Source organism: Lactuca sativa, chromosome 8, assembly GCF_002870075.4.
Source record: "Lactuca sativa cultivar Salinas chromosome 8, Lsat_Salinas_v11, whole genome shotgun sequence".
Taxonomy (NCBI): domain Eukaryota; kingdom Viridiplantae; phylum Streptophyta; class Magnoliopsida; order Asterales; family Asteraceae; genus Lactuca; species Lactuca sativa.
In genome coordinates, this window is record NC_056630.2 from 255255735 (window position 1) to 255327823 (window position 72089).

At 35.9% G+C, this 72089-nt stretch overlaps 3 protein-coding genes across 4 annotated transcripts; all 3 read right to left on the reverse strand.

Annotated features, from left to right (window-relative positions):
* Positions 1–15203: 15203 nt before the first annotated feature.
* Positions 15204–18364, reverse strand: LOC111890401 (R-linalool synthase QH1, chloroplastic). 2 transcript variants are annotated; one of them, XM_023886519.3, is made up of 7 exons: positions 17580–18364; positions 17221–17491; positions 16681–17056; positions 16336–16554; positions 16093–16231; positions 15738–15986; positions 15204–15600 (listed from the first exon to the last, which is right to left on the reverse strand). In XM_023886519.3, the coding sequence occupies exons 1-7, from the start codon at positions 17790–17792 to the stop codon at positions 15310–15312; spliced, it is 1758 nt and encodes a 585-aa protein (XP_023742287.1). In that variant the 5' UTR covers positions 17793–18364; the 3' UTR covers positions 15204–15309. The 2 variants fall into 2 exon arrangements, with proteins under 2 accessions (XP_023742287.1, XP_023742288.1); XM_023886520.3 differs by having other exon boundaries at positions 17221–17496; positions 17580–17720.
* A 586-nt stretch (positions 18365–18950) lies between these two features.
* On the reverse strand, positions 18951–19277 carry LOC128127964 (glutathione S-transferase T3-like). The gene has a single exon (XM_052766714.1). It carries the CDS (start codon positions 19275–19277, stop codon positions 18951–18953), a length of 327 nt encoding a protein of 108 aa, XP_052622674.1.
* A 4614-nt stretch (positions 19278–23891) lies between these two features.
* On the reverse strand, positions 23892–25350 carry LOC111890411 (R-linalool synthase QH1, chloroplastic-like). Its single transcript, XM_023886531.1, is given in 4 exon segments — positions 23892–24108; positions 24235–24607; positions 24779–25049; positions 25138–25350. Coding segments are annotated over 4 exon segments (1074 nt in total).
* Between the last annotated feature and the right edge of the window lie 46739 nt (positions 25351–72089).

Genomic DNA, 72089 nt, shown 5'->3' on the forward strand with positions numbered 1-72089 from the left:
ACTTTGAATTGTGTTAGTTTGTTAGTTGCTATGATGAGCAGCTGAATCTAGCTACTCTTGTTTAGCTAGATGAAGCTTCCAACTTATAAATAGCTCAATTTTTATGGATTAAGCTTAGTTGGTAAAAATTGTTTGTGTTTGATTGGTATTACCTAGCATGCTTATGTTTGTTTTTCTAATTGCTTGATTGCATGTTCTGTGTAGCTTAGTGACCATTAACTGCATGAACTTGTTTACCTAATGATTTAGTGAACATTGAATTGTTAGAGCTAGGATTTACCAATCTTAGTTAGTAATTAGAGTAAATAAGCTTAGCTGTGCTTGAGAACGTGTATTGTGACCATAATTGCGTTTATATAACAAATCTTACATAGCATACTTACATTCATAATTAGTTCTGTGTTTAATTATGTGTGAACATACATGGTTTGACATGAATTAGTTAATTATTGGTAAAGTTAGAACTAAATTACTAAAACAACTAAAAACCAACTTAATAATCCGTAATCATTAGCTAGCCATAAGGAAGAAGTGGATTCAAACTAAACAAGAGTGTGTTTTTACTTGTTGAATTTGATTTAAGTTCATCTGATCTTGTAAAATCAGATAAAAACCACTTTTAAACTTGTTAATAATTAGGTTAATTTAATAGTAAATAGATTAATTAGTAACACCGTTCTCTGTGATCGACACCCGACTTACCCAAATTATACTGTAATCCGACTAGGTACACTGCCTATAAGTGCATAGTTAGTTTAAGTTACTTAGGTTATAAATATTAAAATTAGTGGGTACTTCTGTTCACATCATTAACTAATAAAGTATTTTGTATAGCATGACTTAAATTGGGTACTTCTGTAACTGCAAAGTATATACTAATTATATATAACTTGGGTAGAATAGACATTCGAATAAATGATTCAGCTCTATATCCACAACCAAACAAGGAACTGGAAATAAAGCTAGATCACATATTCTAAGTCGATAAAACTTTAATTATATACAACTGTAATATATACTTAATATTTATAGCCTAGTATATATTGCCTAAAATACTCTTATAGTATTTTAACTTTATGTTATGTTCTAGAGTTCTTCTGTACATGTATAGTTGGTAAGTTTTTGACTTGTCGCAACATTACCATCACTCCCAAACACATGTTGGTCATATCTCAAACCAATATAGTAGATCAAACTATATTAATCCCATATATGATTACATAGTTGTCCAGGTTTGAGTGTAATGCCAACATCTAAATACTTTTGAGTTGTTATGACTGTGAAACTGTTCTTATATGTATGAGTGTTAGTATACTTCTTTGTAAAAATACTTAAAATTTAAAAAGTATACTTGTAGTCAGAGCTCTCATCCCCAAATGTATTTATAGTTTTATGGATTGATATACTAAGTTCACTATAAACAATCCTTTGATACCAATCTATCACACCCCCAAACCAGACGGCTGAAACGTCTGGGGGTGGAAGACTTCATTTGTAGTATCACAACACATGCATCATAGTAATCAAAGTACAAACAACCATTGTATTTAAAAAATAAAAGTATTTACATGTGTTTCAATCACTGTATATTGATACCAAAACAGTTACAACAAAATACAAAATATATGACTCAAAACGGCTCCATCTTCTCAAAAGCTCGAGGAGTATCTGTTTAGTGTTTCCTTGAGAATACAAGTAATTTGAAAAGAGAGTATCAACATAAAGTTGAGTGATTGCATAAGTATTTATGTTTAAAAGTATGTTTTCTATTCTGAATATGTAAACTGTTCTAGAAAATCCTATATTTTCTACTGTTTATGAAAAGTAGTTTTAATCCCATAAAACCGTTCTATTTGTAAACCATTGTTCTATGTTTGTATCCTTTTTGTAAAACCCGTAAAAGTGAGTGTGCGTGGCTCCAATAGCTGTTATTGTAAACTATATCTCTGTAAACTAGTACTTTGAAAATGTACTTATGTTTAGTTAATTATACACCGACGTATTGTTAATATCTTTTTAATGAGTTATTATAACCATATTATGACTAGATGGCCTAAAACAAACAATTTGAAGGCATTTAAACTGCTGATAACAATTGTCACTCATAGGCGTGTATGCCCAACTGTAGCTAGCAGCCCCAGTGTGGGGTTGTCAATCCCAATATAGATCTATACACACTTGTTTCGATCCCCAGTGGAGATTCTGGTTATAATATCAGGACTTTAACTATGTTTTTTAAATAAATAAACAACCTGAACATATTATCTCATAAAAAGCATATAAACATTACGTGTATAATGCAAACCCAATCATTCTGAAATAAATGATTGATAGTATGTTCCTTGTTTAGTGTACTTGAAATGTAGTAGTAGTAGTGTACCCTTGTTTAGTTTTGAATCAAACTCTTGTTTTTGTATAATAGTGTAAACACATGTTCTCGTAAAATAGTGTACTCCAGTATGCTTAACTCGTGAGTTAGTGTTCTTGAATCATAAATTATACATATCATAATTTATATGTACTTTCTGTATTGATACTAACTGTTCATGAATGCAACCCCTTGCTCTACATGTTACAAAGGGTATTGAAACTGAATGAAATAACCTTTATATTTATATACATACACAAATATATATAACTAAAATTTAAACGTCATTTAGACAAATAGCCGATACCCTAAATCCACATCCAAACAAGGAAAAGGAAATAAAGCGAGTTATCAGTTCTAATCCCTTTAAATCTTATTTATATAAATGTAAATATATAAATATGATTTTTGGGGAAAAATATAAGTTTGTAAAACATTTTGAAAACTTTTGATGACTTGATGTCATTTTAATACAATTTGAAACCATTTGATTTTGAAGATAACTAAAATCCATTTTGTAAGATATTTTGAAATCATTTGTTGATAACACAAGATCCTTGTGTTAGACTTGTATCCCCCCCCCCCTTTAAAACTGTAAAACTATGAAAATACGGGAGTATGAACTCATCTTTCGGAGGGTGATTCAAATGATGATTTGGTATAGGATGTTTAGTCCACAAGTGAAATCCCGTAGCAAACAAGTCCTATATAGCAATTTATATAGCATATATGTATCCAATTAGCTAATATAATCATAGGAGTGATTGGAAACTGAACTTAGTTGTAAGTATAACATACAAATTGGTGTGTTAGACGCTAACATGGAAGCTGAATTGTGTTCAAGGCCCAAGCACATGAAGGATTCACGACCCTGGAGGTGTTCACGGCCCTCAGTTCTTGAAGAAAGATGAACACTTGATGATCCTAAGCACGTTTCTAAGAAGATTCAAAGGTTTTCAGGTTCTTGTTTTTTGTGTTCTCCGCGTGTTCTTTGTGAAGACTAGTGAAATCAAGTGATTTTTAGCCTAGTATAAGAAGATTGAATGATGTTCGTGAAATGATAACAAGGTCAAGAAGTGATACCTGTTAGATCTTTTGAAGAACTAGTGATTTAACACTTGAATAAGATGAGAAGGGATGAATATAGTGTGTTCTTTAGGATAGAGGTTGTTCTTTATGTTCTTGGCTGATGATACTTAAGAGAAAATGACTTGGAATGGTGTTTGAATGTGTAAAAAGTGAAGAAAAATTTGTTGAAAAACTTATATATGCGAGGATTCACGGTTCGAGGGGTCACGGTCGTGTACCTCGTATACGGTCCGAAGTCTGCTGAGCCCGAGAAATGATTACGGCCGAAGGCATTCATGGCTCGCACGTTCGCGGCCCTCGTTTGCGGCCATAGGGTTTGCGGTCCTTAGATGGAACAAACACAGGTTATTATTTTAAGGATTTTTAACAAACACAGTTATTTTAAGGATTTTTAACAAACAAAGGTTATTATTTTAACCTTAATAACAACCCAAAACAATAAAGAAGGCTTTAGTTGACCCAAGTTTGACTTTCGTTGTCTAGGGTTGACTTTACAAGGAGAAAATAACGGAGTGTCACAATTAGTAACAGTAAATCAAGTCACGGAATTTCACTTGAGGGTGGTACCTATTAAAATTTCATAAGTTTATTTTCCATAGACTTTTGTTATGAATTGTTTACAAAACACTTTAAAAGTCGGAACATGATACACACAAAACTAAGATAACCCAGTTCTTATAACATTCGACTTATAACCACTACTGAAGACTTACCACCATTTCATCTTTTAAATCTTAATGCATAAAGATGCCACCACGTAGACCAATCATGTGTGTCAACAACAACACATCAGCAAATCCACCGCCACCACCACCACTGTATGACCCTGCTATTTTTCAGGCTACTGTAATAGCTGCAGTGACAGTTGTTATGACTCAAATCTACACGAGTGATGCTAGTGGGGCGGGTAGTAATGCCAACCATTCTAACCTCGGGGAAATTCATGGAAACCAAGGGGAGTGTTCCTATAAAGACTTCACGAATGCCAAACCCAAATCCTTTGATGGCACAGGAGGTGTCATTGCTCTAACACGCTGGTTCGAGAAGACAAAATCGGTGTTTGAAATCTATGTGTTCCCTGAAACTAGCAAAGTGAAATTTGCTGCATGCACTTTCATGTATAGAGCCCTCTCCTCGTGGAACGACTATCTCAAATCATTGACACTCACAGTAGCCAATGCCATGAGCTGGGAAGACTTAAAAGTTATGTTTCTAGTAGAATACTGCCCAAGGGGTGAAGTAAAAAAGTTAGAGCAAGAACTTTGGAGTCTAATAATGAAGGACTCCGACATTGCAGTTTACACCGCCAAATTTAGTAACCTAGCTATTCTATGCCCCGGGATGGTCACACCGGATAGTAAGAAAGTGGAAAGGTACATATGGGGACTATCATCTCAGATCCAAGGAAACGTGATAGCTGCAAACCCACTTACTTTCGATAGTGCTAAGCGTTTGGCTCAAACACTCGTGGATCATGGAGTTCACCAAGGCTTCATGACTGCCATTCATGAGCAACCCAAAGAAGGTGGTAACAAAAAGAAATTTTGAAGAAAAAGAAAGGGCTAATCATCACAAGAGTCCTCAAAGAAGGAGCAAACTGTGGCAGTCCACGCTGCTACTGTTCCTGCTGTTGTTCCAACCACTCCAATACCTCCCAATCGATATGCTGGAAACCTTCCAAAGTGTAACAAGTGAAACTTCCATCACACAGGAGTTTGTCGAGATTGCAAAATCTGCAACAGGAAGGGACATACCGTCCGTTTCTGTAGGGCACCAACACAACCAATCACCCAAGTTCCTAACATTGGGGTAAGCCTGACTTGTTATGAGTGTGGTAAAACTGGACAATTCAATAGATATTGTCCAAGAGCAAGGAATACTAGTGGTGATGGAAGGATACTTATGATCATTGCATGAAAGACTCTCCGGGAACCACCTGTGAATATCACTACGTTCCCTAACATCAACCATAGATCTCGAAACGCGACAAATCATAGTCATAAATTGCCCCCTTACCCGAATAAATCACATCTTTCATATAAAAACTAAGGATTCTTACAGGTGATCTATGGTGGTTGGTGTAAACATTAGCGTCATATATAATTAAAATTCTACAAACTTAGAATGTGTGATTTCGTCTTATTTCTTGTTCCTTGTTTGGTTGTGGGCTAAGGGCAGAGTCACCCATTCGACTGTCCTTTCAATCTTTATTATATACGAGTAGTTTACACCAAACGATTATAGAGGGACCTAGTAGGGATCATACTATGAAATTACATCACTATTTATTGAAGCAATTGTACTGCTAGTACTCGCTAATTATAGTAAAAAATATTTGTAGTAGTCATCTGATATGGATTGGCTTGGTCCTCACCACCGATTACAATAAGAGTTCCAACGTCGTCATCTTACATGGATTGGCTTGGTTCTCACCATACCAATTTCTTGTGCTATGAAAATACCCTTCGCCTTAGCCGACCGACTAACGAAACCTTTTCAATGTATAACGACAGACCTGTCACAAGCCTCCAAATCACCTCTCGCTTCAAAACCCAGAAGGACCCACACGAGGGGTACCATGCCTTCCTAACCCATCTAGTAGATGAGAAACAAGAAGTGAAAAACATCGAGGATGTTACGGAAGTCCGTAAACTCCTTGAAGTATTCCCAACAGAACTCCCAAGAACACCACTCATATAGCAAGCCAGGTTCAGGAATAAAGACTAAGGACCCATACGGTTCACCTATCACTACTAGGTGTATGCATGAGAATTGTATATAATTAAGATTCTACATACTTAAAATGTAGGATTCCGCCTTACTTCCTATTCCTTGTTTGGTTGTGGGCTTAGGGCAAAATCACCTAGTCAACTGTCTTTTAAATCTTAATTATATACGACTTGTATACATAAAGCGATGATTGATAAACCATGTGTGAGTCCTACCATGAAACTTCAAAACAAAGCTACCCAGGTGTACTAGTATACGTGCTACCATTTGGATGAACGTTGACAAGTAAACCAAACTCACACACTCTGTACCAATCAAAGCAACAGGAGAAATAGAAAAGCTGACAGGAGCATATCACAAAGAGGTGGTGAGACTGCAACGTATAGCGCTATCAATTATCATGGATAAGGGACAATCGTTACAAAATTCTTGTAAAAACCCAACTTCTCTTGAGTATAGCTTGCCATCCCTAAGCAAAAAATAAGAGTAACCAAAACAAATCCGCACACCAAAAGTAAAGGTCCTCTGGAATGCCAAGCAAGGACACAAATTCACTTAGGGAATGAGAAGACCATATGCAACAAAAGTACCCACATCTTTTCCCCGACCCTTGATGTCCCTCTCAAAATGCTAATTTTGGGACGAAATTCCTTCTAACGGGGGATGATGTGGCATCCCTATATGTTGTACGCATGGCTTATGTGATATATGTAGTTTTTATGGCTAATATGATATTTGTTATGTGGATTGTATGTGCGGTATGCTCTGGGGAACTCACTAAGCATCAACTTATAGTTTGTGGATTTGTTTTAGGTACATCTGAGCCTAAGGGCAAGGGCAAGGCTTGATGGCGCTACATGCACTCTCTCAGACATTTTCTTATGGGACACTCAGATGGTTGAAATAAAATTATACTTAATATGAATTTTGAAAAACATTGTATTTGGGATTTCACGTTTTGTGGATAGTATCATGGGTAATCAAAAATGAAAATTTTCTTTCGAAAATTGGGTCGTTACATTCATATAAGATCCTAGTATTTTCAAAACCATCTTATTATTAACACCTTATTTACACATTAATATGCGTTTAAACATTAGGATACGACTATCGTTATGTGTGCTAAAATCGAAGTTCATCATTTCCTATCCCGCTATCAACCCCGTTATTACACTCAAGGTGAGTTCATACCCCTATATTTCATAAAATTTTCTATGTTTTAGGGGGACAATACAAGTAAAACACAAGAAACTTCTGTTAATATACAAATTATTGTTTTATATTTTATTACGTTAAATCATCTTTACGTAGAAATATCAAACATACAGATCAACGTTATTACAAAATTTACATACAGTTACATGCAAAACATGTTAAAACGAAATGGTTATCATTTTCAACAAAATAGTACATTTAAACTATAACAGGTATAGTTTGGGTTACATTCACATTATTTTACCCTTTCAGGGCAAGGAAACGATTATATAAAAATACAATTATTTTTATATTATAAACATAACAAACGGAATAACAATTTCATGCACGAACATTTTCATTACAAAACAGTAACTCGTTGGAAATTTATGAGTCATTCGTTTTCATTGTACCTACCAAAGGTATCGATGGAAGCCCTGTTTTATAACCAGAGTCTCCTCCTGGAAAGCATGATACTTTTGTATAGATCTATACGGACTGATGATCGCATACCTTGACTACTAGTTACATTCAGACTGACTGGTTATGGGTGACAAATTTCATATCATTTCGACGCCTGAAGAACATCGAGGCAGACAATTTGTTAATAGCATGGTTATGAAAACTCTCATGATAAATGACAATACGTTATTTTTATGTGAAATCGATATTATAATTATTTTACGTAATTACACAGCTCTTCAAATGGTTTTATTTTCGAATAAAACTACATGTTACAAAACTAAGTATGGCATATGTACTTGTACTTTTTAGTCTTGGAATATATAAGACCACAGTCCAGTTTTTACTGAAAATATAGGATTTTCCGGGATAGATACGATTACTTTACAAACATACAGTTTACAATTCATTTTATAGAAAATATTGGATTTTCTGGAAGTAAATGTGATTTCAACTCATTGAATGGCATACATTTTCATACAAATGCTTATGAACTCACCAACTTAAATGTTGACACTTTTTCTCAAATAACTTATATTCTTAGGAAATCAATAAGACAGGTTATCAACAATTTTTGAAGATTTGACGCTAGCGCGTTAAACAAAAATTTTGACATCATATTGTAATTGACATTTTGGAAATATGTAACACATACAATGATGTAACTTTTTCAATTACGTATATGATGGTTGTGCTTACTTTCTTTACTATTCAATTGTTATGATACTGCACATGACGTCCTCCACCCCCGAATGTTTCTGCCGTTCAGGTTTGGGGGTGTGATAAATAACTCGTGTGGGAATTTTCAAAATCGGTCTCGTGACAGCAACAACTCCACTCCTTCTAGACAATTCTCTTGGGCCTCTACTCAAAACATGGTTTATGGTTACTGTAACCGCTGTGGCATAGGTCATTTACCTTTACAATGCCCCAATAATCAAGGCTCTAATAACCCTACAATACCACATGCTTGGGCAAACTTTGAAGCCTTTGCTGACAATACTTCTACATTAGGCTCCACTTGGTTTCCCGATACAGGTACCAACACCTATACCACACCCGACTTGTCTAACATTGTCACTTCCGGGTTTTAACGTGGCTCTGTCTCACTTCATGTCCTTGATGGTAATGCTCTTCTTATTCTTCATGTTGTTTCTTCCAAGCTTTATTCAGCACATAAAACCTTCAAACTTTCTAATATTCTTCAGATTCCCGAAGTTAAGAAACATCTTTTATTTTTTCAACATTTTTTTCATGACAACGAGGTTTTCTTTGAATTTCATTCCTTTTTCTTTCTTGTGTAGGACAAACCTACGTGTACCACCCTCCTTATGGGACCAAGTTACAATGGTCTCTACTCGCTGTGGCTTCCCAGTTTCAAGTCCATTCACAAGCTTACCTTCATAGCCACTAAGGCATCTTCAATTGTTTGGCATCACCGCCTTGGTCATCCATATCAACGTGTTCTTAGTTTAATTATATCTAGTTGTTCTTTACCAGTTTCCTAAAAACAATGTTCCAGTTTGTGTTCTTCTTGTCAATTAGGAAAATCTTCTAAACGTTCTTTATCAACTTCATATTTTCGCAGCAATAACATTTTGGATTTGATTTACTATGAGGTTTGGGGTCCTTCCGCGACCTTATCTTTTGATGGTTGTCGCTTTTTTATGCTTCGTGGTTATTATTATTCTTGGTATATGTGGTTTTATTCGTTGACATTAAAATCATATGTATACACCACCTTCACCAATTTTGTGAAAATGGTTGAACAACAATTTAATTCAAAAATCAAAAGTGTCCAAACTGACTGGGGAGAGGAATTTCACAACTTCTCTCGCTTTTTCACAAACCTTGGTATTATTCATCTTCGGTCGTGTCCTTACACTAGCGAAAAAATGATTTTGTTGAGAGACGTCATTGTCACGTTGTTGAAAGTGGTCTTATTCTCCTTGCCCATGCCAATCTTCCTCAATGTTTTTGGCAAATTGCATTAAAATGGATGTATATCTTATAAACTGCCTCCCTTCACGTATTTCATCCAATAAGTCTCCATACCAACATGTCTTCAGTCGGATACCTTATTACTCATTTCTTCAGGTCTTCAGTTATGAATGCTTCCCTCATATTCACCCTTACAATCGCCACAAAATGGATTTTGGGTCTGCACATTGTACCTTCCACGGTTACAATCCATTACATCACAGACACTGTTGTCTTCACACCTCCACTGATCGCATTTACATTGCTTGCAATGTTCGTTTCAGTGAGGATGTTTTTCCTTTTAGATTACCATCACCAACTACATCTACCCCCCACTACTAATACACCGTATGTTGCTTCCTATCCTTCTCCTATACTTGACCTATCTGATACCACCTCTACCCCTATAACCGACACTCCACTGCCATCTACCCCCCTTCAATCTCTAATTGTTACATCCTAAGTACAGTCACAATCCTTACCACCCACCAGCCACTGCAACTACGTCCACCAAGCCCTCTATACGTGGAGCTCCAACTCTACTTGTTGCCCCTCGCACCGATCTCTAAACCAACGTCTCAACCCAAAACACACCACCCCTATAAACCCTCGTCCTACACTGCTACTGTCCTACGTATGGAACCAACTTCATTCTCAATAGCTAACAAAATTCTCATTTGGCGTGCTGCCATGGTCGTAGAGTTTCATGCTCTCACAGAAATGGCACTAGGACTTTAGCGCCACCTCTCGCAAACACCAACTTTAATGAGTGCAAATGGGCTTATAAACTGAAGCAAGATCTACATGGAAACATCTCTCGCTTTAAAGCTCATTTCGTCACTAAAGGTTTCAAACAACAATCTGGTGTCGATTATCACGAGACTTTGGGCCCCGTCATCAAAGCCACCACCATTTGTGTAGTTCTATCTCTTACTGTGACCACCAACTGGTCCCTCTAACAACTTAATATTCAAAACACTTTCTTACATGGTAACTTAAAAGAAACGGTTTACATCCGTTTACGGCCTACAATAAGCCCCGAGGGTCTGTTTTCAACGACTCATCACCGCGCTACATAGTTTCGGTTTCAATGGCTCTTGCACGGGTCCATCATTGTTTATTCTACGATCTAGTCGCACACTGATTTATATCCGTATCTACTGGATTACAGTATTATTATTACTGGTAATGATACATATTATTTAACACTTGGGATCCACTTTCGCTATTAAAGACCTTGGTAAATTGCATTTTTTTCTTAGGTATTAAAGTTGTTTCTCGTGATTCTGATCTTATTTTGTCTCAACAAAAGTACATCATGGATATTCTTCATCGCTCTGGTCTCAAGGATTGCAAACCAGTATCCTCTCCCGTGACCACCACTTAAGTCTTATCTCTTGATGATACTCTTCTCACCGATCTAACTATATAACGACAAATGGTGGGAGCTCTTCAATATGTCACTCTTTCTCGACAAGATATTGCTTTTGTTGTGAATAAAGTATGTTAGTTTATGGATGCTCTTATAGAAAATCAATGGGCTGTCGTTAAACGAATCTTGCATTACTTACAGGGCACAAATGATTATGATCTTCTACTTTATCACAACTCGGGATCTTCTTTACAAGATTTTATAGATGTCGATTGGCAATAGTCTACTTCAGATCCTATTCATGGATTTTCAGATTTAGATTGGGTTGGTTGTCCAAATGATCAACATTCCACGGGAGGATTTTGCTATCTACTTCGGATCAAACTTGATCGCTTGGATTGCTCATAAACAACACAATATTTTAAGATCGCCAACTGAGTCAGAATATGAAGCCCTTGCGGATATTGTTGCTGAATTGATCTGGTTGAAAGCCCTTCTTACTGAACTAAATGTTCCAGTAAAACAATCACCCACACTCTAGTCTGACAATCTATGAGCCACTTATATATCCGTTATTCCAGTCTTTCATGCGTGTTGAGGTGGATTTTCTCTTTGTTCGTGAACGAGTGTCGGCTGGGCAATTTCGTGTTCAGTTCACTTTTATTGCTAATCAAATTCATTGATGTGTTTACAAAACCATTGTCCTCTCAAAGATTTACCTTTTTAAGATCCAAGGTGCAACTCGTTCCCTACCCTCCGCTTGGAGGGGAATGTTAGACAATGTTTAGAACATAATATTATATTGCTTATATTAGATGGTACCTGTTTGTATCTATCTAATACTAAATATTTAGGATCTGATGTAATCTTTGATTATTATTGAAATTCACGGTTTATCTTTACATGTACTTGTTTTAATGGCTAAACCACAACACATAAAGTACCCAAATCAGATTCAATTAAACAATTGATTTCCATTTCAATTTGATTTCTTTAAAAATTATCTTCTCAAGAATGTCACCTAGAAGATCTTAAAATTAGAATAATTTTAGATTTGGATTTTGAGAAAATTAAAAAAAAATGTTATGTTTTGTCTAATATAACCTATGTACTTTTATTTTACTCAAACTGATTGTGTTCTTTAGCCTACTGCAGATTCTCGGCCGAATGAATGGGAAACAATCAGAGGCGGAGACAGTAGGGGGCTATTTGGTGCTTTGCCTAGGGATGAGCATGGGTCGGTTTGGGTCGGTTTTTGGCTAAAACCAAACCAAACCGTAGAAAGTCGGTTTTTCGATTTTTAAACCCATATAGGTTCGGTTTTTGCATGGTTGGGTTTTTCGGTTTTCCGGGTTGGGTTTATGGGTTTTCGGTTTTAAACCGTGGGTTTATAAGCTCCTATTTTTTTTTTCTAGTTTTTGGGTTCAAACCTAGTGAAAATACGTTGCGATAAATAGTATTGTATCTACTTTAAATATACCAAAATAAAGAGTACGAATTCTAGTATTATAAAAACATAAAAATGTTTAAAATATCAAAGTTTAACACCATTAACAGTTTATTGAAAATAAACATAAAGTATTAAAGAGATAAAGTCTAAAGTCTAAAACTAAAAGTTTAAAACATAATAAATAATATATATGTGGGTCGGTTCGGTTTTTATGGGCGGTTTTATACGTCAAAACCGAACCAAACCGTTATTTTTCGGTTTTTGTAAAATTCAAACCTAAACCGTCGGTTATTGTTTTGGTTTTGGTTATATCGATTTTTTTTCGATTTTTCGATTTTCGATTCGGTTTTTGCTCATCCCTAGCTTTGCCCCCCTTATCTCTTTTAGAAGTTCACCTAAAGTATACCTAAAATGAGCCCACAAATAAATTTATAGCCCATTTGGATGAATTACTTATATCGACCCCCTCCCAATCTTTTTGTAAAAGAATTATTATATATTAAAAATGATGACAGGATGACAATTGTAACTAAAATTGAGGCCCACGGTTTGATTTAAATCTCGCTGCTTTCACTCATGCTTCTTTTATTTTAGTTGGCGATTGATTGCACCCCTATTTCTATCAATTATTCACTAGCTATTTTGATTGCATCCTCATTTATTTATAAATAGCTAGAATTAATGATTAACCAATATTGTTGGTAGTTGTTTTATTCCTCTTTTGTTTCAGTTAAGAAATTGTTTTTAGCTATACTACTATATCTACAAGATTTCAATTCTCTAATCCAAAGAAGGCAAACTTTAGTTCTTATTTCATCTTTCATTTTATGTAATTTGTAATTAATAATTTGATATCGTTGATTATTTGGTTTATTATAATCACAAGGTAAATCACGAACATGAAAAGAACAATCGATTCATATTTCAAACGAATAGAATATGTGTGTGATAAGACTAAAGATTGATGTAGTTCCTATATAGAAAATTTTTTTCTTGATGAATTTTTTTAATTTTACAGTCTCTATTATGATATTTTGGATATAACAAAAATATTTCAATATCTTGTTAAGATCTAAGCCCCTTATCTTAAAATTCTGGCTTCGTCTTTGGAAACAATTTGCTAAAGTTGTGAAAACAAGTATAATGTTGGAGCAAACTTGAATAAAGAATAATTGAATTCATGGTTATGACTTTTGAGACACCCCCACCCCCACTCCTCATGAATCAATGAAGTATAATGATTTGCAAAAATAATAATGTACTTCCCTTTTTTGTTTATTATTGGTACCAAAATATTTGATTTCAAGCTCTTAATTTTTAATATATTAGCCTTCTTTGCAAGAAATGACAATTTACTTTTTTTTTTTATTTGGTTAGTATATCATTATATTTTACTTATTTTGTTACATTATTGCATTTTTATTGTTTTTCTATCAAGATATGTTGATATTAAAGATGTTTTCTGTCGAGTTGGCAAAAAACAATTATGCATAGTAGTATCCATATGAAAAATAAAAATAAAAATAATTAGATAGAAAGTACGTAAAACTTTAGATGTTTATTTGAGTAAACACTAAATGAAAATTATTTTATCGGACAACCCGTAGATCTGGTTGGGTATTACACTAGGCTTTTGACCGATTAATCAATAAGATTAATATTTCACTATATTTCAATAACAACTTTTGTGATATTTATTAAAATTTCCAATCGTTGATGAGTTTGGATGTGAGAAGCCACATCGATCAGTAATTTAAACATATAATTTAATGTGGATCTTACTTTTAGTATTTTGTTTCTCAAGCTGCGTTTAACATATTTCTAATGTGTTTTATGACATTCATTTGGACATTGTATTCATTATCTATTTTGTTTATTTATACTAATTCATGTTAAGACTATTTCTCATTTAATATTATCTTAGATTGAAATCGGGTTCCCAATTCCCATGATTATTTTTTTCGTTTTTTTTTTCAATGATAAAATGATTATTATACATCGGTCAACCCGGCCACCGGACATATATAACACTAGTTGTGATTTGTGCTTCACGTCTTGGAATTGATGCCCTACCTTTTCGGCTGGATACATGGACCGGATCATTTTTGTGGATCAAAAGTTTGGCCCAAATGACAATCAATGACAGCTTCCTACAATCTGATGCGGGCAATAGCCCAGCTTGCCTTGGGCGTGGGCAGGCCCTCAACTTATTTGCCACTTTGCCAATGAGCAGGTTAAAAAGTTCTAATGTCATATGAATTTTCCTTCCATACTCCATTTGAATCAACGGACCACCTTCACGTGGGGAATTGAAAAAATTTAGGACTAAGCAACGGGTTCTCCTCCTCTTTTACTTTAAGTTTCCCCCACATGCAGTGAAATACAAGACAACCATTCCACTTCTCCATTACAACAGATTAAGATATGGTTACATATTACCTTGTTTTTTTTAGCGTATATTGTATATAGTTGTAATTGTAATGTATTAATTGTCCGGCTATATGTAGCTTGATCCAGTCACAGCCCCTTGTATTTTGATGGAATTTTAGCTAATCATATGTAAATTTCATTTTTGCATATATACGACGGGGTAACATTTTGATATCTCAATTTATAAATAAAGAATAATTGTATTAAAAGACAATTCGTGGTTCATGCATGGATTCATTGGATTGGATTGAATAATAGGGATACGACATGGGGTCTAGTCAATTCTGGACGACCATGCCGGTCTCCATCACCGTACATGAATTGTGCCATCCTCGCAAGGTTTGTTGCACCATCATTAAACTCCCTTAAAAACTGAGAGTTTGCACCAGTCCGTTCCTTATTAAGTTTCTTCCATGTTTCCATGATTAACTTTTGGATATACTTTCTAGCTTCCGTTTCTGTAGCACCAGTCTCATGCATGTAACATTGGATTGATTTTGGATTATCCCCTCTTGCAATTTCATCCTTAAAGGAATAAGAGAATATATATATTAGAGCATATTTATTTAAAATACCTTTTGATAATGAAAATACTCATTATATTGAGAAATATATTTAACTAAATGTGACTGCATCAGTATATAATATAAAATTATAATTACCGAGGACGTCCCCAAGTCATTAGCAAGTCGGAGGATTAGGGAAGAGTAGCGAACTATGTTTTTAGCTCTTTTTATGCCTTGTAGAATTTCTTCTTTTGAAGCTATTGACGTCAAAAAGTTAAGATGCATAAGTATTACAGGAGCTGCTATCGATACACAAGCATTGTCCAAGTACTCTTCTAGTGTTGGTGTATGTCCATTATGATGCCACCGTGCTTCTACTAAATATGCCTTGCATAAATCTGCCCACTATCATATTATTGTTATTGAATACAAAATTAGATTGGATGGTCAAAATATTATTAATAAAAAAGAAAGCAGGATATGCTATTGTTAAAGAAGATGGAATAACTACTTCTTTCTTTAGGTAAGGAAGGATCATGAATCCGGTTTTTGTTAACATCTTATATGTGATCTCATTTATTGAGTTGTAGAATCCAATGAAGCAGATCTTCATATATTGTGGAAGCTTTCCGACCAAATTGATGTCCCATCTACAAATTACAAACGTGTTTTGAAATAATGTGAAATTTCTTCAATTACTAATTAATCAACTTATACTTCCAAGGGAAGAAACAACATATATATTTACAGCTACCTCTCGACAACATAAGTAAATTGTTCAAGTTCATCCAAACTACCATACACATCATAGATATCGTCAATAGTAGTTATTATGGCATTAACCTTCAACAGTATTTTTCTTTCCGTACTAAAGCGGGGTAGGTAATTGACACCAACCGTCCAAAGGAAATTCTCTACCAATCGATCTCGTGCAAAACTTAAATTCTTATCCCAACTTGTACTTCTCCACCATCTGTTCATATGCGTCATCAACTATCATCATTAGTCTATTGAAGCATACCTCTAACTACTGTTTATTTATAGGATACGTAAAAAGTCAGCAATGAAATAATGCATACATATGGGGAAAACATTTTACCTTGAAGAGTGCTGTAGATCTTCAAGGTGCATACCTTGGACAATATTAAAATCCAATTTTGCAAGCTCCAATAAAAGGGTCGGATTCATGCCACTTTTATTCTCATATTCTAGGATAAACCATTTTGCCTCTACCCTCGGTACTCTCCAGTGCAGTGGAAGCTCCAAAGCGTGAGTTACCAATGATGATAGATTTTCATTAATTTGCTCTATATTTTCTTTGAGATACTTAGCTGTGAAATGTCGTAAATCGTCCAATATGCCTTCATTCTCAAAGGAATGATATGAAGCCTCGTACAAGTTCAACATGGACATCATATCATTGTATAAGTGGGGCTTGAGATTTCGAGTTGTGTCGGTGAAGTTGCGAAATATGTCTAATTATATAAAAAAAAAGAATGATGGAAAATGTAAATTTTTTGACACGTGTTCTATGAAACTTCATACTTTTGGATGCTGGACTAATATATAGTAATCTTTAAATACTCGTAAGAGAAATGAAACGTTGGAGGTTATAAATGATATTTTATTAACATTGTACCTTGAGGAACAAGATAACCATGTTGTCTCATCAATCTAAAACCAAGGGCTTTAAGGTTTAGATCAATTCTATCCCACTTGTCCTGAGTTTCGTAATAATCGTGGTAAATCATCTCCAAGAGATAACTTATGTCATCCACGAAATGATATGCTATTCCAAGTCTCTGCAAATCATCAATGAGTTCAAGGGTACTCAGTGGATGGCCCACTTTGCGTATCATCGACTTCACTGCAGCTATCAAAGTATCTACTCTTGACGTGTAATCATTTCCCTATGCTTGTAGCTTAAATTCGTGAATATACTAGCAAATTAAAAATGACATGAAAAAGGGAAACAGTTATAGAACCTATATTGCGTACTTTATATTTGGTAGAGAGTGACTGAATATGATCAAATGACCATAAAGATACTTTATAGTTTGCTGATCGTCTAACCAGGGATTGAGCGGTTGTTATGGCCGTTGGAGTGGATTCTGACGAATATAATGGCTTGCAGATCTTAAACCCTCCGCTTTTGGCATAAGAATCTTTGTAAAAGAAGCTTGACATGGTAAAGAAGCGCACTAAAGCCATTGAGAAGGAGGTACGAATGATCAAAGCCAAAGCCCACAATTGAGTTGCTGCACAATTTTTAACGTTCGTTATTAGCACATTATTTAATTGCACCCATTTCCTTTTTTTTAAGGTAAACAAATACTCACAATATTATCTTACTTTCATTGTTTGGGTGGACAATATTAATTCTTTGTCATAATCGGTCCTATGATGTTGACCATGCATGTAATGTTTTAGACATGCTTTCAATTAAATATATGACGGGGTAACCACGGCAATGACATGTGGCTGATGTCACAACAAGAAATTTAGTATTAGGCCATCCGTTATACCCACCACATACCACATATGTGGTGGGTGCTACATCAGCACCACATTCCACTACCACATACATGGGGTACTTACCACTAAACACACCACTCCACCTCATTTTTTTATTTAAATTTAATTCAAAAATACATTAAAAACATTTTTTTAATACTATTTTTTCCATTAAATTAAAATATCAAATTACATTAAATAAAAACTAAATTAATTGAAATTAAAAAATAAAATAAAAATAACAATCAAAATAAAAATAACATTAGTTAATTTAAAAAAAATTAAAAAAAAAACATTAAAAAAACTAAAAATTCCAACCATACATAAAATAAACTACCCCCTACGCCTACGTCGGGCTCGAACCGACTCTTTCATTGCTAGAAAAAGTTCCAAGTCTTCGCCCTCAAGGTCGTCCGCTTTCATTTTCAAGATTTCCATATCAGTTTTTGTTTGGAGTGTCTCTTGTGCCTCTTGAAATGATGTTTGTGCTTCGATCATTTTTTGTTCCATCCGAGTCATCACCTCGGCCTTCGTTTCTTGAAGCTGCACATATCGATCAAATTTATCGCTGAACATATCCATAACACTAGAATTCGAAGATGTTGGCGCCGCTTTTTTTGCTTTATTTCTTCCAACGGGCCGAGGAAGAGGTTGGTCGGTTTCAAGATCTATCGGATCGTCATTGATGTCGATGTGTGTTCGGCTGTCCGATTGTTGAGAAGTTCCATCGGGGTTTCTCGAACGCTTTGAACCGGAAGATTGGGAACTTCCTTCCGTTTGCTCTTTCCATTTTGGGGAGTCTTTCAATTTTAGCCACGGCTTCATATACGGAAAAGCTTTGCGTGTAGGCGTTGTTTATTCATATTGGTCCATGGCCGCCTTGAAAACATCAAAATCGTTCGAACCGCTTTTGCGTATGTTTAGGAGATTGTTGTAGATTCCTCCAAAATCGGTGCATTTTAATCGAATATCTCGCCATTTCGACGTAATTTGATCGACATTTCGAGCTTGACTTTCCATTAACTCGTAAAAAATGGCTCGGACTTTTTCCCAAAAACTTCCGTACGTCTGGCTATCTCCTACAATTGGATCTTCGGAAGCCGCCACCCATGCCTCCGCTAACTTTTCTTCTTCTTCTTTTGTCCATGGGACCCTTTCTTGGTTGGTAGTGGGTCGGGCCATTTTTTTTCCTTTTTTCTTTTATGGTTGAGGTGGTGGTGAAGGTTGCGTTTCCGGAACAAAATCCGGCGAAAGTGGTGGTTGTGAGCTTGGTGGTTGTTGTTGTTGTGATGATTGTTGTTGGAGTTGTTGTAGTTGTTGGAATTGTTGAAATTGTTGGTATTGTTGTTGCATTTGTTGTTGTTGGAAAGCCGGAAAAGGTTGATATTATTGTTGGAAAAGTGGTGTTTGTTGGATAGGGGAACCAGTTTGAAGTAGATTGATAAAACCGCCTTGAGGTGACTCCATCGTCGGGAATTGTCGAGGTGTTGTGTCTAACGCAAAAGCGTTATCGGGTTTGCGATTTCGGTAGTTTGGAGGGGTATTTTGGTTGGGATCCATGATTTTTGGTTGTGAAGATGTAGTGTGTAGTTTGTGTATAGAGAAAGAAAAGAATGGTGTAAAAAATAAGGAGTAAAAGTATGGTATTTATAGGTAAATAAATTGTTTATTTTTTTTTTTATATAAATCTAGCCGTTGTTAAACGGCTACACAAAAAAGAGAAACGGTCGAATTCTTTGCACCACGAACCACCGGGGTGGTGTGCACGGCCGTGGTTCGTGGCCAACTAGACCACGGACGGCTTCGTGCTAAGTACACCGGGTGGTCTTAGGGGCAACAAAAGTTTTCGCGAAACTACGCTAATTCTATTTTTCCGTAGCTAATACTAAAAAGGTGTCACTATTGCTGTCGTTTCTAAAGATTGGTGTCGCTAGAAGTCGTTGTTGTCGCAATTGCCGCCAACGCTTTTAATTATTCTGGTACACTGACCGGAGTTATCTGGTGACTGTTGTATAAAATCTCAGATCGTTGCAGTTGACTGTCGCCACTAACGCAATTGCCCTCCATCTTCATTCGATCAGCACTTCTCTCTAGAAATTTATTTACTGGTCTATCTACAATCGGAGGCACTCTCCTGCTAGATGGATCCAAAGCCGGTGACCTTCATAATTCCGCGGGTATAGTAGGATTGATGAACCCTAACTTTGTCGCCTCCTTCGTCTTTTTAGGGTTCGTTTTTTTGTTAAGCTTATGTTTGTGTTTATCTTTTGATTGTTGTATTTCTGTCTTCCTATTTTTTATGGTTTTGTTTGTATGTGTATTTGGATTTGGATTGCAACTACGTACGATTTTGTGACGATTACACGTATTTGTTGTACTGTTCTTGGTGGGATTATTGTTTTCAATAGGTGTTCTTATTCGTACGTTTGTGTCTTCTATTTGGGTTAGAAATGCCTACGACTTTGCTATACCTGCTGGAATCACTATAACATTGACTTCGAATCTGCCCTTTGTTTCTTCCTCTTATGGGATTGCTGTGCGATGTTGATATACATTTCCAGAATTTATTATTAAAATTTGAACTTCAATAATCAGTGTTAGAGTCTTGGAGTCACTGATCATGATTCTGATTGTTGATTACTTAGTGTCAAAATAATCAGATGTTGAGATTACTTTGAAATCACATAGCCACGCATCCTTCTAAGCAACCACTTCGCCTTCAAGTCATGCTTATGTATTAACTTACAGACTTATGGTTGCATCTACCTTGTACAAACGGGTAGTTCACAAAGATGAGGACTATCACTAAGTTGTTCATGTAATTTGTTGCTGAAAGTGCACATTAACTTTTACAACGAAGGGTTGATTGCAAGAATTCATGGCCTGGTAAATTCTTTTATTCTCGTGGAAGCAAAATTTGGATCTAATTATTGATATAACTAATTAATTGTTATATGTCTGCAAGAGAGCTTCAGGAAGATATGATGTTCCCAAATGATGCCTTTGAATTGCTATGTACTTTCTTGTAACAGAGGTATTCTTTCTTATTAACTGAATTTTCATTAAGTTATAGTGATTAAATGTTATGATATTCATTAATAATGACTTGGTACGTATTATTGTAATTTTTAGTTGTAGTGGCACAATCAACTTTCTTATTAACTGAATTTTCATTAAGTTATAGTGATTAAATGTTATGATATTCATTAATAATGACTTGGTACGTATTATTGTAATTTGTAGTTGTAGTGGCACAATCAACAATAATTTCATTAATAATTAGATCAATGATGTTCATCTCTCCCAATTTTGTTGGAGGTTTTTACTTAATGTATAATTCAATTATTGCCGTGATTACCACGTTATATAGTATAGTCTTAACCCCCTGGATTATGAGGCTAACGACTATAGATTTCTTTCTTCAGTTGAAAGCATGTGTAAAACATTACATGCATAGTCAACATCATAGTACCGACTAGTGAAAAAGAATTAATATCGTCCACCCAAAGCAATGAAAGTAAGATAATATTGTGAGTATTTGATTACCATCAAAAAAGGAAATGGGTGGAATTAAATAATATGATAAAAACGAGATCGCAATGACATTAAAAATTGTGCAACAACTCATTTGTGGTGTTTGGCTTTGCCGTACCTCCTTCTCAATGGCTTTAGTGCGCCTCTTTTCCAATTCAAGCTTCTTTTACAAAAATTCTTATGCCAAAAGCAGAGGGTTTAACATCTACAAGCCATTATATTCATCACAATGCACTTCAACAACCATCACAACCGCTCAATCCTTGGTTAGACGATCAGCAAAACTATAAATTATCTTTATGGTCATTTGATCATATTCATTCACTCTCTACCAAATACAAAGTACGGAACATGTCATTTTTTATTTGGTAGTATATTCACGAATTTAAGCTACATGCACAGGGAAATGATTATACGTCAAGCGCATATACTTTGATATTAGCAGTGAAGTCGATGTCGATGATACGCGAAATGGGCCATCCGTTGAGTACCCTTGAACTCATTGACGATTTGCAGAGACTTGGTATAGCATATAATTTTGTGGAAGACATAAGACATCTCTTGGAGATGATTTACCATAATTACTACGAAACTCAAGACAAGTGGGATAGAATAGATCTAAACCTTAAAGCCCTTGGATTTAGATTGATTAAACAATATGGTTATCATGTTCGTCAAAGTACATTGTTAATAAAATATATTTTATAACCTCCAATGCTTCATTTCGCTTAAGAGAATTTAAAGATTACTATATTGGTCCAACATCCAAGAGTATATGAAGTTTCGTAGAACACGTCAAAAAATTAACACTTTCCATCATTCTTTTTTTGGTATATAATTAATAATTAGACATACTATTTCGCAACTTCAAGGACACAACCAAAATCTCAAGCAACACTTATACAATGATATGATGTGCATGCTGAACTTGTATGAGTCTTCCTATCATTCCTTTGAGAATGAAGGCATATTGGACGGTGTTAGAGACTTCACAGCTAAATATCTCAAAGAAAATATAGAGCAAATTAATGAAAATTTATCATCAATGGTAACTCACGCTTTGGAGCTTCCATTGCACTGGAGAGTACTGAGGGTAGAGGCAAAATGATTTATCATAGAATATTAGAATAGAAGTGGCATGAATCCGTCCCTTTTGGAGCTTGCAAAATTGGATTTGAATATTGTCCAAGCTATGCACCTTGAAGATCTAGAGCATTCTTCAAGGTAAAATATCTTCCCACTACAAGAGATAAGAGTATTACTGGCGACAGGCGTTGCCGCTAAAGGTACAACATGTCGCCGCTAAAGGTATTAGGCTTAGCGGCGACATGTCGCCGCTAAAGGGTAGTCATTTTTGGCTCGTCGCTCATGCTCTATTGGTCGCCGCTGATGCTGCATACGTTGCCGCTAAAGTTACGTCGTCGCTAATGCTCTCCGTCGCCACTAAAGGCATTGCTGCTATTAATATGTACTTGTATTCATACAAATACACATATACATACATAATACACATACAAAATTCACATATACATATGAAAATACAGACACATACATAATACACATATACATACGAAAATACATACACATACATAATACACATACATATACATAAAAATACATATATACATAGGATTGTACATACAAAAACACATATACATACATAAAATACATTCGAAATACATACATACAAATACACATCCATATCTACAAACACAAAATACACATCTAAATACACATCAATGCTAGAAATTTAGTAAGGAGAAGTGAAAAGGAAAATGAAAAGGATAAAAATGGAGCAAAGATGGGTGAATTGCAATGTTCTTTGTCAAATTCCGATGAGGTCAACGATAATGGTGAGAAAGAAGGGAGAACACAGAAAAATGGAGTAGAGAGGGTTTTTAATGTCGACAGCCTTTAGCGGCCACGCGTAGCCTTTAGCGGCGACACATCGGAGGGATAACAACGCGGGGTTTTCTACGTCGTTGGATCCTCTCTTAAATCGGCGGATGAGATTGAAATGACAAAGATCACTAAGATAAGCCTTTAGCGGCGACACACTGGAGGGAAAACAACACGGGATTTCTTATGTTATCCTAGTCGTAGGATCATCTTTTAAATCGACGGATGAAATTGAATTGACGCGGATCGCCAAAACAAGCCTTTAGCGGCGACCGGGGATTTTAGAGACGACAAAAAATGCGTTTGATTTTTGTCACCGCTAAAAGTCCCCATCGCCGCTAAAGGCGTCGCTGCTATTGCCGGTTATTCTTGTAGTGTAAACTGTTCAAGTTCATCCAAAGTACCATACACATCATAGATATCGTCAATAGTACTTATTATGGCGTTAACCTTCAACAGTGTTTTCCTTGCTACATTAAAGTGAGGTAGGTAATTGACACCAACCGTCCAAAGGAATTTCTCCACCAATCAATCTCAGCCAAAACTTAAATTCTTTTCCCAACTTGTATTTCTCCAACATCTGTTCATATGTGTTATCAACTATCACCATTAGTCTATTCAAGCGTACCTCTAACTGTCGTTTATTTTATAGGATATGTAACAAGTCGTAATGATATAATGCACACATATGGGGAAGATATTTTGCCTTGAAGAATGCTCTAGATCTTCAAGGTGCATAGATTTGACAATATTAAAATCTAATTTTTCAAGCTCCAAAAGGGACAGATTCATGCCATTTCTATTCTCATATTCTATGATAAACCATTTTGCCTCTACCCTCGGTACTCTCCAGTGCAGTGGTAGCTCCAAAGTGTGAGTTACCATTGATAATAAATTTTCATTAATTTGCTCTATATTTTCTTTGAGATATTTAGTTGTGAAGTCACTAACGTCGTCCAATATGCCTTCATTCTCAAAGGAATGATAGGAAGCCTCGTACAAGTTCAGCATGCACATCATATCATTGTATAAGTGCCGCTTAAGATTTCGAGTTGTGTCGTTGATGTTGCGAAATATGTCTAATTAGTAATTATATACAAAAAAAAAGAATGATGGAAAGTGTTAATTTTTTGACGTGCTCTACGAAACTTTATATACTCTTGGATGCTGGACCAATATAGTAATCTTTAAATTCTCTTAAGAGAAATGAAGCATTGGAGTTAATAAAAGATATTTTATTAACATTGTACCTTGAGGAATATGATAACCATGTTGTCTCATCAATCTAAAACCAAGGGCTTTAAGGTTTAGATCCATTCTATTCCACTTGTCTTGAGTTTGGTAGTAATTATGGTAAATCATATCCAAGAGATGACTTATGTCATCCACAAAATGATATGCTATTCCAAGTCTATGCAAATCGTCAATGAGTTCAAGGGTACTCAATGAATGGCTCACTTTCCATATCATGGACTTCACTGCATCTATCAAAGTATCTGCTCTTGACGTATAATCATTTCCCTATGCATGTAGCTTAAATTCGTGAATATACTAGCAAATTAAAAATGACATGTAAAAGGGAAACAAGTATGAAACTTATATTGCGAGCTTTGTATTTGGTAGAGAGTGACTCAATATGATCAAATGGCCATAAAGATACTTTATAGTTTGCTGATCGTCTAACCAGGGATTGAGCGGTTGTGATGGCTTTTGATGGGGATTGTGATGAATATAATGTCTTGCAAATGTTAAACCCTCTACTTTTGGCATAAGATTTTTTGTAAAGGAAGATTGAATTGGAAAAGAGGTGCACTAAAGCCATTGAGAAGGAGGTAAGTCAAAGCCAAACACCACAATTGAGTTGCTGCATAATTTATAATGTCATTGAGAAGGAGGTACGTCATAATATTATCTTACTTTCATTGCTTTTGGGTGGATGATATTAATTCTGTCACTAGTCGATCCTATGATGTTGACCATGCGTGTAGCATTTTACACATGCTCTCAATTGAAGACATAAATCTATGGTCGTTAGCCTCAAAATCCAGGGAGTTAAGACTATAGTATATGATATGATAATCACGTCAAGGGCATGGGCTGATGCCACAACAAGAGATGTTTGTATTACCGGCCACAAAATTCATGACAAAAGATAAAGATAGGGAAACTTGCCACTAATAATGGGTTGTTGCTATTAGGGCTGTAAACGAATTTAACGTTCGGCGAAACGTTCGTGAACTGTTCAGCGGGAAGTTCGTTTATTTAATACATGAACGAACATGAACACAAATTATCGTTCGTTTAGTTAAACAAACGAACATGAACAATGGTCTCGCTCGTTCATTTACATTCGTTTATGTTCGTTCATTTAAGTTTTTTTTATTTTATTTTCATATATGTTCAATTGTTTTTATTACATTACTATATTATAGTTCATTTGTGTTCATATGTGTTCAATTGGGTTTGTTTATCTTTGTTCATTTATGTTCATTCGTTTATGTTCGTTTAGCATGTTCATGAACATAAATGAACGAACATGAACAAAGCAATTTGTTAAACAAACAAACATGAACAAGAAAACTCCGTTTGTTTATCTGTTCGTGTTTGTTTGTTTGTTCGGCTAACTTAAACGAACGAACATGAAAAACCCTTTGTTCGTGTTCGTTCGGTTCGTTTAAAGCCCTAGTCGCTATTACTCCTTAGCTAATAAACACTTATATCTTTAAAATAATTTTTATTTTTTAACTTGTGAATGTATTAGTAATATTAAGTGTTAAAATGGAGTAATAAGTTTTATAAATAAGATTTTTATAAATAAGAGTTTTATAAAATACGTCTGTTCTAGATATATAAACTATATTTTAATTAAATATGGAAGTGCCTTATAAAAATGGAAAAAAAGGTCCCATAGTGGTTATTTGATGAATAAATAACTTAATATAATGTTGAGTAAATATATATTAAAATGAGAAAATACTTAAATTATGTAATTTGTTATATTTATATATTCAAGATTAAGTATTAAAAAGTTAATTAAAATGAGTAAAATTGAATATAACCATAATAATGACCTAAAGAATTATAAAAAGTAATAGTAGCATTTAGTGGTGACTAAAATAAACTATTATTGGTAATAGGTCATTTGAAACTTGAAAGATAAACAAGAGTACTAGATGTGGAACTAGCATTCGAAAACTACATTTACAAATCAAATGATTGCATATTATAACGAGTAAAATGGTATATAACCATAATAATGACCTAAAGAATTATAAAAATAATAATAACATTTAGTCGTGACTAAAATAAACTATTATTGGTAATAGGTCATTTGAAAGATAAACAAGAGTACTAGATGTCGAACTAGCATTTGAAAACTAGATATATAAATAAAGTGAGTGCATAGTTACATTCATCTTACACATAGATATGAAGTATCTAGATAATTACATACTTTATGTGCTTATTATTTGTGATAAAAATGTTATGTGTTAGATAAAATAATATGATATGACATTTAAATTGATTTAATCATTTAAGTATTAAAATATGTATCGGGTAGTGATAGGGGATGGAAGATAGGAGATAATAGATAGGTGATGATAAATATGAAATAACTAGGATATTCCCTGACCTTGACTTGCGATGTTGCGATATAATCATCTACCGGAGTATAGATGGCGACTACTAACTAATCTAAACAAGTCATGTGGAGACATTGGCATAATCATAACCTATAAGTAATGAATTATGAGTTCAAATGATGTAGTAACTACGTATTCATGCAATGATACTCTAACCCTTACTGGACATGTATTGGGGGAGTAATCCCCGAAACAGTAAAGTCTATACGATATAGGCGATGAGGAAATGTGATTTGGGTTGATGATAGGTGAATGTGATGTCGGAGATGACCCTTAGGATAAATCTGTAGGGAAGAGTAAATAGAGAAAATAGGGATAGGAAATTGAGTTACTTGTTTGATAATTAAACATAGTAACTATATTATTGTGGGTTGAAAACTCTATGTACTCACCAGGTTTCCTAACCTGACCCACTCAGTTTATTGTATCACATGTAGCGATATGAAAGATACATTATGCTGAGAGATTCGATGAGTATTAGGCCACTAATTGAATTACGATAAGGCTTGTAATATTTAGTCATAATTATGTTTCTATATTGACAACGACATCCCAATATTTTAATATAAATAAAATACATTTCTTAGGAAATACTTTGATAATATCTATATCATATTTTTTAGGAACAAATTTCGTAATATTATTCTTCAAAAATGATACTCTGATTTTAAATAAACATAAATAAATCGATCTTTTCTGACCGTAAAATTAGGGACGTCACAACGTCATCGGTGGACGCTGCGACATGAATTTGTATAGAAATCTCATGAACTAAAGCATTCTATATTTTACAAAGATAATCAATATACCTCAAATTTAAATAAAAAAACAACAATCTACTTCACTTTTACGTACTCCAATTTTCTTTAACATTACAAAATATTTTATACTTGAATAAACACAAACACACACACTCATATACATACATATATATATATATACATATATATATATATATATATACATATATATATATATATATATATATATATATATATATATATATATATATATATATATATATATATATATATAGATAGATAGATAGATAGATAGATAGATAGAGAGAGAGAGAGAGAGGAGAGTGAAAAAAATAGATATTGTATTTTAGTTTCATGAAACAAGCACCAGTGTACGTGTTCGTCCCTCCGCGATTCTTTATTATTTTCTTTTTACGGCATTATATGTTTTCATTAGATCATAAACTTCAGGGGAATCCAACATTAGCGACTTAACTTACTCTGCAGAAAAGAGACATGCAAAGGTGTCGAAAATGAAAAAAAAGAGGGGCTAAGAAACAATGTTGCCATCGCAAACAAGAATAATGTTACGTTCTCGATGATTAAAGAGAAAAGATCTTGGACCCTCACTATGATGGGTTGGTGCTAACAATATACATTGAAAACCACTATGTAAGAAGAATCTTGTTAGATGGAGGGAGCCTCGTCAGTATAATCCTTTAAGAAACCTTGAAAAAAAGGAGCATTCCAAAGATAGAAATCTTGCCAAAATCCTCAATGATAGTCGGATTCAACAGTGAAACAAAAAACACCATGGGTTAAATTAAGTTTCCCATCTACACATGAGGAGTAAATTCGATACATCAATTCTACATCATGGATTCTCTATATTGCTACAATGTTGGCCTAGGCCAATCCTAGATCTATGAGATGAAGGCAGCCTCATCGACGTATCACCAATGCATCTAGATGCCTATTCCTTGGAGTCATTAAGATATATGGATAAGGTTGTCGGTGTATTCTTCTTCGTAGCATATCATGACTAAATGAGCTTCAGATCTTTGTATAGACTCTTTATCTCAACTTTCATATAACACAAGTTCAGACACTTCACATCAACCAAAACAAAAAATCTTTGCATCTCCCAATCACCAAAAGACTTCGCATAAATACCAAAAATACTTTAGCTGTTGAGGCTTACTTCATGTATCAATAGTATTGGAGCGAGTAGACCTGGAAACTGGACGCAAAATAATATTTATTAGGAATCTCATCAAATTATTGAATTCTAGAGCATATATTTCACACCAGTGGACATTCATGGAGTCCAAGGAGTTCTAGAAGCGTTACGTTCTTTTGTAGTCTGAATGTTAGCAAATCGTTTGAAAGTTCACTTAAGGACCAAAGTCTTGCAGAAATCCTTGATTTTAGTCTCAGAATCCTCTCCAACATGGAAAATAACCTCGAAGCATTAAACTAAAAATATCAACAAATAAATAACAACTTAATTAATCAAACCCTACAATTTTTAAAGTTCAAATTCTACCCTGAGTAACTCATTCCTGTGAAATATGACTAGCATTTAGAAGAGTGTATTTTCTCACGAAAAAAAAATCTTCCTTTCCATTTGATGTCAGGGCACGTTGCTTTATAAATAAGATAATCTTGCCCTTGTTTTATCTTGAATAGGATACGAGAAGACCCAAAAGTTGGAGATCATAAACAAACACAATCTTAGAAAGTCCAAGGTCCAGTCTTTTGGAATAATTCAAGTAATGTGCCTATGTAAGGATACACCACACCATAGACATGAGTTGGGCATACACTATCCCAATGATCCAAATAAAATGGAGACCAGAGAGGGGAAGGGAACTTCAATTCAAACGTAAAAGGGTATTCGGTAAAGAAACCCCAATAAGGGGATATAGAGTTAGACTTTAATCGAGACTCGAAAGGTCTAATGACGACAGAATCAAGAAAGGACTTATTTGATCTCAGCTGCGCAATGCCATGGTATGAGAAAGTTGATACTTCCTCTTCTGGTTTTACTAGTTGACCATGATCTATTAAGTCGTTGACTAGGGTTTTTGTTTTTCTCAAACGATGGATTCTTTGTTTAATGACTTCGTTTTGCTCATCTACATAAGTGTTGTGTCTTGATCAATTGTTATAGGTGAAAATTCTAACTAAAATTTTATCCATGATTCAGAGTAGTATGATTTCCAGGATCTTCAGAAACATCTTGATCAACATTCTGGAGAATACTAACGCTTACGTTTGCACTTTATTTTGTTTATCTATTTATTCCAGCCCCCAAATACATTAAGAAAGACCCGGTCAAACCGAAGTTATTATGAAAAACATGAAGAAAAGACTAAGTCTCCAAGATATTCGGGATAAATGAGACATGATCAACAAGGATTTTGGATGAGATAGTTATATCGATATTCTTGTGATTTCATTCATAGCCGTTAGCAATATTATGTATAAATAGACATTCATAGCCTAAAAAACACACACAAAGACACTCTATTTACTTCTATTCTCGTATGAAAAACTTCTACACTTTGTACTCGATTATTTTACTTAATAAAATTATCAAACGCGGCGATATTTCCGGTTGATGAGGTTTTGTGTCAGCGATCTTGTCACACCCCAAAACCATTGAACGGCGGAAACATTATGGGGCGGAGGACGTCATGTACAATATCACAACAACGAAAAGTAGTAAACAAGCAACAACATCATCCATTGCATTAATAATATAATTTTAATACAAGTGTGTTCTATCAAATTATAATAGACACTAAAGTATAAACAAAATAAAAAGATGAGTCTAGAACGAGCTCCATCTTCTCTAAACCTTGCATCGGTACATGTCTATGGTTGACCTAAGGATACAAGTTATTTTGAAAGAGAGTATCAGCTTTAAACCTGGTGAGATCATAAGTATTTTAGTGTCTTAATTTATATGTAAGAAATTGTTTGTATATGAACTGTAAGTATTGAAAATGTATATGAATTGTAAGTATGAAAATGTTTTGAATGATCCTAGGAAACCCTATGTTTCCTACTAATCGTATCCTTCTACCAAGGCATCTAGTGTTTGTGTGTGTGTCTCTTGTAAGAGTGTGTATTTTTCCCAAATCCGACTATCATTAACCAAAAATATAGTTTCTACACTACCGTGCATCGTGTGAATGTTCATGAAGTGAATATAATGGGAAAATGAAACAGTACTATGGTGTAGTGTCGAACTACAACTGTACTAATTACCTTAAGTCTAGGGTAATCTCATAAGTACTGCAATATTTGTAATAAGTGACTGCCTCTGTACTCCTATTGCCTTATTTGAGGGATAAGGCCAAATGTGATGGCTAGATCCCAAGCTAAACGCTCCCTATCAAAGGGATTTTGAGACCTTCACACGCCCATGCATGTATGCATGCCGTGAACATCCACATTACTATGATCATGTATACCCGATATAACTATCACAATGCGTTGCGATTCATCGGTATAGTTAGATCATGAACTTGTTCTATGCTATAGCACCTAGTGATGTCTGTCCTATCAAAGTATATGTAACCGCACTCATGTAAACGTATATATGTAAACGTACTCATGTAAGCGTAATCATGTAAAACATATCTATGTAATAGTATAGTAATGTACTGTAATGTTCTGCGTGTGCTGGCTGTAACGTGTGTTCTCTCTCTATCTAGCATGTATAGTAATGTATTGTGTGTACTAGCGGTAATGTATGTTCTCTCTATCTAGCAAGTATTGACTCATGAATGAACTGACTCATTGTATGATATCGTGTTCTAATAATAGTTCTAGTATCTTCCTAAACTACCCCTATGGTAACTTACTAGTAGTATAACTGGTACGTATGAACATGGGCGTATACCCTTGCTACCCAAGGGTATTGAATGAATTGGAAGAAGCTTTATGACTATATATGTACACGTGATATATAACTAATATTTAAACGACCTTCGGACGGGTACCCGATATCCCACCAGACCACATCTCAAGCGCGAAAAGGAAATAGGGTGGATAGCCTTCCTAAGTCTTTTAAACATTCCTCATATAGGCATGCAATTTATAATATAAAAGCATAAAGTAAGTTTTGTAAAACCTTTGAACATAATTATTATCTAAGAAAAGATCGACTTGATGTCAATCTATAAAACGGTTTGAAAGCATGGGTTTGATAAAACAGTTTAAGTATAAAGGAACATTTGTTTGAAACACAAATTGTAAATGAGTTTGAAATGAAGCGTACATAGTAAAATGTACAACTTAATAAGGAGTTTTAATTATATAAAATGTTTATGAAAATCATTTGAAGGAAACTGTTTGGTAAAATGGCTAATGAGTAGCCAATCATTTGAATGCTACTTACTATTCACATGTGATTGATATAGTAACTAGCATGTTTCTACTTGTATCCCCCCCATAAAACATTTAAAAACAATTAAAACATTGATTAAGGGGTATGAACTCACCTATTGTGGGTGATACGGATGAACTGAAGAGGTAGGACTACTAGGTGTCAACTGAAGACTTTAGACACACACAATGGTCCTAATTACATATGAAGACATATGTATATAAACAATTAGTGATTATAACACTAATCAAACATGTATAAACATCCTAATGTGAGGAAAACACTTTTGGTCAAGTGCTAGGAGGCTAATGGGTTGCAACAAAGGAGTGCAAGACCTCATATGGATGTCTATGGTCAAATGACCATGTGTGTTGGAGTTTACGGCCCAAGGGAGTAAACTCCTGGCCGTAAACTCTCAATAGGGTCCCTAAATGAAGCTTATAATTATTACAACTTAAGTGGTGAAGTGCTTCTAGGCTTAAACGAGTGTTTGGGCTTCTTTTTAACTCCATTTAGGAGTTCACGGCCTTGGGACAACTCCCCATGACTTTACGGTCGTAAACTCATGGTAAGGAGTACCATTTGATGTTTTGAGGTTCCTAACACTTCAAAGATATGATCTAAGTTGGGTTCTAGGCATAAGGAAGGAGTTATGGTGTCATTTGTCCCATTTATAGGGGTTTACGGACCAGGAACTTGTCTTGGCCGTAAACTCCTTTATCCTTGTGATTCCTTATGTTTTCTAGGCTATAAACACTTTAGGGTACATGTCTAAATTAGTCTCTTGCCTTAAGGAAGGTTTTTAGGGCATTTTGGCACATAAATATGGAGTTCACGGCCAAAGAACATCCTCGGCCGTGAACTCACTTCTAGCTATTGTTTCTAATTGATTTGGTGGTCTAAACATGTAATGGTGTCTTCTAGTTTGAGTTCCAAGGCTTTGAGGGACAGTGGGCACACTTTGGCCCTTAAAAAGGAGTTTACTCTCCAAGTGTTCTTGGGCGGTAAACTCCCGAATCTTGGGGTTTTGATCCGATTTTGATGTTATAAACTACAATCTAAGCTATATTATATAACTAGATCGAAGTACTCACGATTTGGGATAAAAACCCGAAGATCCGTGAGAGAGAATTCGGCTTTTCTCTAGTTGGAAATGCAACTAATGAATGAATATGGTTCAGATTTCTATATATAGTCCTGAGATTTTTGGCAGAAAATATTTTATTCCCGAAATGAACTCTAATACCATAGAGTATTGTAATAACAGTGTTGCACAAATCCCTAGTGCATCCACTCTCCTGATATCTCCTTAATTGTTAAACCTGAAATACTCAAACTTATACCCAAAGTCTGGAATTTCACTGTAACTGTTCTAACTTCTATTGGCTTGATATGGTTTGTTCAGAATGGAAATTTCGGGTTGTCACATCATCCCCCTGTTAAAGGGAATTTCATCCCAAAATTAGAATTTAGATAAGCAAGTAGGTATGAATGATCGAGTCGTGAGGAGGAAACTTCCTAATCGATTGGTTCTAGCGCTCCTAAGTGAAATCGGGTCCTCGGTTAGTGTCCCAACGAACCTTAACTAATGGGCGACGGCGTTGCTTCGTCCGCTTGACCTCTCGGTCGAGGGTCACTACGGTTCTAATATGAAGGCGAGGATCTCGCCGAGTGGACTTACAAGAGTCCTAACGGAAAGGTATGGTTTCACGATCGAGATGCAAAGAGTTGAATGTATGTTACTGAGTTCGCGGAGTAGATCTACTCTGCGAGATACATGACCGATTCTGGTAAGAATCTCGGAGGTCCTATCTATCTTGGATTTAGCTTTCCATGCTTTACGAAGCGTATTAAGCCGTTCCCAGAGTGAGACTTTCTAAAGAAATTGGTCTCTCACTTGGAATTTCCAAGGTTTCTTTTTCTTGCTAAACCTCCCAGTCAAGGGCTACCCCTTGCTGGGTAAAGGTCGTAAGGGTTTCTGTAATTTGAGAGGAGTTCTGAATGGCCTATGATAGTAGGTCGGTAAGACCTAGAATTTGGCGAATGACTGTCGGCATCTCTGGTGTCGACAAATTCTCAACGGTTTTGACAAATTGAAAGAGTATTCAAAAATTCTCACATCACTAACCGTGTGTCATAGGAATTTAAATCTTCAATTTCAAAACTCGTGCCTAGAGAACTTCGCGAAAAGTACCTCTGAAGGTAATGTTTCCATGGTTTTCTTCTTACTACGAGGGTAGATAAGTAAGTCGTTACATGGAGTAATGACGAACTGATCCAAGTAAGAAAAACGTACCCTACTCATTTAGCTCATGAATACTATGGGCATATTGGTCCTATCCGAGGGGTATCACTACAGACTCGAAGTGTCCGCATCGAGTTCGGAAGGTAGTCTTTCGGACATCCTTCCTTAACACTCGAACTGGTGATATTCGGATCTCAGAGCCATTTCTGAAAGTAATTGTTTCCTTGTGTTGCTCAACCATTTCATCTATGCGAGGCAGAGATAACGATTCCTAATGAAAATTCTTGATGGAGTCCTCGATATCTGAGGTACATACGATGCAATTCGTCTATCTCTGGAAGAATAAGACCGGAGTTCTCCAGGGTGAGAAGCCTAGTCTTCTAATTCTATTTCTGTGTAGTTCGTTAAGTTGTCCGGACTATTCTTGTATCTCCGTAGGTGTTTAGACTGTAGGGCGATCGGTTTACAGGAGTCGTACTGGGTTCTAAGTTTGTTCACATGACGATGTGATTACTCGTAGGCTTGGTCAGTTCTCTGTCCTGAAGTTCATACTAGAATTCATACCTGGTTTCACAATCACAATCTCGTGTCTACGAGTCGTATATAATTAAGATTCAAAAGGTAGTCGAATAACTGATTCTTTTTTAAGCTCACATCCTATTGAGGAAAAAGAAGTTAAAGCGGAATCATCAATTCTAACCCTGTAGAACCTTGATTATATATTACCCTTATGTATACATTCCTCAGTGATAGATCAACCGTATGGATTTTTGGATTGAACTTGATGTACTGTACAAGTGGTACTTCAGGGATTTCTTCGGAAAAGAGAAGGACTAAGAGGTACTGTACGCATGAGTACTTCGGTGTTCTGATATGATGGCTTCGCTGGAAGGGCGATTTCGAAGAAAGAGATGTACGTATGAAGCTGGTATGGTGTGGATCAAATTGAATCTAGTTGTATGATAATGTCAGAATCATACGGATACTTAAAGACATTAGATTTGAACATAAGACGTTTACAGACAAAACACAACCGTGTAACCATGAACAGAGTTCCAGTACTTTAGATTTACTACAAGACTATTGTTGCGAATAAGGTATACTACAAAAGACAAGTACACGCAGCGCGAGCATCCTTTTACTGATAGGATCCCGCAAAAGATAAGACTCTAGTTGCACTAGTTCTGGATAGTTTATAAGTCTGTTACAACGAAACGCCTAAATTACATTATCGTGGGTTCCGGATGACGACATGATTCTGTAACACGAAAGATAAGGGTTTTGTGAGCGATTCTGGTTGACCCTAGATGTACTTCGATTATCTAAGTAAAGAGCAAGACTATGTTCTCGAAAGTTTGACCTACATCCCTATGATTCAGTCCTAGCACGAAATGGAAGTGTGTTCATGAACGGTTGACCTACATCCCTATGATGCAGTCCTAGTAATGGAATGGAAGTGAGTTTGTAGAATGGTCTCAAGACGTTTGTCGTTCAAGCCGAGGTATTGTTGGTTGGTGAATAACATGATCCAACCATTAAAAAAGACTTGGAAATGTCTCCAGAGCTAAATTACTATAGTCCAATGACTTGACTAAAGCATGAATTCAGATAGACTCCAATGAAAGTATGATAAAAGTACTTGAATGACGAATGACACAGAAGTTAGCCGACTGTCAAAATCTTTGATATTCATGATGTAAAAGTTCGGGAAAATGACCTTGTAAAGGTCTTACATCATATCCAGAGAAGATAGTTCTTGACAGCATAAAGACCTAACCAAAAGTACTTACAGTACAAGGTAATTTCATAGAAAATGCCACATCGGGCATAGACAGAAAATGATTCCTTTTTAACAAGGAAAAATAAAGTAAAGCGTCTACTACCGGCGACGGTCATCCCTCTGGTGAACTCTCAGTTCAGCCAGTTGACGTTCCATATCAAGCAGGTATCTTTCGTATACCCTCTGACGTACTCGGAGCTCAATGACTTCAGCTCGAGTTTCAGCCAGTGTTTGTAACAGGGTTTCGTGGTTTCTCTCAGATCTCTCGCGAGCATGTTCAAGGCTGTTGGTGCGAAGGATATGCATCCCTCCATTGGTGTCAACTTCCTTGATACGACGTAGGGCTGTCCTGTCCTGAATTTTGTTTCGGACAACTCTACAGATCAGGATTCGTAGAACTCTATCTGCTGTGTTCCCTTCATTTACGTTGTAGAAGCTTCGGTCTCCATTAAACGGAATAGGTTGATCTTGATCTTCGCTCCATGCTTCCAAACATTCAACCCAGAGAGGTGTTGGGCCATGAAAAGCCGGATGAGGGTTAGGAATTGGAACGGGAGCTGCATGGGGTAGGTTTTCAACCTCGGGTTCGGAGTTAGCACCATCCGAAAGGTCTTCATCATGGTGATCATTCAAAGGAATCAGATGATCATTCCTTGGTTCTTCTCCAAACCATCCAGCAATGACTTCGTTCGGAAGGTACTGGTTGCCGTGGGGATGGAGTCTAGCCATGTTATCTACGCGAGAATTGGAGTAAGAAAATCATTATTAGACGAAACTATCTAGATAATTATTTAGAAAATCTTCATTAGTTACATCGGTATTTGTGAAGTGTATACCAGTTATATGTAATCGAAACAGGATAGGCCTTCGAATAAGTGATATTAACTCCAAATTCACACAGAATAAGGGTAAAGTAAAAATTTTCACAGATTCTAAGTCTATAACATCCTAATTACATATAGCCTTAGTGTATCCACTTAGCAACTATCAACTTAGTAATGAAGAATCCCGTTTTAGTTCTCAAGTATAAAGTACTTATAGTAACACCAAATACTCCTATAGTATTTTAAGTTTAATGTTATGTTCTACTGCTCTCATTGTGGTAGGGTTGGTAAGATTTTAGACTTGTTGCAACCACACAACTACACTTAGGCACATGCTAGTCAACCCTCGAATAATATAGGTGATCAGGCTATATCTTCCCAGTTTTGACTATATGTCTCTAAGTCCACCTATGTTGCCCAACAATCGTAATTCTTTTGTACTGTCCTAGTGACACTGATTTTAGTATGAATGTAGGAACGTATACTTAATTAAATATTTTATTATTTAAAGTATAAACTCTTGGTCAGAGTATTTTTAATCCCTTATGTATTTATAGTTAGTATATCTTTTATGGGTTGATATACTTAATTCACTATAAACAATACTCTGATACCAATCTTTCACACCCCAAAACCATTGAACGGCGGAAACGTTCTGGGGCGTAGGACGTCATGTACAGTATCACAACAATGAAAAGTAGTAAACAAGCAACAACATCATCCATTGCATTAATAATATAATTTTAATACAAGTGTGTTCTGTCAAATTATAATAGACACTAAAGTATAAACAAAATGAAAGACGAGTCTTGAACGAGCTCCATCTTCTCTAAACCTTGCATCGGTACCTGTCTATGGTTGACCTGAGGATACAAGTTATTTTGAAAGAGAGTATCAACTTTAAAGCTGGTGAGATCATAAGTATTTTAGTGTCTTAATTTATATGTAAGAAATTGTTTGTATATGAACTGTAAGTATTGAAAATGTGTATGAACTATAAGTATGAAAATGTTTTGAATGATCCTAGGAAACCCTATGTTTCCTACTAATCGTATCCTTCTACCAAGGCATCTAGTGTCTGTGTGTGTGTGTCTCTTGTAAGAGTGTGTATTTTTCCCAAATCCGACTATCATTAACCAAAAATATAGTTTCTACACTACCGTGCATCGTGTGAATGTTCACGAAGTGAATATAATGGGAAAATGAAACAGTACTATGGTGTAGTGTCGAACTACAACCGTACTAATTACCTTAAGTCCACGGTAATCTCGTAAGTACTGCAGTATTTGTAATAAGTGACTGCCTCTGTACTCCTATTTCTGTTGTTGGATCCTCAGCTCGAAAACCTGCCAGTAGGTATGCTGGAACCCTTCCTAGTTGTGACAAGTGCAACTATCATCACCTTCCTTCCAGTTCATGTATAGAGGTATTTTGCAACAGTTGTGGCATAAAGGGTCACATGGCGAAAAACTATAAGACACCAACCCAATCAACCAGTCAAGCTTCCAGAGCGGGCATTGGTCGGGCCTGCTATGGTTGTGGAGAAGTCGGACATTACAAGGGAAACTGCCCCAAGGCAGTAACATCTGGCAACACCGGAAGAGTTCTAGCAATAGGACAAGAAGAGACAGCCACCGATCCCACCGTTGCCAAAGGTATATTTCCCCTCGATTAAATTTTATGCCTATGATTCTTTTCGATTCTAACACCGAAAGAAATTTGCTAACCATCCATTTGAACATCATTTAAACCCTGCCGTTCGTGAGTAATCGAAAATGTATACCGTCGAGATGGTTCTCAAGTGAGGATGAGAATGCTAACGTCATATCCATAGATTATATCCTCAATCCGAATAATTATTCTTTTCCGTTCGATCTAATGGCAAACTTTTCATGAAATGCTCTGATGTCATCTTTAGCATGTAATGACCGAGCCTCATTCATGCTGTTATTCTTGGTTTCGAGAAAGCCATTCGTCCTAACTTTCCTCTGACCTGACTCTCATGATCTTCGTGATTCAACGCTTAAAAAGTTTTCCCATGTATTCCTCGTCCATGTGATCATTGAGAAACGAGAAGTCCGCAACTCCTTCCCCGATACCTTTTTCCGAAGATTTCCTGAGAATTTCCCTCCGAATGTGTAGTTAAGTCTTGCATCGAATTAAATCCCTGGAATTACCTCGTAGCCAAAACCTTAGTGAGGACGATATGTCCAAGACAGCAACCAGGACTTGATACAATCACTACGAGATAGTAGTGGTGCCCTTCGGTCAAACCACTTTCCGGTAATGTAGATAAGCAAAGCAGTCATACTCACGGACCTTTCCAAAAGCTAAGGCAATAAAGAATTAGTCGGCACCGGGGGTACCCATAGAAACCCGTCAACTCTTGGGTCCTGCCGACTATTATTGCAAAACCACCTAGAAATTTCCCTTAGGACCATCGGACCCTTAGCTACTCTGCCGTGTGAAAATGTACCCACTTGTTGTAAGTCTTACTCTGGAAAGACATAGTACGCCTTGAGAAGTACGGAAAACTTAACTCGTAGAACATTAGACCCTTCGAGATCCTCGTTAGGAATCGATTACGTAGCCCTCTCCGAACTATCTTCAGAACTCAGCAGCAACCATCTGATATTCCACATCTTTGTTCATAAGAAGTGCCGACTCGACGAAACCCTAGTAATCCCTTTGATGAGATCGAAATCAACAGAAACCCAAACCTCCATGGTAGAATCAATTGAGATCATGGATTGAGAAGTTGATCGTACGAAACAAATTTGCATCCCGGTAGTGAGGGTTCGCTGGAATTGCAAGCGGAGACCCGAATCCACTTAGGAGCACGAAAATCCGAAGTAGTAAATTCATCCTCATCTTTCTTTTCACTTCATGATCTGTATCCATATCTTTGAATTTCGGGATGAAATTCCCTCTAACGGAGGGATAATGTAACAACCCGAAATTTCGTATTACTGCTTGTAACCCTTTTCGTAAATCATTTCGATAATCCAATCGCCGTTACCAATTTCGTTTTTGATTCCGTCATTTAATTAAGCCATTAGTGTGTATTTTATATTATGACTTAAAGGGTGTTCTAATACCTTTAGAACTCATTCTAACACCTCATATTAGTGATCGGAACATTTCTAGAATCAACCATATCGAGTTACGGCAACTTGATCGGGTGCGACGAAAAGCCCCGTCTAACGTCGGTATCGGGTAGAATTCCACCGTGTCCCGAACTTAGACACTATTTAAAGTGTTCTAAGCTTCCATTTGAAGCTTTTTCTTCATCTCACAACTCTCTCTCTAACCTCTCTCCTCAAACAAAATTCAAGGTCCAAAATCATCAAATTTAGGCTCCAAACCACCAAGGTAACTACCCTAACTCCTTGTATAACATCTTAGACCTTCAAATTCGAGTTCAAACCATGGATTAGGACCATTATCATGAGTTTACGGCCCTAGAACAGTCCTAGGCCGTAAACTCATATAAATGGTGTTTTTGAGCAACAAAACCCTTCCAAACCACAATTAGACTTTAGATATGGCTAGATGACTTAATGGAATGGACATAGAATGCCTCAAACCATGATTTAGAGCCTTGTGCATGTGTTTACGGCCCTGGAGCATGCTTGGGCCGTAAACACACATAAAAGGGGGTTTTTATGCCCTTAAACCCTTCCAAAACACCAATAAGGCTTAGATACGACTTGTAGAATTATGGAATTGGTCTTGGAATACATTGAACATTAATTTAGAGGAGTAAACTTGAGTTTACTGCCCAAGAACATGCTTGGGCCGTAAACTCATATTCTTGGGGAATAAACTCCTCTGAATGTGTTAAGATGCCACTTAAACACACCTCAAACCTTGGGATAAATTCTAGAAGTGTCTACCATCAATTTAGAAGCCTAAAACATATAAAAACACCCATTCTAATAAGTTCACGGCCATGAGGGAGTTCATGCGCCGTAAACTCCAAAAATCATGCCAAAAGTCCCCTAAAATCCATACCAAGGCTTGTAAAAATTATTGGAATCACATATGATTAATCTAAGGTTATTAAATCATCAATCTAAGGGAGTATAGGAGTTTACGGCCATAAACTCCTTTTTTAGGGCCGTAAACTCCCTTTTGTAGTGTTATTGGTGATTTAATTCCTTCCAAAGCCTTAGGTGTTATTCCTTAAGTGTTATTGACCACTTTAGCACCATAAAACACCCAAACATGAGTTCACGGCCATGAACTCATGTGTGTATGGTATAAGAGGCCGAAAACTCCATTAGGAGTTTACTCTTGAAGAGTAAACTCAATTCCCATGTCCCGCGCATCAATACACGTCCGTAGATGTCACCCGGGTCACTCCAAACACTCGTTTTGAAGTGTCTTCGCTCATTGGAGTGTAATATCATATCTAATTAGATATATTTGTATACCATTTCGTATTACATAGGAACCTCGTGTGTTATCAAGTCTTGAATCGACACTTAGCATCCGGAACGTCGCATTTTCTCGTTTGGTGAGTTCATACCCCTACCCTTTTTCGATGGTTTTTAAATGTTTTCAGGGGGGGGGGGGGAATACAAGCAAAAGTACAAGAATATCTTGTACTTAAATTCTTTATTTCATTTAAATGGTTTCATAATTTGCACATTTTTAAGAATTGAAAACCTACTAACAAATGGTTTTAACTTGTAGAGTTGTTTGTTTAAACAATTTCAATTCTTATTATATACTGTTATGTTTCACAATTGATTGTTCACACTTATATTGATAGAGATCATAAAACATTGTAATGTTTGTAATAAAACATCCTAGGCTCGAGTGTAAAAGACAGACACCATTAGAAAACATAAAACATTTGTAATGTCCTTAATAAGACACCTAGGCACGAGTGTAAAGGACAGGCACCATTAGAACTTAGTTAGTCATAGATACTACTTCCCTAGGCACGAGAAGTAAAGAATAATCGTAAAGATTGGAGACACGTCCTCTGTAACACTTCCTTGGTATGCGAGAGTGGAGGACTACCCCTATAACCAGAATCTACAGGAGGGAGAACGTGACTTGAGTGTATAGATCTATACGGGACTGACAATCCCGCACCTGGCTGCTAGCTACAGCCAAACCGAAAGGTTCAAGGGTGACGAAAGTCATAAAAAGGATACTAGCCCTGGCCCGAGTCATATCTAGTCTGAAGTATGGTTAAGGACTCGCAATCAAGATTATGAAAACTTCACACTTAATTATTAGTTTTATGTACGTAATAAAACTAATGTACATTTAAGGATAATCAAACTTTCAGGAGAATTCATACACACACATTCAGGAAAATATGGGATTTTCCTGGGGATAACACTAAACATAATCGGAATCGTTAACAATTCGCACACACACACATTCAGGAAAATATGGGATTTTCTGGGGATAACACTTGACATAATCAGAATTGGTAACAGTTCACACACACACATGTAGGAAAGTATAGGATTTTCCTGGGTAACAGTAATACGTAACCAGAAATGTGTAACAATTTAGATATCAAACTTTACAATTCACAAGAACAATCATGTTTTGAGTGTATATCTTTTACTTTACATTTTGGATTTGGTAACCAACTTTTAAGAGATATGGGAGTTTCTTGGATAACCACTTTTTCAGGAAACCAAAGGAACTCGTACATTTTCATAAAAACTAACCGCTTATGAACTCACCAGCTTTATGGTTATTTTCAAACCGCTTGTATTCTCAGGTTCGCATTAGACAGGTACCCAACAATCTCTTTTGGCGAAGAAGGAGTGCGTAGAAGACTCGTCTTATTTTGTTCATATATACTATGTATCACACTTGTACAATTTACTTTTGAAACAAATGTAAACTTTTATATATGTAATGTAATGGTTGTTTACTTTGCTTACTATGTGCATTGGATTTGATACTCAACATGGAGTCCGCCCCGGAAATGTTTCTGCCTTCGGTTTTCGGGGTGTGACATATAGTAACTAGAACGTCACTTCCATCAGTCTATTCGAGTGTCCAAAGGGATGAGAACCGTCAGAAGCCTTCAGCATGGAGGTAAGGCTCTTTCACTTTTGGGTTGAAAAGTGAAGTCATACACCAGACATTTCGAAATCATCAACCTGAGTTGGTATTACTCAGAACCTCAAGGATTTCGGTATGTGACAATGTGTGCCAAAGAGTGTGATGAGATCAATATAAAAAAATTTAGATATTGGATATCAATAAAAAAAATCGACATAAAGCAGTAACATCCCAGGCAAAGATCGCTTTGTTCTACACCAAGAGAGATGTCGAACATCTTGTGTGGTTTCCTGTGAATTACAATAGAATGCTCATAGAGGAGTATCGAAGGGCAACTTTTGCAAGACTTCTTTGGTCAGCTTAGATACTGTTACAAATCACAACTTAACATAAGTGTGAGAAATTGTAAACAAAATTACATCTTTGACCATTGTAGTCAGTGACAAGTAGGCTTTTGAAAATTTATCAAGCAACAAAGAATTAAAATTGATATACAGGCATAAATCATATTCCAAAGCAAAATTAGATCGTGGATCTTGTTGGGTAAAAATGTCGTAGGTATTGAACATTTTAGCAAGACCACTCAAAACGAATGAATATAATTTTGGATATCGAAGGTACAGAAACAAATGTTTCGTAACATTCTTGACTAATAAGTTCACCGTCAATTCATTGAATGTTTCGAAAAGATGGGTTTCACCTTTTTCACGGTCTCATGAATTGGGATCATAAACACAGACTTTTGATATGCCTAAATCCTGATTGGTTTATACCAGGGATCTCTTAGACGTATGTCATTATGTGTGAGCATGGAAGAATTTTTGGATGAAAAAGATTGGTCATAAAGACGAAAGTACCTCTGCAATAAGTGGACCAAGCAAAAAACTCTTAACTCATGTGAGATTAGTAAGGTAGCTCAGGAACTAATGTGAATATAGCCTAATTAGGAAGGAATCCTCATGATGAGAAAACCATTAAGGCTTCGATACATTGAGTTATGGAGGTTTGGGTCGACATGCTGGAACATGCTTATAGGGACATCTTAACTAGTACAAAGTATCGAATGAATACCTTTCCTAAGAGCTGCAAGCCATGTTCTACTTAGAAATCTTCCACAACCAACTATACAAGATCGTTATTCAAACCAAAAAAAATTGTACTTATGAGATTAGAATGAGAAAAAAATAAGAAAATCTTTTTGATATTTTTGATTTTTGAATGAAAATAACAAAAATAAGAAAATCTTTTTAGTATTTCTGATTTTTGAATGAAAATAACAAAAATAAAAAAATATTTTTGTTATTTTTCATTTTTGAATGAAAAGAACAATAATGAAATAAGCGTATCAGACTAGCGAAATTTTTTTAAAAAAATGTCGACAAAAGAATAAAAGTATCGACACTACGCGTTGAAAGCGAAGCATGTCGAAGGGGGTTTGATGAATAGTAACCTCTAAATGATCTAAAAATTCGACATCAAAATTCTTTATAACACATGTAGACCAAGAAAAACATTTTCATCTAGCATGCCTAAGCCTGTCAAAATTCGTAGAAAACTCTTTTCATCAAACGGTTTGTAAAGATATCAGCAAGCTGATCTGTGGTCTTTACAAAATGAATTTCAATGTTGTCATCTTCAACGTGATCTTTGATAAAATGATAACAAAGTGCAATGTGTTTAGTCTTTGAATGTTGCACAGGGCTGTGAAAAATGTGTATAGCACTTTGTGAATCACAATACAATGGAATTTTCTTCATGTTGATTGCATAATCACATAGTTGACTTTGAATCCAAATGACTTAAGAAGTGCAAGCTCCAGCAACAAGATATTCTACTTCTACCATGGAAATCAAAACACATGTTTGTTTCTTGGATTGCCAGCTCACAAACTTCCCATCCAAAAGTTAGCATCCGCCACTTGTGCTTTTACGATCAAATTGTCAACCACCCAAGTCAGCATCAGAAAACACAGGAATGAAAAACCCACTTTTCGAAGGATACCACAATCCTAACAAAATAGTGCCTATGAGATATGAAAAAATATTCTTGAAAGTTGTGAGATGAGGTTCCCTGGGATTTGATTGATACCTAGTACAATTACAAACAACAAACAACAAACAACAAACATTATATCAAGTCGACTTGCTGTAAGATATAATAAAGAACGAATCATGCTTTTGTATAATGTGAGATCAACAGTCAGTTTATCCAACGAAGGAACAAGTCTTTTTCCAACAACCATCGACACTCACAACTTTGAACTATTCGTCATCCCAAACTTTTTAAGGAGATTTCGAGAGTATTTCTCTTGATTTATAAAGATACCTTCTCTTCTTTGACGAATATTTAACCCTAGAAAATTGTTGATTTTCCCCATCATGCTCATCTCAAATTGACTTTTCGTAAGATTCTGAAATTCTTTTGACAAAACAGGGTCAGTAGAGCCAAATATGATATCATCAACATAAATTTGAATAAGCATGAGATGAATCCTAACTTTCTTTCGAAAGAGAGTAAGATTAACTGATCCTTGTTTAAATTTTGATTGCTTTAAAAAGGTGGTAAGAGTTGCATACCAGGATCGTGGTGCTTGTTTTAACCAATAAACAATTTTATCTAAAATATATGAATGATCATGGTATTTTCATTAATAAAACATGTGGGTTGCTTGACATACACCGTTTCTTCAAGTTCACCGTTGAGAAATGCGCACTTAACATCCATTCGATAGACATCGAAATCCTTGTGTGCTGCATAGGCTAAAAATATTCAAACAGCCTCAAGTCTTGCGACAGGGGTAAAGGTTTCCTCATAGTCGATACCCTCTTATTGCAAATATCCTTCAATAACTAGCCTAACTTTATTTCGAATAACATTTCCATAATTATCAGTTTTATTTTTGAAAATCCATTTTAAACCCACAACTGAAACATTATCCGGTTTAGGAATAAGTCCCTAGACATTGTTTCTTTCAAATTCAGCAAATTCAGATTGCGTAGAAACAACCTAATCAAGATGTTCCATAGCAACCTTTACTGATTTAGGTTCTATTTCGGAAATGTAAACATTGAAAATGCATAATTCTTGATGAACATTAAGTACCTCATTCTTTGCACGAAGTTGAGCTATTGTTAATACTTCATCATGAGGATCACCAAAACTTGTTATTTTGGATGACTGCAGGTCCATCTATCCATTGGAGGATATGCAGGATCAAAGTCTAATGGTACATCTTCGAACATATCTTTAGTATCTAAACCTTCACCTATATTCTACATATTATCAGATACGTCATGAAAAATATCAGTATGATCATTTGAAGGATTTGGTACAACTTCAATTTGCTCCCCCTCAACAAGTGGACCAGTATTAATATTATCCCCCTCGACATGAACATCCTTTTGATGTTGCTCCCCCTTGAAAGGATGCTCCTCCTCAATATTGATCGTCGAATTCAAGTGCTCCCCTCCGCTCGAGCATTAGGTATGTCTTGCACACCTTCGTTTATTATTGGAGAATCTATTAAAGAATTCATATCTTCAGCTTCTTGTGTTATAGTTGAATCATCTAAATGCTTCAATGCATTAGGTACTTGATTATCATCGGCATGAATTTCTACATGAATTGCCCTATCAGGAACACCAAAAATTAAATCATAATCAAAATCTAATGAGTTCGCACTTAAAAATTCATCAATAGATTCATTAATGATTCGTTTTTGTTCAAAACATCTCTCGACCCTTTTAATATAATAATCATCAAAGGTAAGATTAAAAGTTTCTTTGATTTTCTTGGTTCGTTTGTTTAACACCCTGTATGCTACTAAATTATGAGAGTATCCCAAGAATATGCCTTCATCAGCTTTTGACATAAATTTAAAAAGGTTATCCTTAACATTCATAATAAAGCTCCTACAACCAAAAACATGGAAACATTTAATATTTGGTTTCCTTTTGTTAATGATTTCATAAGGATTGATATTAAATCGGTGATGAATAAAAGATCGATTTTGAGAGAAAAAAGTTGTCGACACTGCTTAAGCCCAAAGATATTGTGGAAGATTCACATATGTGAGCATTGTTCTTGCTGCTTGACAAAGAGACTTGTTCCTTCTTTCAACAACACCATTTTTTGAGTTGTGTAAGGAGAAGAAAAATTATGCAAAATTCCTTTATCAGTTATGAATGAATCAAGATCCTTGTTCTTGAAGTCTAAGCGATTGTCACTCTTGATCTTACGAACCTTTTTCTTCAGACTTACTTCTGTGTGCTTGATGAATTTGATAAATTCTTGAGCTATTTCTGAATTTAATCGAAGAAAATATACCAAGTAAACCTTGAAAAATCATCAACAACAACCAGTATGTACCTCTTTTTGTTGAGTGTTTCAACATTCGAAGAACCAAAAAGGTCAATATGAAGAAATTCCAAAGGGTCAACAATCCTTGTATCAATGACAATCGAATGACCCCGTTTATGTTGTTTTCCTTGTTCGCAAGCTGTACACAAAGTATTATTATCAAATTTTAATACTGGTAAACCACAAACAAGATCATTTAAGACCAATTTATTCAATTTTTTGAAATTCAAGTGAGAAATTCTCCTATGCCATAACCAACTTATGTCTGATGATGCTTTCGAAAGTAAGCAAACTAAGGACACACCAACAATTGGTTTTATGTCAAGAGTAAACATATCACCTTTTCTTTCAGATTTATGTAGAACTTTCTTTGTGTCGATATTCGATATCACACTTCCTTCTTCATTAAAAGCAACTAGATTGCCAGTGCCCACAACTAGTTGCGAAACACTTATCAAATTGTGTTGAAGACCTTCGACTTATGCCACTCTATTAATAGTAAACTTCCCATTGGTTACTTTACCATAACCTTTCACATAACATTTGTGATTTTTGCCAAACTTCACCACTCCAACATTATCTACACTTTGATAATCATTCAAGTTTTCCTTCCTTCCAGTCATGTGACGAGAACAACAACTATCGATATACCATTTGTCATCATATTGCTCATCACATAAAACCTCCAATTAGTGAAAGAATTTGGTTCCCCAAGGTTGTTTGGGTCCTTGGTGATTACAAAAAAATGCATGATGAAATGAAGATCCTAAAACCCAGTTTCAAACTGTCTATTAAGTCAACTTTATGAGCCAAAGGTATTGAAATGAAATCATTCGAAGGTTTAGAATCAACAGTAATGTTCCCTTGAACCTTTACAGTTCGTGACAAATCAACTTTCTCTTTTGGAACAACTTTCCACTTCTAAATCACTGATTTGACTCTTTGGATTATGAACTTCCACTTGATGAGTCATTCATGTAACTTTTATAAGCAAACCTGATCTCTTCTTGAGAAAATTTTCCATTTTGATACTGTTGGGCTTTTCCTTCTAACCAATGATTGAGATTTTTAACATCTGTCTGTCCTTTTGAAAATGATGAGTTATGTGGTTTATTGGAAGGATGATTAGGAAAATGTGGTTGAGTTGGTTTGAAAGTCTCATTTCTTTTCACATTTAACCTATCAAAACGTGGTCTTCCATAATCAGACTTCACATGTGATTCAAATCGATTTTGATAACCAACATTTGAACTTTGATAAACTTGTGAACCATTCGAAAATTGATTTTAATTAGAAATTTGATAAAAATTCCTTTGTCCACTTGGTTGAAAACTATTCCTTTGAAAATTATTTTGTAAGAGTCTTTTTTTAGTGTTATGAACAAAATTCTTTGATTGTTGATTTTTCACAAAATTCTCTTTCTTTTGATTTTGTGAATTGGATTTAGATTTGAATGGTGAAGCTTTTTGTGGACTTTTTACAACATCTTTTTGAGATGAAATTTTTAACAAATCTTTTTGTGATTGAGTGGGTGTTTTCTTTATAAAAGACTTGTTTGTATTGTTTGTTTGAACTATTGTAGACTTAATAGATTTAGACGATTTACTTGTCAAAACATTTTGTTTCTTTCGAGACACAATATTTTGCTAATAAACCCTCTTCCTCTCTTAAGTCATTGAAATCCCAAGTTCTTTTGAAATCTTTTCAATTCGTTCTTTGAAATTTTGAACCTCTTGATTTGACTTTTGAGAAATTTTTTCTTTTGTTTGATTTTCATATTTTGGTTTGTTAATTTTAACGACCCAGTTTCTTTGTGGTTTTTGTATTTAAAAAGTGAATGAATTCTTGTTGAGATTATTTTTGACAGTACTCTGATTTGAGAAAAATCTTTCTTTCAAAGCTTGGTTGTTATCTTCGTCAACAATTTTGTTGATTTCAGGTTTGACCTTTTCACCATTCCATGATGTAGCAAACACCTAATTTGGAAAGCTAACTTCATCGGTGCAGACAAAATTTGGATATACAACTGAATTTGTTTCAAGATAATGAGAACCTTTTTCCTTCATTATTGTTTCAAACTTCTTAGATTCCTCATAAACCTGATCAACTACCACATGTGGTATAGTAGTTTCTTTCGAAGTTTCATCATTATCATCATCACTGTCTGTTTGAATATCTTTGACAGTCAACTGGTCATGAAAATGAACTTTCGAAGTTGAGGGTATATCAGTGTCAATCTTAACGAAGAATCATAACAAATTTCTTTCCCTTTAGCCATTGAAGTGACATTAATGACTAATAACTGAGAACAATCAACAACTTCCTCCGCCTCAGTTTCACTAATATCATCAGAATCATCTTCGATATCAGCAAAATTGTTTTGAGAGTTATATGTCGAATTCTCAGTTCTTTACAAAATTTTGATTCGTTCATCTTTGGTTAAGGTCTTACTCACAATATTAACAAGATCATTTGTATCTAAACATTCATCGATTTTCACAATTTCATATGCATATCTATTATCAGGAACCTTATCAAACTCAGAAATTGTCATCTCACAGTCAAAAGATGTTGAGTCTATTTTATCCCTTTTGAAAGCTAAGAAAGGTAAAAGCTTCCTATAATGTTCTTTGCTAATTTCAGATGAATGATGCAACGCAGTTAATTGAGCATATAATCATTTAGCTTTGTTACAGTATATATTTCTTTGTTTCAACAAGATCTTATTATCAGCACTCAAGTTATCCCTATCATACATAATGTTTGTAATTTGTAAGTCTAAAAGATCTATATTTGCTTTCTTCAACTCCAAAATCCTTTGTGTTTCTACAAATTGAGTACTACACATTTTAGCATCATTACTAGCAGAGATAAACAAGTCATTAACATAAGTAATTGCATCATCAAAATCAGATAAAATCGAATTGTATGCATTAGAAGGAATTTTAAAGGATTGTAAAAGAGAAGGTACCTTTGAAGTCATTGGTGATTTATGAGTAGATGTCGAAACAAAACACTTCCCAGTCACATTATCTTCCTCATCTTTGTCCTTTCCCTCATATTCTGCGAATATGGCCCAATGTGTAGGGTTTCTCATTTCTTCGTCATCAGAACCTGAGGACAAGATTTGGTAGGTTCCTTCTTCATCATTCAAACCCTTGGCTACAGGTGACACTCCCTTTGTCTTAGCACTGACTTCCTCAAGCCTTTCTACATAATAGGCTTCATCCTTAACCCTGTTCTTTTTCTCATCTTTCTTCCTTAACATACAATCGCTTGACATATGATTCACTCCATTGTAGTAATGACAGTCGAATCCAGAGTCTCCCTTGAGCTTTTTCTCTACCTTCACTTCTTCAGCTTTAATTTCCTTCTTTTCTACTTTCTTCTCATCATTCACTGACATCCCATAAAAGCTTCCTTTCACTTCACTTGTTCAAGCCTTTGCATTGAAAGGCTTTTTGAAAATACTTCTTTACCTGATTGTTTGAGTAAAAAGCTACAACTTTGTCATCAGAGTTGACGATCATACCTTCTTCTTCTGAATTCTCCTTCTCAGGAATTTCATTCTTAACATCTCTTCCAGCAACTTTCGAAACCAAAGATCATTCAAAGACTGATCTTAGCTTCCTCAGCAATTTCATTAACTTCATATTCATGTGCTTTCAATACATTATAAAGATCATTCAAAGAGAAATAGTGAAAACTTTGCTGAGTCTTTTTCATGAGACTAACATTTGTCCAGTCTTTTCGGAGTCCCATGATAAAGTGAGATTGACTCCATTGTTGATCTTATTCACCATATCCGTAACACTTAAATAAGAGCTCATTCAGACGATTATAATAAGGCTCAATTGTTTCTCCTTCATTTTGCTTAAACTCTCCCAATTCTAACAGACACTATTTGACTAAACTGATTTTTTTCTTCTCACTTCCTTCATACTTCTCCTTCAGTGTATCCCAAATCTTTTTTGTAGTTTTACAACTACATACATAATTGGATACAACTAGAGGAAGAGCACCTCAGAGTTCACGTATACATTTCTTTTTCATTTCTCTTTAGTTTCTCAGCCTGTTCTGCAACATTTTAATTATTAGCACAAGTCCCAATAATTTGAACAGAAGGACGAGGAAGAACATCGCCAACTATGCATTTCCATAGGTCTTCATCTATTCCATTGAAATAGTCCTCCATACGATCCCGCCATTGATTGTAGAACTCTAGAATCAACATTGGAATTTTGGTTGAAGAACCAAGAAGATGTGAGTATGAAGTCATGATGTTCATGTTGAAGTTCGCCATTGATGTACGGATGAAAATTTGGAAAAGGTTTAGTTAATGAGAATTGATTGACAAAAACATCCAAAAAACAGACACTGAATACTCGATTAGATAACCTAAACACAAAATCGAATCAAATCTGAAGATCTATTAAGATTTTCAGAATCAAAAGAGCGGAAACTTTAAAATCCTGAACGAGATTCAGAATACTTTTGAAACTTGAGAAAATCAGATCACCACATAACGATTCCTTCTTTGATACCAAATGAAGAGTCAAATGAATCGAGTATGAAATACGAGATTAGATTTAAAAGTATGAATTAAGAACACAAGATCTAAATATAATCTGATTGGCTCATTTATGCTTTCGAATACAGAGAATTTTTTAGAGAGAACAATACCAATGACAAAGTTACTCTCTAACTCTAGCATTCATACCATATTTATAGGAATCATGAAAGCATACAAAAAATGTAAGGGACTAAGCCATTAAAAACTTCGATATAATATGACCTTATAATAAACTTACAAATAAAACATTAGATACTACAAAAGACATATATGACCTTCGACACCTCACAATAAAATTCGACCATAACAAACATTTGTATTCTAATCTGATTAATGATTGGACTAGGGAACAAGCCATACATAAGTTGTGGGTCTCGAGGGAATGCCAGACTTACGTTGTGGGCTTAGGAGTAAGCCAGATATGAGCTGTGGGCCAGATAGGCAAGCCAGACTCCTACTGTGGGCTCAATGGTAATCCGGTCTTTTAGTTGCGGACCCGGTTCATACTTATATTTAAATATGTTAATTATTCGTGTGTTGGTATTTTGGGGTAACTCACTAAGCTTTCTACTTATAGTTTTGGTTTATGGTTTCAGGTACTTCAGTGAACCGTGGCAAGGCGAAGGCGTGACCGTCAGGCCCGGTTTAAAGCAACAGCAAGGAGGGCATTGTGAAAGGGCCCACTTTTTTGTGGGGCCCATTTTTTTAATACCATGTTCAGTTTTAGCCTAATCAAGACTCAAGAGAGTCTATAATCGATAGCTTAGGTTAGAAAGCAACATTAGAAGGCAACAGAGCAGGCCAATAACGATCACGTATCACGACATCATGTAAACACATTAAAAAAAAGTAGAAGCCAGAAAAAGGGAGAAGCAACATCATGTAAACACAAGAACTCATTTACTCGATTAAAATCAGTAAACTCTCAAGTCTATAGTCTTAGTTTTGTCTTGATAATCTAATCAATAATCAAATCAGGTAAACAATTATGAATTATCACTTTATGTCTTCATGATTTTATCCGTTTGAGTGTTTGACATTCTAAAATTGAATCACTTTATCAGATTAAGTGTTTGATAGTATACCGGATTGAGTGTTTTTGACAGTTTATAATTTTCTAATTGAATACTTGAATTGAAATCTTTGAATGTTGAATGAATCACTTTATCATATCAACAGTTTGTTGTATAATTTTTTATTAGAAAGTGAAATCATCAAATTACTTAATCAAATTTTCTGAAATAGATTAGTAGAATGTTGAATGAATAATTTTATCAAATTTTCTAATATAGATTATTAGAAACTGAAATCATCAAATCAAATTATTGGATTATGTTTATTGTATAATTTTTTATCATTAGTTCATTACCACTTTATCATATTATTGTTATTAGTTAATGTTGAAATTCTGAAATTTGATTGAATGTTGCATCAGATTATAATAGATTTTCAGAAATTGAAATCATATTATTAGATTATGTTAATTGTGTCTTTGCTTTTAAAAAAGTATGATTATCCCATTATCAGATTATCAGATTAAGTGTATTACTTGAATGTTGAAAGTTGAAACTAATGAACTTGTAGTGATGAAGTCTAAACAACCATCCAGTCGTGTTGTTTATGTAGTTTAATTTGTTACACGTTAAGGCTTAAGGGCCTTTTTTTTCGGCTCGTCCTGGGAAGTTGAATCTTCTGGACCGGCCCTGGTGACTGTACACATCCTTGGTTATATAACTAATGGGATCTTGGGAGAATCTGATTTTAAATAATGTTTTGAAACAATGGTTTCGTACCATTTCTGTTAGACAAAAGGGTTGTTTTGAAGAGTTTTAAATTTGTCGAATTTTTGGGATGTTACAAATCTAGAGGAGAGGAAAGAGCAATTAGCATATCATCGCTTTTTTCTTCGACACATTAGAAGTAATATCATGAAAAGGTACAATATGTGAGACCTAAAACATTTTGCTGGACTATGGGAAGCACCACATAAAAAAGAAAGTTTGTGAAGTGTATAAGAGAAATAAAAGCAATCAATCTTGAAGCATGAGAATATTTAAAACAAATTCCTAAAAGTCAGTGCTGTCTTTTATATGACGAAAATCATCGATGGGGTTTGTTAACAACAAAAATATCTGAGAGTATGAATAATTTGTTGCGAGGAGCAAGACCGTTACCAATTAGGGCGTGTATTGATCTTACATTCAATAGAATTTTGTAACTATTTCGGAAGCATAGTTATGCTACATTGAACTATAATACAACTTTAGCATCACTTATGTGGTGCATCTTCACAAAACGTGAGACCCAGGCACAAAGTCATATGATAGTTGAGTTTCACTACAATGAAGGTGTCTACAGAATTATCACTAAGCTTCAGATAAATGGAGGGAATACACATAGTGTCCATTAAAGGGAGGGAATAGACTTAGTGTCCACTATTTTCAAGATCAGTGCACGTGTGGAAAGTGGCAGATGGAAAGATTTCCATGTTCACATGCTCTTACGGTTTGTCGATATAGAGGGGATAACCCTCTTTCCATTGTCAATACAGTTTACACTACTGTGACATATAAACAACCATATAATGCTGCTTTTGCACCAGTTTCTCATGTTGATTATTGGTTAGAGTTTGATTGGATGATCAAAGCAAATTACTCAAAACTTTCTTTTAGCCGAGATCGCAGGCGTTCAAACCGTATTCATAATGAGATGGACATTCGTCATCCTGATGAAACTCGTAGATGTGGACTATGCCATCAACCTGGTCATTATCGAAGAAATTGTTCAAATTCTCAACCAATATTTAACGCAATGTGAACTATGTTTTGTTTATTTAGTCTTGTGATTTCTTCTTCAATTTGTTGTGTATTTTTTTAATAGTTTTATGTTCCTTTCACTTGTATTTTCATGTTTAGTTGAACTTGTCTTGTCTTATCATTGTAATATATTCGATACTAGTTTATAACCCGTGACAACCACGGTTATAAAATTAAATAAACTTTTATATTAAAAAATCAAAATTACTAATCAATTATTTTAAATAAATTATTACTTAAGAGATATTTTTTAGTTATATAGAATTATAATGATTAATTTAAACAAATATGTGAAGTTATATCACCTTATAATCTGTATTGATTTTATTTTATTTTTTAACTTAATATTATTAACTTAATATAATTATAATTAGAATGAAAAATTTTAAAATTTGAAATTTAAAATGTAAAATCAATTATTAATTTAATGTAATTGAAGTGGAAAATTTAAAATCTGAAATTTGAAATTGATAATTAATAATTTGACAAGTGGCATGATATGTTACATATAGTTATTAATGGGAAATTCTAATAATATGACACTTGTCAATAGAAGAATAAACCTATTCATTTATTAGAATAGGATGAGATGATTAGTATCAAATCGAAGGCAATCATGAAATCATTGTAATGATATAATTTGTGAAAAACAATATTTAGATTTTAATTTACCATTCATTTACACATCATAAAGGTTCAGTGAATAAAATTATATAGTTGATATAATAAAAGTAAAAGTAAAATATTAAAAAGTAAAAAGTATAAAAAAAAAATACAATTTAAATCGAAGGACCAAATTATTATTTAAAAATATAAGAACCGTAAGTTTAATAAAAGACACATTTTCTTTTAATTAAAAAATTAAACACACAAAAAGTTAAATATACTAACCAATTTGAAGTAAAAAAAATAAATATACAAAAAAGTTAAACGTAGTAAGAAAAGACATGGTATAAAAAGGACTAAAACTAAAATTTTATAAGGTTTAATCTGAAAAATATTAAATTGAAATTCTACTTTATGGTTGGGGCCAAGAAAAATTATCTTAGTTTTGAAATACAATTTAACCAAGGCTTTCTAAAATACTTTATTTCAAAAAAAAAAAAAAAAAAAAAAAAAAATTAATAATAAACTCGGGAGAATCTAACGCAACAAAATGAAAAGGCACAAGTTATTCATACCCTTTCACAATCTATACGTACCTCTTAATGATTATGTCTAACTTTTTGTATAAATAAGTATAACGATTATGATATAATTTATCTTCTAACATGTAATTATTAGCAAATTATGAAATAATATTTAATAACCTTTTTTTAATATATAAATAATTAATATTTTTAAATCTATAAAATAAAAAATGTATTTTATTTTTAAATCTATAAAATAAAACATATATTATATTTTATTTAAACATACCAAGAAACATAAAACATGTACTATAAAAACCTAAATTGTAAAGTTTATTAAGAAAAAATAATTATTTCATTTATAAAGTTGGTTTTATTTTTTAATAATTGATATAATTTAAGTTAGAAAATATTTAATATGACTAAACGGGTGTACTATTAAATTGTAAAAATTATTTAATATTACAGTTTAATATTGTGTTGTGCATTAAAAATTCTGTATATATAAATGTATAAAAAATATAAAGTTTGAAGGTGTAAAAGCAATATTTTCAAATTAGTGGGGATGAAGTGCAAAATATGAGGGTATAAAACATGTACTATAAAAATCGGGGGTTCACGATGTACATAAGCCCATGGATTTCACATAACTAGAACCAACTGGATCAAAATAGATCTAGACAGGAAACCCCACTCACTCAGTCACTCGGTAGCCAATTTCCATAAATACTAAACAATATTTAATCAGAAAAAGATAAAACATGATATTACCATTGGCTCTTTTCTGTTTGTTCATCAAATCATTCACAACAAGACAAATAGCACCTTTCTTTTCCTCCTTAAACTCCAATCAATTATTAATCCGAAAAAATAGTTAAAAAAAAACTGATGGATGCCGAATACCACTAAAGATACTACAACAACAAAAAAAATATTTATAAGACTATACAACACTCACTGAAAATTTTCATTTTTCGTTTTTCAAAATTGCAAAGTATTTAGAAATATTTTAGAAAATTGATAATTACCACGTTTTAAATACTAAAAAATTTCTAGAATATAAAAAACACCCACCTCACTCACCATTACCTATCTCCACTCTAACATCTCCAACCCAACCCACCACACCATTATTCATCCACACCCACTCATTCCAAAGCACACCCCCACCCCACAAACAAACAAACACACACATATACATATTACCACCAACGCAATCACCAACATACCATCACTATCACCACCACCACTGCCCCATCACTACCACAACCCGATGTCATCTCCATCGGCAACACTGCCATCACCATAACCACCATTGTCTCCATCATCCACACCACCATTGCCTCCGCCGCCGTCCCCACACCACCGCTATCACAACCACATCCACCCCTACCCCACCCTACCACCAGTACCGTTTCTCTAAAAATAAAAACCGATGCAATATAAACATCTAAACATATTTTTTAATTTTCTAAAACATAAAATAAAAAAGGAATAAGTTTTAATTTAACAAAACACATTTACAAAATTTTCCAATAAAAATTAAAAGTAAAGACGGAAAACAGAAAAAAAAAAGTTTTATCGGTAAGTAAAACCAAAGAACTCACGGTACATAAATAAAACCAATGAACGGTAACTCATTTGAATTTGTGGTCACGCACTCATCTTACGGTATACCACATCTTCTTGAATGCCTAGACTTCTACAGTGTCGTGTTAATTTGGGAGTAACATTCCAAATCTTACTTTGATTGCTTTGTGGGGACGATATTAATTCTTTGTTAGTAGTCAGTCCTATGATGTTGACCATGCATGTAATGTTTAAAATATGCTTTCTATTGAAGACATAAATCTATGGATGTTTGCCTTATAATCCAGGGTGTTAAGACCATCACATATGGCGTGTTAACGATGGCAAGGACATGAGGTTGTTATTGCAATAAGAAATGTAAATATTAACGGCCACATAAGTCTTGGCAAAAGATAGGGAAACACACCACAAATACTTTTAGCGGTGAAATGTCACTGCTATTGTTCTGTAGCTAATAAATACTAAAAATTTGGTGTTTCTAGAACTTGTATTCGTAACAATTGCCATCGCCGTTTTTGATTAATCCGGTACACCAGGGCGACTATTCTCAAGGTTAACAATCGTCGCTAAAAACTTGGGTCATCGCAATTGACAGTCGCCTCTAATCCTTTTTTTTTTGTTAAGAAAATACAATCTATAAAAAATATATTATATAATTGCAGAAATAAGATAAATACATAAATAATAATCATAAAACTGCATACTAGAAAAATCTATAATTCAACTATTTTAACATTTTAAATTTTACATAATAACATCGATAACATAAAAAAAACTACTCATATTCATCGTTATCTTCGTCTTCCCCATAAATCCTCTCATTATTTTGGTTGTCGTGGCTACCAAATGATCGAATCATATCTCCTAATACCACCGTAAACGCCGTGTTTCGTAGATAAGTATTAACATCCGTCTATAAAGGAAGGCAAGGCAAGCGATATAAATTGTTCCTTTGCTCTTATTCCCTCCAATCATCTTAGTTTTGATGCTCCTTCCTCAACTTTTAAGGGAGAGAACTGTAACATCTGGTTTCTAGGTATATTTCTTCTTATTTAAAAATTATTTATTTTAAAATTACTTGCTCTACGCGAGGCTTAGTTAGCCAGTTACGTGGGGTGTAATCTGAGCAATGTCTAACATAGCTTAATTTTGGGCCGTTTTTCTGGATAAGACTATACGCCCGGTGTAGAGTACGATATACGCAGTGCATAAGCCAAAAATGGTTGACCATTGAATTTTTTTACTTTTTGTCCAGTTTGACATTTGGTTAACTGTGAGGGGTTAAGGAATTAGAAAGGCAAAATCGACTTTTTCCTGAATGAGGGTTTATTTTGGTATTTGGACTGGCTGGGTTGGGAATTTATCTGATTGCTAATTAGGGTTTGGTTTGGGTATGTTTAGTGGGAGCACCAGCAATCCCAGTGTGAGATATATTCGTTGATTGATTTAGGTGAGTCTCTTCTCTATACTCGTGGGTCGAAGGCACTAATGTCGGCCCACTGGATTATGTGTGTAGGATGCTAGCAGTCTTTGTGACTCTTACTGATGTTATTATATGATTATGTATAGGGGTTAAATAGACCCGATATTGAAATAAACTTGTTCATTATGTACTTTATTTCTTTATGATTCTTACTCATATGCCTATATATTATTTGTATGTGGGGTGTAACAGACTCGGGGGTGAAATAGACCTATTCGGTTGAAAAACATTGATTGACTTGAAATAGACTTGGGGGTGAAATAGACACGGAATGAAATAGACTCGTTCAGTTGAAAAGTACCAATTGAGTTGAAATAGACTCAAGGTGAAATAGTCCCATTCAATTGAAAAATACCGATTAAGTTGAAATCGACTCGTGGGTGAAATAGACCTATACAGCTGCGAGCTGATTTGTATATATGGTATGGGGTATTTTGAGGAACTCACTAAGCTTTGTGCTTACGGTTTTATGTTTATGGTTTCAGGTACTTCCGGTTCCCTGGGCAGGATCTCAACATGATTGTAATACATCCACCAGTGTTCCGCATGAGTTGATCTATTTTGTACTCTGATGATGGTATGACATGTCTTTATACTATGATGGGTTTTCAAATTGAATGAATGGTTGTTTTGATCAATTTAATGAAAAATATTTACTTAGAATTTTTGGGACGTTGCAAGTTGGTATCAAAACCTTGGTTTTAAGGGATTTGGGCACACTCTCAGGTGTGTATAAACTCAAACTGAGGAATTGGCAAATTTTTTGAATGAGAACAACTTTTATAAGAATATTTCTAAAAAGAAAAAGGGGTGTGATGTATGCAATCAGCCGAGCTCAAGTAAGTATTTCTTAACATACCCATACATGTCTTATACTATTCATTTGATATGAGTATATGAGAATTGCATGATATATTAGGGACAAGGATCTGCTCAGGATTGATGATAGAATGCTAGGAGAGGTACCTTTATAATCCTGTTGATTGGGCTTGTAGAACTAAGTGCTGATATCGACTTCGAAAGTTGGATAGAATGGCCTGATTAGGAAATGCACTGGATTGGACTACTCAATGCCGGAATGTTGCGTTCTTTGTGCTTTTAGAGACCCCAATGATGTTAGCTAACTATCAAGAGAATACGTTAACTTACATTATGTAGGGATTTGAAAATTTTAGAAGGTTAGGTTCGACCCAATTTCCCAGCTCTTGTTTGAGTCGAACCGTTGTAGGGTGGGACCTAGCAGTCGGAGAATTACCTGGTGCTGATGACATGTAATTGTATTCGTGAGGTAGTTAGAAGGTATAAGAGGGTGTCTCTTTTGCAGCTGATGGGTGAGAGTAGTGGGAAGGGAACCCTAAGAAAGCCTACGAGATGTTTTAGTGCATAGGGCGCTCTCTATTGCAAGTGAAGTAATCGATAATAGGGAAGTGACTTGAAAGATTTGGGGCAATCCTTGAGGAAGGTATACATAGGTATGGAAGGTATTATTGGGCATGTACTACTGAAAGCAAATGATCTATACCTGAGACTAGGAAAGTCACAATGATTATGAGAAACTTTAGGAGTGTGAATCTCTTCGTATCTATATTGATTGTTTGTGTATTGTGTTTTAGTATGGTGATGACACGTGGTGGAACAGGAGGTTCAGGATCTAGATCTGGTTTGGGCACTGATACAGAACCATTTGACGAGGGACTACTGGAGTTCATCACATTTGAGATTACACGAGATATCCTTGATGCGACCCCAGTGGTATTCGGGGAGATTAAGGAGGGGAACATTAAGATGATGGAGGAGCGCTTTTAGGACATTATGGTTGAGATGTCTGTTGGGCAGTATGGAGTCTGTACCTTTTCTTTGATGGATTTAAGAGGATGTAGGGAACCAGAGTTTCTTGGGGTCGAAGACCTTATTGCCTCCAGGTAGTGGATATCGAACATTGAGTGTGCTTAGAGACGAGCTTCTACCCCAAGGGGTCGAAGGTGAGGTTCGTTGCAGGCTGCATGAGTGAGCAAGCCCGAGATTAGTGGGTGGAGGTTGGATATGCTATGGGAGCACCAGTTGTTGAGGCCATAACCTGGCCTGACTTGGTTTCCTAATTTTGAGTGGAGTTTGCACTAGCTAGCGAGGGAGTTCCAATACCTACGCCAGGCGACTAATATTGTGGTAGAGATCACTTCCAAGTTTGGGGAGAGAGCCTTGTTGGTTGCACAGTATGTTGCAGACAAAGAAATGAAGAATATGTGGTACCATGACATGCTAAGAGCATATATAAGGGAGTTGCTTTTCAACATTTCAGGCATTGGAGGATAGGATAACTAGAGCCTCGAGAATGGGAGATTGATTTGGAGCACCTCAGGAATAGGAAACTAGAGCAGGTGTAGACAAATGGGGGTCCTTCGAAGAGACCCAAGACTTCTGATCATCGATCAAGAGGCCAACAGGGTTGAGGCTGCTGCGGTAAGTGCGACAAGGTGTATGATGGGGTTTGTAGGATGTGTGGTTTGGGCTTCTATAAGTGCGACAATACTGGTCACTACAACAGGGATTGTACATCTACCACCCCGGTGTCGAGTCTTATTTGCTTCCATTGCAATCAGAGGGGTTACTCATGGGTTTTATATGTTACTAAAAACTATTTTTGGCGGAAAAACATAAACCCTAAGTTCACATGCACCCTAAAGGATCTATGTTCTCACTATGATTTGTAAAGAACTATTGAATATCAAGAACCCTAGAACTACATTCCTAATTTTGAAAAATACCAAAGGGTTAGTATAAAATACATACCTTATGTTTATTGTAGTAAAAAAACATCGATTCCTTCTTAATGTACTTTTAGAAAGTAAGCAGCAGAAGTCTCGTGCCTCTAATGGCTCACAACCAAACCCTAGCAAGTTGGAGGCTAAAGAGGAGAGAGGATGAGAGGAAGTTTTTTTTTTGTTTCTACCTCTTGTAGAAGGGATGTGTTAGGTCCAGTTTAGTGTTGCATCTTTGGGCTCGTTAGCTAGTCCAAGTTTTGTCTCCGGTATGGGCCTGTCCATCCGTAAGTTCCGTATAGGGTTTATTATAAATAGATGCTTGCATGCATTCTTGAACGTAATGTTTTAATAGAGATTTTATAGCGTACAAGTTCTTATCTTTTGTAACCCTAGAATCCTCTACAGCAGAAGTTCTTCATCGAGCTCTGCTGAGGAATGAGTTAATCAAATCATTCGACTCATTCAGATCCATACTTGTGTTTTTATCTTACTGTTTCTGCTTTACTGATTTACCTGTTATAAAGATCTAATCGATCAAAGAGTTTTCGAACTCATCAATTGGTATCAGAGCCAGGGCACAGGTCGATGTGTTCGACGGGGACGTCGAACCCTATAATGGGGGGTGAAAGTGGGTTAGATCTGATCCCACATCGGCTGGGAAGGAGAACTAAGCATTCCTTATAAGGGGTGTGGATACCTTCCCTATCACAACGCGTTTTAAAGCCGTGAGGGCAGCAGATCTCATAAGAACTCTGCAGTTAAGCGTGCTCGGGCGGGAGTAGTACTAGGATGTGTGACCCCCTGGGAAGTCCTCGTGCCGAGTGGCCCAAAGCGGACAATATTGTGATACGTGCCAGAGGGGGATGTTACAAATATGGGATAGGTTGCGAGAGCTGTATTCCATAGATGAAGATTTAGAGCATTCTATTCAGACCTTGCTTTTGTCTGAGTTTGGAGAATTTAAGCAAAATTCTGATGAGACCGTTACTCAGACATTTGATCGCTTCAATCATCTTCTTAGCAAGATGATCAAACATGATATCGAAAGGAAGTTGATTGAACAGAAGGTCACCTTTTTGAATGGCCTAAGATCTGATTGGAGAGTTATCGTGTCTACAGTTAAAGCTCATGTGCAGTTCAAGTCTTATTCATTGGCAAAACTGGTGGGAATTCTGAAATCCCAAGAAAAGATTGTCATGCAAGAGAAGAATGTGGTCTCAAGTTTGGGGTCCTTGGCACTCCTGTCCAAAAGCAAGAATGTAGCTGAAGATGAAGATTTGAACCTGGAGGACTACGATCTTACTTCTGAAGATTATGCTATGATGGTGTCCAATCCAAAAAGGTTCATCAAGAAGTGGTTTCCTGCCAATAAGAACCGAAATGGGCAGGGAAGCTACAATTCAGAAAAGGTAAGGGAGGAGCCGAAGACTGAGGAACCAAAGAAAGAGGCGAAGGTTGAAGGAGATTCTGGTGTTAGCTGCTATTACTGTGGAGGAAAGAATCATTATGCCAAAGATTGTGTTCTGAAGAAAATGCCAGAGAAAGATGAGGAGAAAACTGAAGAGGAAATCTTGATGAAAAAGCTGGAAGAGATCAAGAGGAAGAAAGCTGCTACTAACCCTTCTATGAATGCTCTTATTGTACAGGGTTCGGCAGAGGATAACGAGTTCGGTGGCGTGCAGGTGTGGTCAACCGACTCAGAAGATGATGAGGTGAGAAAGCCTTCGCATGGAAAGGCGTATGTTGCAAGAGGTGGAGAAAGCAGTGAAAAGTGTTTGGTGGTGACTGATGTATCTCACATAAGGGGATACAATACTGATGGTGGAAACAAGGACACCAAGGAGCGAGAGGACTTATGCTTTACAGCAAAACCTCTCAATGTGCAGATCAATGAGCTTGATGAATTGATCAAGAAGGTACAATCTCTTTTTATTTCATTCAAAGTCCCACATAAATCATATGAAAAGGAATTAAATAACTTAAATTCAAGAATCTCAAATCTGGATAGTTGTTTAACTCAAACACGGGTCACCAATTCTAACCTAACTGACCAAACAAGCAGGGTGTCATCCAAGAGTGAGGAGCGGAGGATGTGGATTGAGAAAAAGGAGTCGGAGCTGATTAAGTCTAAGGATGAAAACATTTATTTACAAAGAGACAATTTGAAACTTTTAAAACAAAGAAATGTTTTTTGTTTGATTGCTAAAAGACTTTACGCTAACATTACTCAACTGCATCTTAACTGTGAAATAGGGCAGAAAATACATCGCATGATTTTACCCTTCCTTGAGTTTAAGGAGGATGAAATCGATGCTGAAGCATACAACTGTGAAAGTGTTGTATCATCTGATGATGTGAATCCCACTTACATGTATGGTCTGGACAAAATAGAATCTTTCATAAAGTCCAAAGACCATAAGGACATGTTGAAAAATCTTTTGGATAAAAACGATAAGCTGAAACTAAGGACCGAAACCATACAAAAATTCGACTCATTGAGTGCCAATTTAAGTTCAGAAAATAAGATTGATGTTGAAAACGCATCTGAACTTAATGAGGACGATGATATGAGTGAAATTTCTGTAGAGGTTGAAGTCGACTGTTCTGAGTTTGTCAAGAGCGAACCTAAAAACCACAAAAACCTTATTTCTGAAAATTATGTGGAGTTCGCTCGTTTGTCCCAAAATAAGTCCCCGATTCTTGAAGAAAAGGCCGTTGTGTACCAAAAGCTGAGAACAACACCAAATCAAGTATATAAGGTCACAGGGGTTACTGAGCATCAAACAGCCGAACTCACTGCCATAGTGAACGAAGATAATGCAGATGGCTATGATGAGTTTTTCTGGTCTGCTCCTATAGATAATGCCGACGAAACAGTTGGTCTGTTATAGCGGACGTCCTGGAAAACCAAAGACAGATATGTACCAGAGCCGCTGAACAAGCCTGACAACTTTGACGTGCCAAGCACTAGTGGCACAAAAGAAGTTCCAGTAGAAGAAGTCACTTCCACAAGCGAAGCATCATCTATGAAAAGTGAACCGGCTGACAAGAAGCTGAAGCAAAAGGCTAACATCCACAGACAACCGAAACAAGTGAAAAATCAAAAGCAGCAGAGGAATCTGAGATACAAAAAGAATCTCTCAAAGCGAAAGCAGTTTTGGCGATCTCAAAACACCCATTTCTCTTGTCACAATAAAAATTCAAAGAAAGAGAAAAAGACTTTCAGGCCGCATGAGGAACACAACCGAAAGGAAAGGTTCGGTTCAGAGAGCAACAACAACCGAAAGGAAAGGTTCGGTTCAGAGAACAACGACAACCGAAAGGACAAGTTCGGTCCCGAAAGCAATAGCTACCGAAGATCCAGGTTTGGTCCCTCTGATGACCATAAACAAAAGGGTCACTTAGAACCTCAAGTCAGGAAAGACTCTCAGTCCAAATTCTATCATTCTAATTCCTCTCATTCTCGATCCTTTTCTAAATCCCATTCTGTTCCGGTATGAAACTCAAAATCTTCAACGAATTTGAAAGGAAAAGCGAAGATTTCCCCTGTCAAGAATGACCAAAAGCAGTCTAAGGCCCAAACGCCAAAACCCGAAACCAAAACGACTGTAGCTAATCCTAACAAAATCAAAGTATACACTATTAAGAAGAAAGATGAAACAACATTAATAAAAAGAACATATCTTGTTATGTTTCGCTTACTATTCTTGTTCCTGTGAAAGGCTCACGTGGACCCAAGAAACTTTGGGTTCCTAAATCTGCTTAATTTTTGTAGGTTATAAGTGACGAGCAGTTCGAAGAAGAATGGTACATTGACAGTGGCTGCTCACGTCACATGACAGGAAGGAAGGAAGAGCTAAGATAATTTCGATCTCTTCAGAATGGTGGAAATGTCACGTTCGGCAACAACTCCTATGGAATGATAAAGGGTTATGGGATGATAACCAATGGAGACTTCACAATAAGAAAAGTGGCGTATGTTAAAGGGCTACAACATAATCTCATCAGTGTATCTCAACTGGTAGGAGGTATCGGTCTTAAAGTTTCATTTGTCGATGAAGGTTCAGAAATCATAGAGAAGAAAACAAAAAGGGTGATTCTCAAATCAGAACGCAAAGGCGAAATGTTTCCTCTCCATCTCAAACCAATCAAAGGAAATCCAACTATATGTCTTTTATCCAAAGCCCATTCTGACGAAAGCTGGTTGTGACACCGAAGGCTCTCACATCTCAACTTCAAAGACATCAACAAGCTTGTCACAGGAGGTCATGTTAGGGGTCTCCCATTGCTCAAGTTTGATCGAGAACATTTGTGCGCTGCATGTGAAATGGGGAAGCAAAGTCGTCAAAGTCATCCATCCATAATAAACACAAAAGTTGTTGAACCACTTGAGTTGCTTCACATCGACTTATGTGGTCCATCATCAATCGAAAGCATTGGCGGTAGCAAGTATATTCTTGTTATTGTTGATGATTTCTCACGTTTTACTTGGGTGCTCTTTCTGAAGCACAAATCTGAGGCTACTCTTAAGCTAAAGATGTTTATTAAGCAGGTTGAAGTGCAACTGAGAAAAGTTATTCGCAACATCAGGAGCGACAATGGACTGGAGTTCAAGAACAAAGAATTTGAAGCCTTTTTGGCAGAAAAAGGAACCAGTCACAACTTCTCAGCCCCCTACACACCTCAACAGAACGGAATTGTCGAAAGACGAAACCGATCCTTGTGCGAGGCAGCCCGAACGATGTTAAGTTTCGCTTCTCTTCCTTTATATTTCTGGGCTGATGCTATTGCCACAGCATGTTTTACGCAGAATAGGTCTTATCTCAACAAGCGATTTTCTCTTACTCCTTATGAGATCATCAACAACAGGAAGCCAAACGTAAAATTCTTCCATGTATTCGGTTCACGATGCTTTATCTTCAACTCCAAAGAACATCATAACAAGTTTGACGTTAAAGCTAATGAAGGAATTTTTCTGGGATACTCACTTACTTCAAAAGCATACCGGGTTTTAAATAAGCATTCGAGGAAGATCGAAGAAACATATTATGTGAGTTTCGATGATAACTACGTCAAAAAGCTAAAGGCTACTGAAGAAGCAATTGGAGAGATTTTCACTCAAATAGGTCAAGTCACAGCCTCGATTGCTAATCTGTTCGATCAGTTTGTGGAATTATTCGATGAACCTGAGAAAGCTACTCTCTCGGAAGCCATGGCCGCAGACAACAAAGTCGACCATCTGAAGCAAATTGTCGAAGAAGCAGCTAAAAGAATGGGTGAAGGAGAACAAGTTCCAAATGAACCTCCTCAACAAGGCGCTTCAGTTGAGGGGGAGAATCCACCTTCTTCAAAACAACCGAGCTCACAAGTTGAGGGGGAGAATTCCATTCCAGTTCCACCCGAAAGCTCAACAGCACCCGAAAGCTCAACTGCACCCGAAAACTCAACAGCACCCGAAAGCTCAACTGCACCTGAAAGCTCATCAACACCGGAAAGTCCTGTAGCACCAGAAAGTCCAGCTACACCGGAAAGCTCATCAGTCGAGGGGGAGAATTCCGATATGTTCTACGACAATGATAGTCAATCTGAATTGGAAGAAATGGTCAATGCTGAATTGGATCCATCCTATGATCCAAATTACCCTCCTCTTGTTAACTGGACCAAAGATCATCCTGTACCCCAGGTAGTGGGTAATGTCTCTGAAAAAGTCCTGACCCGATCTCAACTGAAGGCAAAGCAAACATCTCTATTCTCCAAAGTAGAGTTCTGCATGTATAATTCTTTCGAATCAAAAGTTGAACCGAAGACAGTAAATATTGCTCTTGATCATTCTGACTGGGTTCAAGCTATGCAAGATGAACTCAACGAGTTCGAAAGAAACAAGGTTTGGCGCCTCATTCGAACTCCTAAAGATGCCTTAGTTGTTGGTCTCAAATGGGTATTCAGAAACAAAATGGACACGGAAGGCAATGTGATTCGAAACAAGGCTCGTCTCGTGGTGAAAGGATACTGCCAGGAAGAAGGGATTGCTTATGAGGAAACTTTTGCTCCGGTAGCAAGGCTGGAATCCGTTCGAATATTTCTGGCCTATGCTGCACACAAGAACTTCGAGGTCTACCAAATGGACGTGAAATGCGCCTTTCTGAACGGAGAACTTGAAGAAACGTTTTACGTGGAGCAACCTCCGGGTTTTGTTAATGAAAAGTTCCCCAATCACTGTTATATTCTGGACAAGGCGGTTTACGGTCTGAAACAAGCACCTAGGGTATGGTATGAAACGCTAACTAAGTTCTTAAGGATGTCAAAATTCAAACAAGGTTCGGTTGACCCAACCTTCTTTCGTAAAAAGGAAGGTAACCACCTTATGATTGTTCAAATCTATGTCGATGATATCATCTTTGGCTCAACGAATCCTAGCTTAACTGCTGAATTCAGAAAGCTGATGGAGACTAAATTTGAAATGAGCTCAATGGGTCCGATTAACTTTTTCCTTGGTTTAAATATTAGACAGGGACCCGAAGGCATCTTTATCAACCAGGAAGCATACACCAAGACTCTTCTTGCTAAATTTGGCATGATGGGAGACTCGAAGGTTAAAGTTCCAATGGCATTCGACACCAAGCTCACACCATCCTTGGATAAACCGACAGTCGATATTACGTTATATCGCTAGATGATTGGTTCTTTAATGTACCTTACTGCTAGCAGGCCTGATATAATGTTTTCTGTGTGTTGCTGTGCTAGATTTCAGGCGAATCCTCGTGAACCACATATGCTTGCAGTGAAAAACATACTCCGGTATCTGAAACGAACCACCTCTCTCGGTTTATGGTATCCATCAAACTCAGGTTTCTTCGTTCAAGCCTACTCAGATGCAGACCTTGGAGGTTGTGGTTTAGACAGGAAAAGCACCACTGGAGGCTGCCAATTCCTAGACGGGAAGTTGGTTAGCTGGCAATCAAAGAAACAGACATGTGTCTCTCTGTCTACAGCCGAAACAGAGTACATCGCAGCTGCCTCCTGTACATCTCAAGTGATTTGGATCCAAAGCCAGCTCCGGGACTATGGAATCAATATGAAAAAGATCCCACTATATTGCGACTTAGAAAGTGCAATTAGGATCTGTCATAACCCAGTGCAACATTCCAAGACCAAGCATATAGCACTGCGGTATCACTTTATTAAGGATCACGTGGAAGATGGGAACATCGAAATTCACTTTGTTCGAACCACTAATTAACTGGCTGACATCTTCACCAAAGCTCTTCCTGAAGCATCTTTCAATAAAATTCTACAAGGGCTAGGAATGATGGAATCGGAGTCAATACCAAAGACTACTTCTCAATATTAAAAGTTGGAAGTGAAATGTACCGAACGTTCAGGTTCGGTTCACATGTGTGCCAAAATGAACCGAACGCTCGGGTTCGGGTCCTGTTCTGGTATACCGAAATGAACCGAACGCTCGGGTTCGGTCGTATCATCTGATCTTCGCTTACCACTCAAAGGTAGTTTCTTTGGTTGTAACCCTTTTGTATCCTTTTCTCAAATTCATCTCTCTTATTTTCAAAGTTCTTTTCTTTTTCAAACTTATTTTTTTGCAACCGAAATAGACCGAATGCTCGGGTTCGGTTCCAATTTTTTTTTTAAACCGAAATAGACCGAACGCTCGGGTTCAATTCCAATTTTTTTTTCTCTGTGTCTCATTTTTTTTTTGATAAAATCTTTTTCTTATTTTTTCGAATTCAAAAACTCCAAAAACATTTTTTTTAATTTTTCAATAATTTTTTTTTTGTTTTGTGTCTTATTTTTTTGTGGATATTTGTGGGGAAATTATTTCATTAGTTAAGTGTCCCTAGAAGCATGCTGCTGTATTTGTCCAAAGCCTTACCTGATTCTGAATAATAGACTTACTGACTTGGTACATACAAACCTTGTCTTCCCAATTAGGCTTTCATATTTATTCTAATCATGAGCTACCTAACTCTCTTCTCACATGAGATAAGAGTTTTCTGCTTGGTCCCTATTTTAACAGCAGAGGTACTTTGGTTTCTTTACACCATCTACACTACTTTTCTCCATCTCATTCGCTTCATAAACGTAACCCTTGAGACTCTCAGAAATTACCATTGAGGTTTATGGTTACACAACTTCTGTGTTTATGATCTTAGCTTCGTGCCACTATGAACTAAGTGAAACCCACAATTCAATACCTACTATGCATTGACGGTGAACAATCAATTTTGCTCTAGCTTTCACTAACGAATTGACGGACTTATCTATGGGGATGGAAAGTAAAATCTCTAATTCCCTTTTGAGTGATTCCTATGAAATTGTTAAATCCCATAACATTTCTTCCCTTGGAATCCAATTTTATTTATTTATTTTTTTGAGATTTTACATAAAATAAACTATTTTACATTGCCACTTAAATTATTTCAAACCTACTTGTTCAACAGACTACATTGGTCTCACAAGTACTTCGTTCGATTTCTGTCTTATATCAAGATCAAGAATTCTGAATTGAAGCGAAAGCCACCCAAATTAGCCTGATTAAAAGAAGCCTTTCAACACTTCTCAATAAGTGTCTGATCGTTATTCAACGGGAAACCACACAAACACTTTGAAGTCTCTCTTGACTTTGAAGGAAGAGATTCGTGCCCGGGATCCATTGTTTCGTGTCTTTATTGACATCACAAAATCCCTCATATGTGTTGCTTTATTTCTTTTTCTTTCACACACTAAGCACGAAAATCTTTTTGATTTTCCAAAATTCTGGTTTCATTAGTTACAAGGCATATTTTTTTTGGGATTTGAAGTTATAAAAGGGTTGTCGCTCATAATGATCCACGTGGTTAATTTTGCTTTTAGATGACGTTAACTCTAAAAGGATAAGATGCTGACTCAGGCAGGAGTCCAATCGATTTGATTTTCAAACGACGCTTGAAGGCCAGGCATGCGAAGTGGAACCGTTTCGTTTTAAAAACGGCGTCTGATGGGAAGGCGTGTGAATCGGGACAATCACTCTCTCTCATGCGTAGTCATCGGTGCTACCAACTGTCATGCATCAATCACTTCCGAAAAACCCTTCGTATTTCCCTCGAAGATTTGGGACAGATTCTTCTCTCTCCTCTACCCACAGTATAAAAGGTAACTTCAACCATTGTTTACCTCTTTACTGCACCTAAATTTCAGAGAGCAAGAAAACCTTCCCGTATTCTACTGTTCATCATCTCTCCCAACTTCTTCACAACAATGGCGGATTCATCATCAGTTCATTCCACTTCCCACATCTTGCCGATTCGTCCCCAACAGAGTTTGATCATCGATCTTACTCCTCAGGTCTACGATGCCTTCATGTTCCCGATCATCGAGTGCCTCAAATACTCGCCGATTTCTCCTGCTCTCACCAAAGCTGAAGCAGTTCCTATGGAGTTCTTATCTCAGATTTTTGCCACTGCTCATTACGACAAGTCAGTCGACAGGATCTTCTTCGACGTGCTTGATCACAAGGCGTCAATCTCCAAGCAAAGATTATGCTCAATTTTAGGGTTTGAACCTGATTCATCTAGGGTTAACCCTGAATCGATTCCGGTGGGTCACATGTTCTCTATGTTCTACAACATGGGGTATACTGAGGTGCTGACAACGGTCACGAAGTTTAAGAAATCGTGCCTGCCTCCTCAATGGAACGGGTTGTTTACAGTGCTGTTCAAGGGGCCGTCTGAACGCAGTGCTGGATCGGAAGGAGCGAGTCGTCTGTTCATCTCGATCCTTTATGGGGTCTACAACGGTATTAATCTGGACTATGGGTCGGTCCTATGGCAACAGCTCATTCAGAGTCTGTCTTCTACATCTCGGCATTCCGAGATTTCCTATGCTCGTTTTTGGACTCTCATTACAAAATGGGTGATGGACAAGTACCATGTCCCCATTGTTGCTGGTTCTCCACTGTCTTCGATTGGTACTTTTCATACCACGAAGATCATTGTCTTCGATGCCTCAAAATTTCAGTTCATTGGCTCCATTCCTGAGTCGATGTATGGAGACGTTCCTGCCGACAGCCGGATCATTAAAACTTACAAGGTGTTTCGTCGCTCTGGTCCTAGAGAGCTTACTCCTGAGATGATCAAGTCCATCCATGATGCAGACAAGCCTGCCCCCAGGGGAAAGAAGA

Coding starts and splice junctions, on each gene's coding strand:
- LOC111890401 (XM_023886519.3), bottom strand. CDS start 17,792: ATGGCTTTAGTGCGCTTCTTTACCATGTCAAGCTTCTTTTACAAAGAT. Junction 17,492..17,579: donor CACTCTCTACCAAATATAAA/GTACGCAATATA, acceptor CTACAAGCATAG/GGAAATGATTACACGTCAAG. Junction 17,057..17,220: donor TGGTTATCTTGTTCCTCAAG/GTACAATGTTAA, acceptor TTATATAATTAG/ACATATTTCGCAACTTCACC.
- LOC128127964 (XM_052766714.1), bottom strand. CDS start 19,277: ATGGCCCGACCCACTACCAACCAAGAAAGGGTCCCATGGACAAAAGAA.